At 45.0% G+C, this 72,089-nt stretch overlaps 2 long non-coding RNA genes, 1 other non-coding gene and 2 pseudogenes across 3 annotated transcripts; 4 read left to right on the top strand and 1 right to left on the bottom strand.

The window, feature by feature from the left end:
* Positions 1-5,627: 5,627 nt before the first annotated feature.
* Positions 5,628-6,751, top strand: LOC147978093 (uncharacterized; annotated as a pseudogene).
* An 18,111-nt stretch (positions 6,752-24,862) lies between these two features.
* Positions 24,863-25,337, top strand: LOC147978092 (uncharacterized). Its single transcript, XR_015599529.1, has 2 exons — positions 24,863-24,956; positions 25,056-25,337. It is a non-coding gene; the product is annotated as an uncharacterized LOC147978092 (long non-coding RNA).
* A 3,414-nt stretch (positions 25,338-28,751) lies between these two features.
* On the top strand, positions 28,752-28,857 carry LOC125549813 (U6 spliceosomal RNA). Its single transcript, XR_007301525.1, has one exon. It is a non-coding gene; the product is annotated as a U6 spliceosomal RNA (small nuclear RNA).
* Positions 28,858-32,749: 3,892 nt separating this feature from the next.
* On the top strand, positions 32,750-33,308 carry LOC125547729 (uncharacterized). Its single transcript, XR_007300738.2, has 2 exons — positions 32,750-32,883; positions 32,987-33,308. It is a non-coding gene; the product is annotated as an uncharacterized LOC125547729 (long non-coding RNA).
* A 9,084-nt stretch (positions 33,309-42,392) lies between these two features.
* On the bottom strand, positions 42,393-71,784 carry LOC147978091 (uncharacterized; annotated as a pseudogene).
* Positions 71,785-72,089: the final 305 nt, after the last annotated feature.

Below are 72,089 nucleotides of genomic sequence, written 5' to 3'. Positions count from 1 at the left end.
CAGGATTTGTCATTAACGAGGCCGATAGGTGTGTTTACTATCGCCATGGTGGGGGCAATAGTGTCATATTATGTTTGTTTGTGGACGACATACTGATCTTTGGTACAAACATTAATGCAATTAATGAGGTCAAGTCTTTTCTATCAAAAAGTTTTGACATGAAAGATTTGGGAGAAGCCGATGTAATTCTAAACATCAAACTTATTAAGGATGAGAGTGGGATTACATTAACGCAATCTCACTATGTTGAGAAGGTCTTGAACCGATTCGGTTTTATGGATAGCAAGCCTTCTCCAACACCTTATGATCCCAGCGTGACACTCAGAAAGAACAAGAAAGAAATGAGAGATCAATTAAGATACTCTCAAATTGTCGGTTCACTCATGTACTTAGCTAGCGCTACAAGACCAGATATCTCTTTTGCTGTGAGCAAACTGAGTAGGTTCATGTCCAACCCGGGTGATGATCATTGGCATGCACTAGAAAGGGTCTTGCGCTATCTGAGAGGTACTATGAGTTACGGAATTACTTATTCAGGGCATCCTGCTGTGCTAGAAGGATATAGTGATTCAAATTGGATCTCCGATGTTGATGTACTTTACGCAACAAGTGGGTATGTATTTACTCATGGTGGTGGCGCAGTGTCATGGAGGTCTTGCAAGCAAACCATATTGACGAGGTCAACTATGGAAGCAGAATTAATTGCTTTGGACACAGCTACTGTTGAGGCAGAATGGCTGCGTGAGCTCTTGATGGACTTGCCGGTTGTTGAAAAACCTGTACCGGCTATTCTTATGAATTGTGATAACCAAACGGTTATCGCTAAAGTGAACAATTCTAAAGATAATGCAAAGTCATCAAGACACGTGAAAAGACGTTTGAAGTCTGTCAGGAAGTTGAGAAACTCCGGAGTAATAACTGTTACGTATATACAAACAGACAAAAACCTGGCAGATCCCTTTACAAAGGGACTATCACGAAATGTGATAGATATTGCATCGAGGGAGATGGGTATGAGACCCATAGATGTTACACCATAGTAGTAACCCAACCTTTGTGATCGGAGATCCCGTGAATTAGGATCTGGGAAGAACAAGCTATTGGTTAACTGAGGAGAGTAATAACTTATGATCGTCTCCAAGTGAAGATGCGAAACTCTCAGAGCTGTAAGGCTCAGATCTGTAAGGCAGGTCGGCAACATGCCTTAATGTGGTTCTATTGGCTATAATTAGCAAAGATGCTATCCTACAGAGCAGTCTTGAAAGAACACACCTATATGAGTTCTGACTGTAAACGTCGCAGTCTATGAGATTTGGGTGATCTCTAGTAAACTCACGAAGAGACCAGGGAGTATGACGTATAAGCTCCAAACCGCGGGGTAGCCTACTGGCGGTAAGGTACTGGTTAAGCCTTTGAGTGAAACCTGTTCACACAAAACTAGCAATTCAAGGCATAGTCCATTGTCAAGTTGTGAATGGATGTAGCTTAAAGTTCTAGGCAGAAGTTCAACTTAACAGTCTCTGCTGAAACACTGGTATATTAAACAAGTGGTGAGACAAGGCAAATCTCTAAATGGGTATTTGAGATCTAGTGGGGGATTGTTAGAATTAATGGGCTAGGCCCATAGCAATTTCTGAAATCTCAAAGCCCATGTGTAAAATGGCAAGTGGTGGTGCTAAGTTTAGTCCCACCTTGGAAGTTGAAGAAGAATTGGACCTCTTTATATAGTGGGTTCTCTCTACCACTCTAAGTGATGTGTGAGAAGAGAAAGGGAAAACCACACGCGCGCGCTCGCTCGCCTCGCCTCGCCTGGCGAGGCGAGGCGAGGCGAGGCGAGGCATACATGCGACATGCGCGTGAATGGTTCGCCGAAATCCGGTCTGTCTCCTTGCAGGAGCGCAGCTACCTTTTGCCGTTTTATTTTTATGTCTTGGCAGACAAGTTTATTTTGATTTCTTGTTCGGTAAGTATACGAATTAGAAACCGAGTCGGTTTGGGATTGTGGTCGCGACACAATACCGCCTCTGGTCCTAATATATATACAGCTACCGGCTGCGGCCAGAGACACACCGAAAAACACCTAGGGTTTTGCCTGATCTCACAACTTGCGCCGCCATCGTAGTCTACTCCATACCAAACGCCGGCGTGCATCGGCGCGTGGGAGAGCAGGTCTCCGGAACCTTTCATCTTTGCGATCCTGCACCGGGAGAGGACGAATTAGGTTTTTGGGAAGCGTTGTGCGCGACTGCTCAAATTCGTAATCACGGGTCGTCTTCCGTCCAAGTCGGGTGGTGCTACTCATCGTCGTATTCATCGCCGTCAGCAGCAGATCGTCGCCAACATCGTCATCAGCACTGTCGCACCCATAATAGCTAACGATCAGTACATTCAACATCCTCTGTTCATGTCTGCTTCTACAGCTACTGTTACGTGTTTGCTGCTGTTATGCATGTCTTGCTGTTCTTCTAGTTTGCTAGATTGTTGCATGCTATTATCTCTTCTAGTCATGAATTATTTACTGGAATTAATCATGAACTTGCCTAATTTTCCAACAGTAACGTGTTAGGAGTAAACCACGGCTCGGTGTGATGACCGGCGTATCAGTGGGCGCAGCGTCGTTGTGCTCGTTGAGGCTCTGCACATGAAGTTGGGCAGCCGGACGTGCAGCACTCTTTGGCTCGTGGAGAGGTCCGATCTTGCGGCCGTTGAGGCGTCTGCGCAAGTCCTGGAGCCATGCATGTAGTTAGCAGCAGTTTGTTACCGCATGTACGTGTTTATGCATAGTTAGTTAGTCAGTCCGTGGGTTAGTGGCCCCGTGTGGCGTTTTTTTTTTTTTGAGGGTAAGGCCCCGTCTAGCGTTCTATTGGCTTAGTGCCCGGTTTGGTGAGCATGCGTGTGCTAGGTGCGTGTGTGTGCTCTGGGTATAAATCCCCCGCCTGTGTACTGGTTGGTTGCCGCGGTATGTGCTGAGCCAGAGATAGATGTAGCCTCTCGGAGTGTATGTGTGCTCGCCGTGGGGTGGTGTATGTGTGGCAGAGTTCGACCTCGCCAGAAATACAAGGGGCTGTTCGTGCGGCCGGAGGCGTTTGTGCGCCGGGAAATCTCGTGTCCTCTCTCTCTTGTTTCTTCCTTGTCTCCGTTGATCGCAGTGGTTCAGTGAGTAGGCCACAACAACAACAATTGGTATCATGAGCTGGTTCATCTTGGGCATCGTTCTCCTTGCCGGAGGCGTGCCGGCGGTGGCGGAGTTCGCCGGTGGCTACACGATGCCCCGGGCCGTGTATCGGTCTATGGAGGTGCGTGGCGCGGCGAGGAGGCCGCGGTGGCTGCGGCGGCACGGTGACGAGGCCGTGGAGGACCTGCGTGGTGGCGGCTTCAACGACACACAGCGGCATGGCGGCATGAAGGTGCTGCGCTGCGGTTGAGACCGCAGCGGTGCAGGGCAATAAGCCATGGCGGCGAGTCGGGCGCGACCGGTGCGTGTTATGGGTGCGCACTGGACGCGTCGGGCGCGTCGGGACCGCGAGCGTGCGTACGAGCGTGCGGTTGACGTTGGGAGGAGACGTGTGTCACCGTTGTGCTCGAGTTCGGCTACATCCTACCGGCGTTTGTCGCTGGCGGCTGCCATGACGGACACGGAGGCGGCGCGCGGTGAGCGTCTGGTGTGGTCGGGCGCGTCGGGTGCACGCGGGACGTGCGGGACGCACTGGTGCGGTCGTTCTCGTCGGGCGCGTCGGGTGCGCACGGGACGTGCGGGACGGAGGGACGCCAGGCATGTGTCGCCGGCGGAGAAGGAGCTCGGCGTATGTCGCCGGGGTCATGACGGAGCACCATGCGACCGGCGTCAGTGCGCCAAGTCGGATCCATGGCGGTGCGACCGGCGTCGATGCGCCGGATCAAATCCGCGGGCTGGGTCACTGTCGTGATGACGACGACGACGAGAGCTGCAACAACTTCGCCGACGTGGAGCCAAGTCGTGGTTTAGGGGAGTATCTTAGGAGTACACCACGGCTCGGTGTGATGACTGGCGTATCAGTTGGCGCAGCGTCGTTGTGCTCGTTGAGGCTCCGCACATGAAGTTGGGCAGACGGACGTGCAGTACTCTTTGGCTCGTGGGGAGGTCTGTGTTGGGAAACTGGGGCCACCGAGGGGTGGCGGCAGCCTCGTGTGTCTCGCACGGGGTAGCCCCTTCCGTTTCCTTCATTTTACGTTAAGTGGATACTTATTCTTTAACCTTGGAGTTCCAATATAAAGCAACGAGAAGCTATCATTGTAATCTCTGATCATTGATTAATAAAGCTGATCTCCTCCATATCTCTCTGTGTCATTTACTTTCGCGTGTTCGACTACTTCGACTACTTCGTCTACGACGCTCGCCCTTGCTCCGCAACCTCGGACCGGACTCGCCGGCGGAGTTGCGGAATACGTTATCAGCACGCTTCGCTCCATCAACTCTCCGTCAAGCCTGCATCACGCAGGCTTTCGTCGATCCCGCCGAGGTATAAGATCCGTTCCCCCTTTTCGCAAAAATGGATTCCTCTCGTTGCCGCAATTCCGTTTTTGCGATTAGTTTATTTTTTCGGATAAATCTACCTATGGTATGGATTTCTCTCCCAAGAACCAAGCAAATGAATACGTCGCGGATCAATGTCGATGTTTTTGGATAAAGAGAGATTTGTTGACTACATCCTAGGGAGACGGTGATTACACGTACTCCAGATGAGCACGGCACCGCCGCGTTGTACCCGATATACACGCGTCGTGACATCCCGAAGACGCATGATTTTGCCATCCCGAGGCCGACGTCCAGATGACTGTGCCAAGCCGCCGCCGGCGTCGCCATGGCCCTGCTGGCCGTTCCCGTCGCCACGCGCTCAGCTACTGTCGCCGCGCTCGCGTGCCTGCTGCACGCGCTGTCGCCATGGCCGCTGGCCGCGCCGCGCCGGCCGCCGCAGCGAGCGCGCGCGTGCTGGCCAGCCCGGCCATGCCCTGTGTGGCCGCCGCCGCCGCGAGTACGGGCGATGGCCCGCCTGGCCACACCGTGCGTGCGTGCGAGCGGCAGCCGCCGCTCGGGTGCTAGGGAAACCCTAGCGAAGCCCTGAGCAGGCCGGCCCAGCGGGCTGCTGCATACCAGGCCGCTTCCTCTCCACAAAATTAAAAAAAACATTGGACGGGCCGGCTAGTGCGCACTAACATTTTTTTTCCGGCCCGCAATCGCATCGGGCTGAGCCAGACTGCGCGCGCGTGTGGTTCTTTCCATTTTAGCCCCTATAGTTTTCTGTTTTTACGCGCATTATATTCCTACTGTAATATTTCGCGTAGAAGCCCCTGAAACTGTCTGTTTTCACTGAAAACACATATTTGGGCTTAAAAATGCCTCGGGAATTCAATTTTTGGGCTAGTTTTGACATACGAGATGCGCTTAACATGCTATCCTTTGTAACATGATATTATTATATGATTTTACTTCTGTAGATTAATTGTTTAGCACTCTTAATCATTTAGTAAGTCATATAACAGCATGTTTTAAATATTGGAACGTCATTTTAATTGAATAAGTTTATCAATATCGCATTTGTGCAAAAGATTACCTGCTGTAATCTCATGATTTTTTGCATAAATTGCAGATGGCCGGAATTGTCCACAAGGAGTTTGCTGAGTTGGCCCAGACGGGGATGAACTACCTGTCATGGGCTTCGTACTGTGAGATTTTTCTCTAGGGCAGAACCCTCCTGAGGGCGATCGGTAAGGGGACCCAGCTGGCCCCCACCGATCCCAAGTTTGAAACTAAGAATGCGCAGGCTTTACATTTTCTCCGTCATCACCTGTCACCTACTCTGAAAGACGAGTATATGGCTGAACGGAGTGCTTCTGGCCTTTGGACCGCTCTTAAGCAGCGGTTTGAGCGGCTGAAGTGCACTGTTAAGCCACGTGCAGAGGCAGAGTGGATCCGTCTGAGGTTTGCGGACTTTAAGACGGTTGGGGAGTACAATTCGGCTCTACACCGGATTTGTACGACTCTTCAGATGTGTGGTACTCAGATTACCGACACTCAGAAGATTGAGAAAACCCTATCCACATTCCACACTGACGCGGTCCTGTCCGCCCGGAACTACCTCCAGGGCAACTACACGAGGTATTCAGAGTTGATTGACGTCCTCCAGGTGGCAGAGGCGCAGGACGAGGTTCTGAAAAAGAACTTTGCCGCGCAACCACTTGGGGGGAGTTCTCGCCAGGAGGTGAATGCTCTCAAAGTTCACAAGCCTCAACAGAAGAAGAGGGGCCGCAAGGGTAAGAAGAAGGGCCCTCAGCCCTCCGCCCCGGCTAAGCAGCAAAAGCCGGGAAGGGGGGGCAGAGGCCTCAGGACTGCTTTCGGTGTGGCTCGGTGGAGCATTTCTCCCGCCAGTGTCGCGTACCACAGGAGGTCGTTGATGTATATAAGGCCCGGAAGGCGCGTGAGACGCACCTCTCCTTGCTTCAGGAGGGAGCACCACTGGCGCCCATGGCGGCACCCGTGATGATCTCTACGCCCCCTGTTGCGCCCATCGTGGCGACCCCCGTGGTGCCCATCACGGCGGCTTTGGCTTTCTCTAGTGACGCCAATGTTTCCATGGATGTTGACCACATGGTGGCCTCGGCGGTGCCGCAACTAGATGTTGATGCTGCCTCCAAGATGATTTCTAAGGAGGATCGGCTCACTAGTATGGAGATTGCGACTGAGGTCAATGGCTTCTTCACCAAGTCTACTTAGCATGCCCCTTTGGTTATCATGATTCCGTGATTTGATACAATAAATTTGATTTGGTTGTAAGCTCTATGAGAGCATAAACTTATTCTTTACTTTGGCGATTGGATGACATTTATTCATTTATTCCATTATTTATACATGATAGTATGTTATGTTCTGGAATGTGTGCATTTATTATTAATGTAGCGTCTTCCTCATTACATTAATTATATGTCATATTTTAGAACGCGTGTGACGCCCGAATGGAAGAAACGTGCCTTGCCGATAGCGCAACTACACATACCAGTTTACGAGAAACTAAGTACTTTGAGTCTATTAAAAAAATCTTCGGGAAGTATTATGACAATCGCCGGCTGCGGTTCGCACATAGTTTGCTCCGGACGAGCCACTATTATACTTCCTATGGGAACAACTTTGATCATTAATGATGCGTTGTTGTACCCGGAGTCGACTCGTACTCTTTTGAGCTTTAGAGACATCTGCGCCAATGGTTTTAATGCTGAGACCAATGATGAGAACGGCAAGGAGTGCCTACTTATCACAAAGCGGGATGCAAATGGTAAACATGTTATCGAAAGGCTTCCTTCATTCGACACAGGGCTATACTACACTAAAATAGTAGCACCGCCTGTGTACACTACCCTCAAGACCGTTTTTAGAAGCTCTGAACTCTTCTGCCTCTGGCACGATAGGTTAGGCCACCCCGGACTTAGGATGATGAGAAATATAATTAATAACTCACATGGCCATAATGTTAACGTGAAGAACTTCCCGAATCCCGATGATTTCGTGTGCTTAGCATGCGCTAAGGGGAAGTTAGTCATTAGGCCATCGCCCCTCAAGGTGAGGGATGAAATCCCCGCGTTTTTGGAACGTATCCAAGGGGACATATGTGGTCCAATTCAGCCCCTCACGGGGCCGTTTCGGTACTTCATGGTGCTCATTGATGCTTCCTCTAAATGGTCCAATGTTTGCCTGCTGTCAACACGGAACCATGCCTTTGCAAAATTGATCTCACAGATCATACAAATGAGGAATAATTTCCCGGATTATCGTATAAAGTCTATTCGAATGGACAACGCCGGAGAATTTACTTCAATGGCGTTCGATGATTATTGCATGGCAATGGGAATCAAAGTTGAGCACTCGGTACCGCATGTTCATACACAAAATGGACTTGCCGAGGCATTAATTAAAAGAATTAAATTCATTGCCCGACCGCTCCTTCAGGGTTGTAATTTACCAACTACATGTTGGGGCCACGCAGTGTTACACGCGGCCAATCTCATCAACTTTAGACCGTCGGCCTACAACATCCAGTCTCCTGTTCAGCTTGCGCAAGGGTCGGCACCGAAAATTTCCCACCTTCGCAAGTTCGGTTGCCAGGTATATGTACCAATACCACCACCTCAGCGATCGGCATTGGGCCCGCTCCGTAAGTCGAGGATATACGTTGGTTATGAGACTGTGTCCATAATCAGGTATCTGGACCCCATGACGGGTGACTGTCACACGGCCCGTTTTGCTGATTGCATTTTTGACAAGGATCTTTTCCCAACTTTAGGGGAAGAGAATCAACCCCTTGATGCTAAAAGTCGAGAAATCACGTGGCAAGCCACGGGGATCCACGCTCATGACCCGCGCACTGCTGAGACTGAGAGAGAAGTCCAAAAGATAATAGATTTGCACTCATTAGCAAATCAATTGCCTGACCACTTTAGTGACTTAAATACGGTGACAAAATCGCATGTGCACGCGCGCAATGCACCGGAAAGGGTTGAAATACCGAAGAAAAATGATGGTATACCCGCTCCCGTCCAAAGGCCTAAAAGGACGAGAGATCCGGCTTCTCAAATCCCAAGTACTCGGGGACGCCCGACGAAAAAGGATAAGAGAGATTTATTACAGCCTGTCGCCAAAGTACCCCAAAGTGAAATGGGGAGCCAGTCGAGACCTGGCACAAGTACGGAAAATTCAGTGCACGAAATTCCGGACTTAAACTTTCCCATAGGGGAAACACCCAGCGGAGATGTGAGCGCACACATCGGCGCGGGAAATCTAAAGGACCTTGCTCCCATAATGGGAAATTTGGTAGAGCAAGTGTTAGCGCCGGATGCGCTCCATGACGAAATGGCCATAAATGATATTTATACGGGGGAGTCCCTAAACCGAGCAACGGTGGTTGTCGACATTAACTTTGCTACGAAAATTGCCTCAATCATAGATCTTGACCCTGAGCCTAACACGCTCGCTGATTGCAAGAAAAGGTCGGATTGGAAAGATTGGCAGCAGGCAATTACTGCCGAATTATTATCTCTCAACAAAACGAAGGTGTTCGGACCAGTTTGTCGAACTCCTCCCCACATTCGCCCTGTTGGCCATAGGTGGGTTTTTTTTTGAAAGAGAGATGAAAATAATAAGGTAGTACGGTACAAAGCAAGGCTCGTCGCTCAAGGGTTCACTCAACGACCAGGTGTCAATTTTGAGGAGACTTATTCGCCGGTCATGGATGGAGTTACCTTTAGATACTAGATCTCGATGGCAGTAAACATGGGCTTGAAAATGAAACTAATGGATGTTGTCACTGCTTACCTGTATGGTAACTTGGATTTGAACATATACATGAAGGTTCCAGAGGGTATCCCTGTTCCGAACCATGATAGAGCAAACAGGGGTCTATACATTGTTCAACTTCAAAAGGCACTGTACGGACTCAGACAATCTGGTAGAATGTGGTACAGTCGCTTAAGTGATTTCCTTCATGAGAAGGGCTACACCAGCAATAAAGATTGCCCATGTGTTTTTATACGACGATCCCAAGATGGATTCTGTATAATCTCGGTGTACGTGGACGATTTAAACATAATCGGTACGCCAGAGGATATTGAGGAAGCGAGTTCCTACCTGATGTCGGAATTCGAGATGAAGGATTTGGGTAAAACCAAGTTCTGTCTAGGTCTGCAACTTGAACATTCCCCTGATGGGATTCTAGTGCACCAGTCGGCCTACACCCAGAAGGTGTTGGAGAGATTTGGATTTGATAAGGCATATCCTTCTAAGACCCCGATGGTCGGAAGATCTTTACAGCCAGACAAGGACCCGTTCAGGCCAAAGGAAGAGGGGGAGGAAACTCTGGGACCAGAGGTTCCTTACCTGAGTGCAGTTGGAGCACTCATGTATCTCGCAAACTGTACACGGCCAGACATTGCGTTCGCCGTCAGTTTGCTTGCGAGGTACAGTTCTGAACCTACCAAGAGGCATTGGAAAGGTGTCAAGGACGTCTTCCGTTACCTGCAAGGGACCAAAGATCTTGGCCTGTTTTATAAAAGAAATCAAGACCTATTTATTATAGGCTATGCCGATGCTGGGTACCTATCGGACCCGCATGATTGCAAATCGCAGACGGGATATGTTTTCCTTTGTGGTGGAATTGCGTTTTCCTGGAAATCGTCCAAGCAAACACTTGTGTCGACTTCCACGAACCACTCGGAAATCATGGCACTATTCGAAGCGTCAAAAGAGTGTGTATCGCTTCGGCGGATGATCGGCCACATTCAGCAGACATGTGGGCTGAACACCGTACAAACCCCTACCATTATCTATGAAGATAATGCTGCTTGTGTTGCACAAGTCCAGATGGGTTATGTCAAGAGTAATCTTACAAAACATATTAGTCCCAAGTTCTTCTATGCACATGAGCTGCAACAGTTGAACGAGGTGAGAGTTTTGCATACTAAGTCCTGTGACAATCTTGCTGATATGTTCACTAAATCATTACCGGCATCAACCTTAGAGAGGTGTGTGCGTGGAATCGGTATGATGAGACTTAGAAAGATGCAAAGTTCAGGGGGAGAAACTTCACAAACTCGTCGCTAAAATCTCAATCCTGATGATCGAGTACTCAACTCGATGGTTGAGTGGATTGTACTCTTTTTCCCTTGAGTGAGTTTTCCTGATGTTTCTCACACGAGGTTTTTGACGAGGCAATTCGTGCAATACAACAACGTATACTATGTGCTCTTTCTCCATATTTTTTCCCACTGGATTTTTTCGGAGTTTTGAGGCATGGATATACGGATAATTACCCAAGGGGGAGTGTTGGGAAACCGGGGCCACCGAGGGGTGGCGGCAGCCTCGTGCGTATTACACGGGGTAGCCCCTCCCGTTTCCCCCACTTTACGTTAAGTGGGTACTTATCCCTTGACCTTGGAATCCCTATATAAAGCAATGAGGAGTTATCATTGTAATCTCTGATCATTGATTAATAAAGCTGGTCTCCTCCATATCTCTCTGTGTCATTTACTTTCGCGTGTTCGACTACTTCGTCTACGACGCTCGCACTCGCTCCGCAACCTCGGATCGGACTCGCCGGCGGAGTTGCGGAACAGTCCGATCTTGCGGCCGTTGAGGCATCTGCGCAAGTCCTGGAGCCATGCATGTAGTTAGCAGCAGTTTGTTACCGCATGTACGTGTTTATGCATAGTTAGTTAGTCAGTCCGTGGGTTAGGGGCCCCGTGTGGCGTTTTTCTTAGGGTAAGGCCCCGTGTGGCGTTCTAGTGGCTTAGTGCCCGGTTTGGTGAGCGTGCGTGTGCTAGGTGCGTGTGTGTGCTCCGGGTATAAATCTCCCGCCTGTGTACTGGTTGGTTGCCGCGGTATGTGCCGAGCCAGAGAGAGATGTAGCCTTTCGGAGTGTATGTGTGCTCGCCGTGAGGTGGTGTATGTGCGGCAGAGTTCGACCTCGCCAGAAATACAAGGGGCTGTTCGTGCGGCCGGAGGCGTTTGTGCGCCGGGAAATCTCGTGTCCTCTCTCTCCCTTGTTTCTTCCTTGTCTCCGGTGATCGCCGTGGTTCAGTGAGTAGGCCACGACAACAACATAACGCGCCACGTCAGCACTCCTTGCTTGACTGGCACGCGTTGCATTTGTGTTGCGCTCGTCTTCCTCGAGCGACTCAGCTCGCCGCATGCCATGATTTTCAGATGCGATTATACCAGTCTGCCTCATGTCATGGTCTTATGATGCCGCATCTTCATCTTCTACTCGCGTAACTGCATCATCACACATTGTGTCGTGGACTTTTGACGACATGCCTTCACCTGGTGTTAGTCTGTAGCATTGACACAAGTTCCCATATGATGACAAAAAAATCCGCAAGCATGACAATTTGTTTACGTCTACTTGTCCACCAGTTTGCACATCAACATCATGCTGCCTTCATCATCGCCTTCCTTGGAAATGAGAACCCTTTCCAGCGGTTATGACACCTCACTTTTTCTGATGTCAAACTTTCTCGGTGGTGGTGCAGCCCCTCGTCGTTCGAGTCAGGGAAGTTCTGTCTTGCCGAGCTCTGCTCGTGGCGATCCATCACTTCATTGATGTTTCTGTGTACTGGAAAAGATAATATATGTTCCTTCTGCTATATTTTGCCTTCATCACGTTATTGATGTTTCTCTGTTCCTTCAACTAGGAGACTTGGGTCGTTCTTGAAAGATTGTGCCTCGTTTGTTGGAGTAGGAAATTGGGTGAGCGCGAGGAGCAACTTGCTTGTTGCTTTGCCGCTGCATACAGTAGCAACTTGTCCAATCGCCCCTTGGGTAAGCCATACATTGTACTAGAAGTTGTCGCGCACTTTGCTGCGCCGTTCTTCTTTTATGGGTGTACCATAATTGGTTGCTGGGTTTCGGGCCATAAGTATGCTAGGCTCGGTGTTTTTCCTCGCAAGCAGTCACATACAAGCAGTCACTTTCCTACCAACGCCACATACAAGTTAGGATGAAGATTGCAGCTTTGACGCTACTCCTAACACTCGCCTTTCTCATGTCAGCATCAAGTACGTTTAATAAGTTCCTCCACGAGTGTTGCATCACCCAATCAACAAAATTGTTCTTTTCATGATTTGGATTTCTTCTTGTTGGTAATATTTTGCAGATGCGGATACAAAACCAAGGTGTACGTTCAAATACCTGAAGAAGTTTGGTGGGTATTTGATTGGTAGTTGTTAGGAAGATTGCCACCGAATCCTTACGTGCCCTGAGGACAAGGAATGCAATTTGGAGGCTCATATTGTTGGCAACTTGTGCAGGTGTACAATGTGCATATACTACTCCAAGGCTCCAATAAATGAAACTGTAATGTTAACTAGCTAAGAAAATATCAATGCAGTTTGCTAAAAATAATAACAATGCCTGACTATTCGCAATAAAACCTTTAAAGAACATAATTCAATGTTACACCTTGAGTTTTCTACATGGTGTTATTAAGTGATCTATATATGAGGCATTAAAAATACCACCTTCCTTTTCGAATATATCTGGCAGGTATTACCAATATAAGTTGGAGATGAAAGCTCTAGAAGTGCCACTAGTGGGCTTGCCTTTTTTAACACCTAGACCTAGAATTGATCTTTGACTCGGTTGGCATAGATCGAGATTAGGATTTTTCACTCCAAGTATCGGAGAGGTATCTCTGGGCCCTCTCGGTAATACACATCATAAGCTTGCAAGCAAACGACTAAGGAGTTAGTCACGAGGTGATGTATTACGGAACGAGTAAAGAGACTTAACGGTAACGAGATTGAACTAGGTATGAAGATACCGACGATCGAATCTCGGGCAAGTAACATACCGACAGACAAAGGGAATAACGTAAGTTGACATAACGGTTTGACCGATAAAGATCTTCATACAATATGTAGGAGCCAATATGGGTATCCAAGTTCCGCTATTGGTTATTGACCGGAGAGGTTTCTCAGTCATGTCTACATAGTTCTCGAACCCGTAGGTTCCGCGCGCTTAACGTTCGATGACGATATAATATTATATGAGTTATGTGATTTGGTGACCGAATGTTCTTCTGAGCCCCGGATGAGATCATGGACATGACGAGGAGTCTCGAAATGGTCGAGAGGTAAATATTTATATATAGGATGATAATATTCGGACACCGGAAGTGTTCCGGAGGGTATCGGGTACATATCGGGTCAGCGGAATGGGTTCCGGGCACCCCCGTCAAAAGATATTGGACCTTATGGGCCAAGAGGGGAAATGCACCATCCACAAGGGCCGGCCAAGCTAGAGAAGGAAAGGGTAAGGAGGAAAGGAAAGAGAGGGAATAGGATTCCCACTTCCTTCTCTCTTGCCCCTCTTTCCTTCCACCTCCAACAAACATGGCAGGGGGGCGTGGCCAAGGGCAGGAGCCCAAGTAGGATGATATTGCACCTACTTCGGGCGCCCCTTGGCCTCTCTCCTATCCCTCCCACCTATATATATGTGGGAGGGGGTGCCTAGCACACACAAGATCAATTGTTAGCCGTCTGTGGCGCCCCCTCCACCGTTTACACCCTCGTTCATATTTTCGTAGTGCTTAGGCGAAGCCCTGTGAGGATCACTTCACCATCACCATCACCATGCCGTCGTGCTGACAGAACTCATCTACTACCTCGACAACTTTTTGGATCAAGAAGGCGGGGGACGCCACCGAGCTAAACGTGTGCAGAACCCGAAGGTGCTGTGCGTTCGGTACTTGATCGGTTGACGTGTGAAGAAGTTCAACTACATCAACCGCATTTTGTGAAATGCTTCCGCTTACGGTCTACGAGGGTATGTAGACACACTCTCCCCCTTGTTACTATGCATCTTCATGGATAATATAGATCATTGCATGTGCATAGAATTTTTTTGTTTTCCATGCAACAATTCTCAACATTGGTATCAGAGCCAGGTCTATGCGTAGATGATATGCACGACTAGAACACAAAGAATTGTGGGCGGTGATAGTCATACTGCTTACCACCAATGTCTTATTTTGATTCGGCGGTATTGTGGGATGAAGCGGCCCGGACCAACCTTACATGTCCACGCACATGAGACTGTTCCACCGACAGACATGCAACTAGTTTTGCATAAAGGTGGCTGGCGGGTGTCTGTTTCTCCTACTTTAGTTGAATCGAATTTGACTGCGGCCGGTCCTTGAAGAAGGTTAAAACATCAAACTTGACGAAACACCGTTGTGGTTTGATTCGTAGGTAAGAATGGTTTTTGCTAGAAGCCCGTAGCAGCCACGTAAAACTTGCAACAACAAAGTAGAGGACGCATAACTTGTTTTTGCAGGGCATGTTGTGATGTGATATGGTCAAGACATGATGTGATAAACGTTATTGTATGAGATGATCATGTTTTGTAAGATATCTGACAACCGGCAGGAGCCTTATGGTTATCTCTTTATTGTATGAAATGCAAACGCCATGTAATTGCTTTACCTTATAACTATGCGTTAGCGATAGTTGTAGAAGCAATAGTTGGCAAGACAACCACGAGGCTACGATGGAGATCAAGGTGTCGAGCCGGTGACGATGGAGATCATGTCGATGCTTTGGAGATGGAGATCAAAAGCACAAGATGATGATGGCCATATCATGTCACATATTTTGATCACATGTGATGTTTATATTTTTATGCTTCTTATTTTGCTTAGTACGGCGGTAGCATTATAAAATGACCCCTTAACTAAATTTCAAGAAAAAAATGTTCTCCCTGAGTATGCATCATGGATGACCCACAAGTATTTTAAAGTATCAGCGTTTCGGACAAAAACTCATCAGTCACAAAGGCATTTCATTTTTTAACCTATTACAACTCCAGACTTTTTATGCGTTCAGTATGCACCATTCAAAGCCACATCATCAACTTTCAACCCTTTGTGACATCATATGCTATTTTTCATGCATTTACTTTTTTGAGCTAAATTACCCTGAAATTGAAAAGCACTACAAATGAACTCTAAAAAGGTTAAAAGTTGGCATGGTATCATCATTTCACCCACATAGCATGTGCAAAAAACTAAAGAGGGTTACGGCAAAAATTGGATGCACGTCGTGCACAAAATGGACAATCTCTTTCGAAGTATCAGGGTTTCGGACGAAAACTCATCTGTTACAAAGGCATTTCATTTTTTAACTTATTACAGCTCCTGACTTTTTGTGCGTTCAGTATGCACCATTCAAAGTCACGTCATCAACTTTCAACCCTTTCTGACTTCATTTGATATTTTTCATGCATTCACTGATTTTTTTGAGCTAAATGACCCTGAAATTGAAAAGCACTACAAATTAACTCTGAAAAGGTTGAAAGTTGGCATAGTATCATCATTTCACCCACATAGCATGTGCAAAAAAGTAGAGAGGGTTACGGCAAAAACTGGATGCACTTCGTGTACAAAATGGACAATCTTTTTCGAAGTATCAGGGTTTCGGACAAAAACTCATCTGTTACAAAGGCATTTCATTTTTTTAAATAACCTAAGTATTACCAAATTGAATATAATCATAAAACATAGTAATATTAAAGATAAGAAAAAAGAATCACTAAAAAATCTATTTTTAAAGTAAAGTTATTCCCAAACTAGTGATTCACACAATTTTCAAATAATTCAAATTTAAACTTTTCAAATTTGAAAACTACTGGTACTAACAGAAAGTTTGTAATTTTTTGTACCTAAAGCAAAAATATTCACAAAGAAATTCTAAATACAGCAAAAAAACAATTCAGAAATAAATAAAGTAGAGAAAAAAAGCCCGTCTACTGGGCCACAGCGGCCTGCATATGACTAGAAACCCAACTTGTAGTTGGGCTAGGATGTTGGCCCGCTGGCCCAGTAGGCCCAACGTCGCCGGCCCCGTCCAAGTCATGCCCTGGCCCGTCCCCGTCGTCGTCCCTGCCGTACGTCGTCGCCGCGTCTCGCCGCCGCCCCATACGCCGCCACCCCGTCGCCGTGCCCGTCGATCGCCGCCCCCGTCGCTCCGCGCTGTGAGCCCCCTGCGCGTGCCATGACCGCGCCCTAATCGAGCCCCCGCCCGTGCGCGCGCGCACACACACACATTTTTTTACTTATTTTCTGTTTTATGTTTTTAGATTAATGTCAAAGTTTTAGCTAGCTACATGAATTAGATTAATGTCAACTTGTTAATTAGATGATCGAATTAGATATATTAATATCAAATGTTAGATGAATTAGATAAAAATGTTAGATTAATTAATGTCAAATGTTAGATGAATTAGAAACATAGGTAGATAGAAATATTAGATGAATTAGTTTTTTATACTTTTAGTTATAGATGAATTAGATATATTAATGTTAGATGAATTAGTTTTTTATACTTTTGTCAATTGTTAGATGAATTAGCTAGATATATTAATGTTAGATGAATTATAGCTAGCTAGATATCATATATGTCAAAGTTTGAATTTTGACATATGCAACATTATATTTGATCATATATATTAATTTGCATATATATAGTATTTGTTCTCGACGTCAACGATGCCCGACCCGCATCCTCGTCGTCGACCCATTCGTGACGACGTCCTGCTTTAGAGGAGCCATGTCAAGGACTGGGCTCCGTTGGGCTGGCACTGGGAGGTGCTACCTTCAAGGGCGCGCCGCTTGATGAGGAACCCGACCCCGGGTCCCGTCGTCGACCCGGAGCTCATTTGGTGGCATTCGCATGGGCCACTTTTGGTGCGGAGGGAGCCAGCCCCGCCGGAGGTGGTACGTCACCGGGTCAGGGAGGAGGACGAGCACGTCCGTCGCTACATGGCTGCTATGGACGTCAGGTTCTCCAATACCTGGCAGGTTCTTCAGGGATCTCACCCGAGCTATGATCCTGTGATGGTTCCTTCTCTTTGGGTGTCCATCATCCACGCCTCGGGAACCGCGAGTAAACTAGATTATTCTATAGTATTCGACCTATATTAGCTAGCTAGCTAGTGATGTATTCGATAATATTTGAGACGATGTATTCGAGATTATATATATTACTCGATAATATTCAAGATGATGTATTCGAGATTATATTTTATGATGCATATTATGTACTATGATTCAGTTTTTCCTTATTGATTGCATGCATGCATTGTAATTTGAATACTAAATTGTTTTATATTTCTTTTGGATTTGTTAAATAAAAGCTATAGACATTACCGGTAGAGAAGGAGAGGAGGCCATGTTCAACATCATACGCTCATCCCCTCGCCCAGATGAATTTGAAGAAGATGACGGCTCGCAATATCTAAACCTTACTGATGAGGGTATGATATTTGATGAAGACGAATGAATAGATGAAGTCCAGAACTATGATTATGGTGACGAAGAAAATATTGATCTTGAAATAACAAAGACGGACAAGGTATATTTATATAAGCAGGCATCTGGTGATCACCACATGTTTTAAATGATTTGTATATATATATATTAACAAATCGGTCTTTCTTCTTTCAGCCCTCCTGGTCGAGCAAATCTTCTATAGGCAGCAGAACAGTGCGAGGCCCAGCCAAAACGTTGAAAGAAGGCGTAAAGTACAACATCGATGCCATCAAACCTAATGGCGAACCAATTGTGCCTAAGAAGAATGTGGGCAAGTTCATTCGTCTGTGCCGAGTTCTTGTGAAGGTCCAAACCCCGATCTCCATGCAAGAATGAAAAAGGTAGCAAAGAAATGTCCAGATCTAACTTTTGTCGACCAAAGAGCAAAAGATCTGCTTTGAGAATCTCTCATGTCACATTTCACCCAACCAGATCATTTCACAGCTGCAGATGTGTAGAAAGTCAAGGACGCAGCTCTTAGGAAGATGGCGGTTGCATTCAACAACCACAAGAAAAGTATATGGGCCAAGTACGTCGAAGGAGAAAAGAAGACTCCAGAATTCACGGGAACACTGGAGAAGCAAAGAGATCACTGCCGCGCTTTCATGAAATTCAAGGAATCGGAATTAGCTAAGGAACGGTCGAGAGCAAAAAAGCTCAATGCCACGAAAAAGGAGCATTTCCATACGCTGGGGCCAGGTGGCTACGCGGTGGCCCGACCTAAGCATGATAAGGCTAAGCAACAAATGTTGGATGCAGGGGTCACTCCAGTTACATTGAGCTGGCCCGACAGGTGCAGGACTTTGTTTTACGCGCATGGGGGGAAGTTGGACCCGCATATAGGACTGGTTCTGGAGAAGGCAAGTCTTAAAGGAGCCGACATCGCTTTACTTGTTGCAATAGAAGAGGCTCGAATGGGGGTGTTCACGCCCAACAGAGAAAACGACGAGCTTACGCGCACCCTGGGAAATCCTGAACTTCCGAGAAGAACACAAGGCAAAGGCGTTGTTCCGTGGTATGAGGGGTTTGCAGACGGGAACACCGACTATAGAAGCCGTACGAGAAAGAAGATGGAGCAGGAGAAGAAGAGGAAGTTGGAGGAGGAGCATAGGAAGCAGGAAGCAGAACGCCTTAAAGGCCTAGAATCAGTGCACGCGGAGTTGGCACTCCAATTCCAGCGGCAGCAGCAAATCGACTCACTTAGCCAAGAAAAGCGGTATCAGCAGCGGCAGCAGCTAGCGGATCCAGCATTGGATAGCACCGTCCCATCCATGCTGAGAAGCAGCGTGGGTTCCGCCCCGAGCGAGACACTGCTGGATAGATACCCTATGGATGATATCATGGAGAACACTAATTGTGAGCTACACTTCAAAATGAAGAACATATCCATGAAGGTGGCGGACGATGTTGCTTATACAAATCCCCCGAAGCAACCTTCCATTGCAACCTGATTCCAGCTGGCTATGCTCATGTCCTGGTTGATGACGTGGTGGCATAATATTCGGGGCTAGAGCTTGACATTCCTGGAGATGACGAGGAGCACACACTGGGAGAGGCCATACATCGTATCATCCTATGGAGAAAGAATTGCATCATCTTTCCAAGGCCACCGACTCCGCATCAGCCAACTCCTCCTCGAAGTCTGCCACCGCGTTAGCAGACTCCCGCTCCTCCAAGTCATCAGCCACCGCCTCAACAGAGTCCTACTCCTTGAAGTCTGCCAACGCGTCAGGCCACTCCTTCTCCTCCAAGTCCGGCACCGCATCAGGCCACTCCTCCTACTCCAAGTCCGACACCACGTCAGCCCACTCCTCCTCCTCCAAATCAGGCACGTAAGCCGTCTCCGCCACATCAGTGGGCTCAGCCGCCTAAACAACAGCGGAAGAGAGCCGCCGCAGCTATGGTGGCTAGCAGTACAAGTAAAGGTACAGAAGGCAAGCGAGATCTCTTTCAATATGGTCCAAGCCTCGCGCCTCTTCCGAATAGGCCTTACGAGATGACCGAGGAGGAAAACGAAGCCGAATGCAGGTCCCAATTGGACGCCCATTTTGGACCAAAACCGCCACCGCTCAAAGGAGGAAGTGCCTGAGCATGTCGTTGACCACTTCATTTGTATGGCTAAAGCACCAGCTCCCAAGCCTAGGGGGTCAGACTATGAGCGCCAAATCAAGAAGGGATATAAAGCACGAAATAATGAGTCGAGCTCGAGCTCCAGCCAAGCAGCTGCCAAAAAAAAGCGGGAGAACTATTCCCCATCTTGAACACATGTGAGTACCGGCGCCGATCAGCTGGTAATAACCGACGCTCATAGAAGGATGGCTAAAGAGGCCCGTGTCACTGTTTATCAACTCCTAGGGATCGAGCCCATGGATACGACTAGAGAGGAGGACGTAAAACGGAAATATGCCCGCGGCCAGCCTATGGTGAAGCCTGAGGAGGTCAAGTTTCTAACAACGAGAATGTATGAATTGCATGAATGGTACATGAAAGAAGTCAAGACTACCGATCGAGAGTCCCGCATGGTGGAAATACCTAAAGGCTATTATTACCATGAAAAAGCTCTATGGGTTGAGTTTCAAGAAATGTTTCAGTTATTCAATCAAGACACACTCGACAAATATGTCGTCAGTTGCTATTGTTTGCAAGTGGTTTCTTTGTGTAATTAATTTAATTCTCCAACTAGCTTTAGTGCTCGTTCTATGCATTACCTGTAATTATCCTCACTATATTCTTTTTTGTGGTATTATGCAAAATGAAGATGTTTGAAATGAAAAAGCTGGATGCTATGGAATTAGGTTCATTGACCCAAATAGTATTAATGAGAAGACATGGTCACAAGAATATGATCGACCACACGTAGAGAAAAGCTTGCTAGAGTTCTTGAAGCGCCTAAATGCCTATCCAGAAATACTACTTCCTTACAACTTTCAGTGAGTCACACTGTCTTGTACTACAAATTTCGTTTTCGGTCACTAGCTAGATGATAATAAGTGTATAGGGTTTAGGTAGTTGATGAGTTATGCACATGGCCGCTTAATTATACATGCAAACATGTGCGCATGTAGATACCACTGGATCTTGTTAATCATTGAAGTTGACGAGGGGAAAGTTTAAGTACTGGACTCACTACTTACAAAAGATACTGAGTACGAATTCTTGAAGGGGATGGTCAACAGATAATTTCAATCATTATCGAACTATATGTCGGCCTCTTTATAGTTCGTCATTTCCTGATATCAACTAATTAATTAATAACTCCTTTATTCATTTTCTTTGCCGACGGGCAGGGTTTGGCAAAAGTTTATCAAACAGGTTGACGGCCAATGGAGAAAAGAGCTGAAATGGATCCGACCCAAGGTAATTAATTAAGTAGCTAGTACCAGCTAGCTACCATATCTCTTTAATTCTAGTTTCAATGCCATTAATTATCATGCTTGACTAATTATTATCTGATTAAATTTTATTCTTGTAAAGGCCCTGAGGCAGGTGCCGTGCACTGATTTATGTGTGTTCTTCGTTTGTGAGAACATTCGCATGATGACTACCGAAAGGCCCAAAACCGAGAGAGACCTCTGGGTACGTTTGTCAGAACACTATTCATAATTTTTACATCATTATCTAATATGTATGTATACACACAACCAATAATGCATGTATAATTTGATCTCTTCTTTAAAGATGAAGGAGATGCGGGATTAGCTACTACCGGAGGCTCGCGTACGAGCACTTCAAGAGAAAATAGTGGGATTTATGCTCGACGAGGTCATAAATCCCAAAGGAGAATTCCATTGCCGGATACCAAGGTGATGACTCCATGTAATGATCTGCAAATTGTACGATAAATTGTATATATACATGTATATGTATGTGAATGGTGGTGCGAGATATTCGATGATATATATATGATTGATTCTACGAGAAATTCTATTTATATATATATATATATGCATAACGTGTATAATATGTAGTATCATAAATACCAACAAATGAAAAAATTAAATGGAAAACACGAAACTAAAGGAAATAAAATAAAACAAAAAACCCCAAACCTTTTAATACCGGTTGGTGTTACGAACCGGTATTAAAGGTCTCCCCGCCCCCGGCGCTGGCTCGTGTCACGTGGTGGCCCTTTAGCGACGGTTCGTGTTGAACCGGTACTAAATGGGGGAGAGGGAGGGGAGGGGCTTTAGTCCCCATCCTTTAGTGCCCGTTACAGAACCGGCACTAAAGAGCCTTACGAATTGGTGTTAAAGTTCGGTTTTGCACTAGTGAAAAACTGTTTGTATAGTACGTCATTGTACCAGTGATCGCCATATGAACAAACACTCCCAGCTATTTGGCTCAAAAGAAGAGCGCACTATACTTCTTATTCACGTGGAGAGGCCACACCGCATGGAGATGAGGATCTGGGATGCCACCTCCGGTAAGGCATTGATGGAGACCATGAGGTGGCGGCGCATCGTGGGGCCTATGGGTGGGGTAGGTCACGGATTTCCCATACGCCACCACCAATGCTGGTCCTCGGTTTGCCGTCCATGATCGTCTTCGAGCTGGTGACATGCCTGTGCGCTCTTTGCCAAGCTTGGCCACCGGCCGCCGACCCGCGCTGAACTTCCGCCGCCGGGCCGGTGAGGCGAAGGACGTAGTGCCGCTCCTCCACCACCCTGGGCATCCCCTTCCAGCAGGAGGCAAGCGCGGCCTTGCGCACCTCTACATTGGAGTATCCGTCCAGCACCGCATGGCCGTGTGGTTCTCCGCATCAATATAATCAATTTACAGCTGGCGCTCCTTTTTCTCCTCTCCTAGCAAGGCACTGAGGTAGAGTCAATCAATCTAATCAGATTGCATCCTGATTTTTAGAAAGAGAGGATTGCATCTGAATTCTTTTTCTCGGATAGATTTGATGCATTTACTCATGACACTAATAAAGAGTCAATCAATTTAATAAGAATGCATCTGATTTTAGGAAAGAGAGCATTGCTTGCGGATTCATTACCCCAAGAGAGATTTGCTGCATCTTGGCATGGCACTGAGCGAGAGTCGATCAATCTAATGAGATTGCATCCCCATTTTTGGAAAGATGGGATTGTGTCCAGATTCCTTCTCTCGGGGGAGATTTGATGCATTTTCTCATGGCACTCATAGAGATCCAATCAACTTAGTAAGACTGCATTCAATTTTATAAAAATAGGATTGCTTCCAGATTCTTCCCTTTAGGAGTAGAGATTTCATTTTTTAATGGGAGTAAGAAAAAATCCAGTGGGTGGTGAGGTAAAAAAAGACGAAATAGTTGGTGATGGAAGGTGAGGCGAAAATACTCGACGAAATTAAACCATGATAGCAAGTCCCTCTTCAGGAGCCAAGGCCATGTGCCCTCTTGGACAAGCTCGGCCACCGGCCACCGACGCTCGCTGAACTTCCGCCGCTAGGGCGGTGAGGCAGAGGACGTAGTGCCACCCCTCCGCCACTCTGGGCTTCATCTTCCAACAGGCGGCAAGCATGCCCTTGCGTGCCTCCGCATCGGAGTATCTGTCTGGCACCGTGGGGCCTTGCATTTCTCCGCATCAATCTAATCAATTTATAGGTAGCTCTCATTTTTCTCCTCTCCTGCCATGTCACTGAGGGAGAGTCTATCAATCTAATCGGACTACGCCCCAATTTTTGGAAAGAGGGGATTGCATCTGAATTCTTTTCTTCAGGAGTGATTTGATGCATTTCCTCATGATGCTCATAAATAGTCAATAAATTGAATAACATTTTATCCGATTTTACTAAAAATGAGGATTTGTAGTGGATTCTTTGCCTCGTGACAGATTTGCTGCATCTTGGCAATGCATTGAGGGAGAGTTAATCTATCTTATCAGATTGCGTCCCGATTTTTGGAAATAGAGGATTGCGTCCAGATTCCTTTCATCGGGAAATATTTGATGCATTTTCTTATCACGCCAATAAAGACTCAATCAATTTTAATAAAATTGCACCTGATTTTAGAAATTTAGGATTGCTTCTAGAGTCTTTCCCTCTAGGAGTAAATATTTGGGTTTTTAATGGAAGAAAAAAAACCAGCGGGAGGGGTTGGTGGGAGGTGACGCGGAAAAAACTGAAAATAGATGGTGGTGGGAGGTGAGACGAAAAAACCCAGACGAAATTAAACCATGGAGGGGAAGCTACCAAGTCATCCGTTAGGAGCTGGTGTTATGTGGGCTCTAGGCGAAGCCTGGCCACTGGCCATTGACCTACCATGAACTTTTGCCACCAGGGCGGTGATGCAAAGGGCATAGTGCTGCTCCTCTCCTGTCCTGGCACTGAGGGTGAGTCAATCAATCTAATCATATTGCATCCTGATTTTTGAAAAGAGGGGATTGTGTCTGAATTATTTTCCTTGGGAGAGATTTGCTGCATTTTTGCATGGCACCGAGGGAGAGTCAATCAATCTAATGAGATTGTGTCCAGATTTTTGAAAAGAGGGGATTCGTTCTAGATTCATTCCTTCGGGAGAGATTTGATGCATTTTCTGATGAAACTCATAAAGAGCCATTCAATTTAATAAGATTGCACCCGATTTTAGAAAGGGAGGATTGCTTCCGGATTCTTTCCTTTAGGAGTAGAGATTTGGTTTTTTAATTAAAGAAATAAATGTCTAGTTGGAGGGGGTGGTGGGAGCTGAGGTGGAAAAAAACAGACGAAATAGATGGTGGTAGGAGGTGAGACGAAAAAAATCTAGACGAAATTAAACCAAATACATATATATAAATAGATAGAAGATATAGATAGATACAAATACATAGAGAAGAATAAGTCAATAACTTATCCTAGGGTGCATTTAATTACTGTCAGTAACTTATCCAATCTGCCCTAAAAAAGAATCTATACAATCTTTGCTTTCGTGCTATTTTGTATTATAATAATTAGCATTAATTTTAAACCTACAATAAAAGGGATTGCCATCTTATTTTCTCTACCTCACGGCTCACAAGCAGACACTTTTCTATCGACGCTGCATACAAGTTAGGATGAGGATTGCAACTTTGATGCTACTGCTAACACTCGCCGTTCTCGTGCTAGCATCAAGTAAGTTTAATAGTTCCCGCAAGAGTGTTGCATCAACTCAATAATCAAAATTATTTTTGCTCTTGATGTGTATTTCTTCTTGTTGCTGATATTTTGCAGATGCTGATGCAAAACCACAATGTTCGGTCAAATTCCTGCAGAAGTTTGGTGGGTATTTGTTTGGTCTTTGTCAGCAAGATTGCCACCGAATCTTTCCGTGCCCTGAGGACAAGCAATGCAATTTGGAGCCTAAAATTGTTGGCATGAAGTGCAGGTGCACGAGGTGCTTATACTCCTCCAAGGCTCCAATAAAGAAAACTGTGATGTTAACTAGCTAAGAAAATATCAGTGCAGGTTCGCAAAAATAATAACAATTAATTGCCATCTCATGTGGTCTAGCTATCAGCATGACTATTCGCTATAAATCTTCATCATAGAACATAAATTCAATATTACACCTTGAGTTTTGTACGGTTATGAAGTGATCTATATATGTGGCGAGGTATTACCAATACTTGCTTCAAAAGATTAGTACAGGCTATGTGTCCCAGCCCACTCGGTCCTCCCGAGCATGTTCGGCGCCGGGATTCGCGACTTCACCCAACAGCCAAGGAATCGTGGATCAGCCATCTTCCCAACCTCCGGCATGCCTACGCCGTCGACGTAGCCCCGTCTCCTACTCCTCCTGAAGGTGCCTGCAATCCGTGCATCCTCACGGCCCCCCGTTCGTGCCGTAGCTCCGACGATGGCCTTCCCGACCAGCACACGGCCGCCGTCGTGGATCCCGACCAGCACACGGCAACCTTCTCTGATTCCACGCCTAGCGGTACGACGAGCGCCGCCAAAGCCGTCCTTGCCAATTTGCCATGTACCGGACCACTGTGTACTCTCAACGTCGACCGGACCAAGTCGATCCGGCCGGCTGATGTACACGCATCGACCGACGGTGGCAAATTGGCATTCAATTTGTTTGCTCTTCCTAATTAAGGACTAGGAGATGGAGAGTACGAGGCATACAAATTTCACCTATAATTTCACGTACTGTACCGGAGATCCCCAAATCGACATTGTCGTCCATTTGACGGTTGCACGGACAAGAGAGCCGCTCCTCTCTGTGCTCACCGGCGCCCCGCAGCTCATCCGGCCTCCTCTCTGTTCGCCCCGACGTTTTCGTACCCACAGGAGGAGACTTGGTTATTTCCATACTAGCTAGCCATGCATGCTGCTTAATAGTACTCCAACATCAGGACCGCACGATCTCCAGAACCACTCCTCATGGCCGGTCCTCCACCGCCCCGGCCAACCCTGTAAGGCCCGCGCTGAGCTTTTTCTCCGGCGAATCCTCACACCACCGCCCCACCACCGCCATCCACCACAGCCCTCACCCTGAACCCTAACATAGATACTAGGGTGATGACTGCGAGCACCCTTCCTTCTCTACGGCGAGGCCCTCCCTTCTCCTTCCGTCTCCTTCCTTCATTAAAAAATGGACTGACGATGAATTCGAAAATCAACTGACTTATGTGTAGCTAAACTGTTTGTCGGGCGCTCTCAACAAGGTGTGAAACAATTGGCGTTTGTCTCAGTCCACTTGTGTCCACATCCTTTCTCCTCAGCCCCCTCGCATCGGCCGCCCCCACCACAGCTCATGTTGGCTGGCTTCCACCACAGCTCAGCCGGCCGCATTCAACCCCTCTGTTGAGCATGGCGGTGCCATTGTCGGTGGCCACCACGACATACCCATCCAAGTTGACTCGGGTCCCTTGAGGCTGAGTTTCGATTCCATGGGGTTGGCTCAAAGGAGCCATGCGCGTGCAGGCTACAGGAGTTGGATGGCAAATAGCAACGACATTAGAAGGAGAAGGGCTAGCTGTGTGGGGTGAAGGTTCTCGCGGCGGCGACCTGCGCAGCTTTCGGCATGCATCCTCACAGAACTGCTACGCCAACCACAACTACTGCGCGACCGCGGTGTGACTACAAAAGACGCAGCAACGACGGCCAACGACCGTTGAACGACGACGGTGCACTTTGGCTTGATAGCGTGCAAAGCAAAGCAGTTGCTCGATCCTCACAGCCACTGTATCTCCGTGTAGAAGCAGAAGAGGCAGCAAAAGAAATCGGTTAATCGTAACCATACAATGGATAAACAATAAAAGAATTGTATCGGCTTCATTCCTTTATATTTTCGGTTGTGCTAATTCTCAGTCGACTGAGAATTAGTTATGTCTCAGTCGACGAGTTTTTTTTTTGTACAATTTGATTGATCTGTGATTTGTGGCTGAGGTAGGTATTCCTCTCGTCCAAAAACGTACTGGGCTTTGTCCACTGGGCAGAGCATACCTTCAGGGGCTTTGCTTCTGTATCTAGCCGTGGGCTGCGGCTTGAGGTCCTTTCCAAATTCTCTTTTTTATTTTTTTATTTTCTCATTCATAGGTCACCCATGCGAACATTTTGTATTTTTCTTTTTTGATGTTGGGCTTGAGTGTACAGTACGAATCACATTAGTGCAGCTCACTGTGTGTATACACGTACCTTTTTCTTTTTTATATTTCCTTTTTCCTTTTGTATTTTAGTGTTTTATTTATCATTTTATTTGTATAAAAATGTTTTCACTTGTATTTCTATTTTTATTTTTTAATTTCTTATTTTATAAAAAAGGAAGATCTCATTTCTTTTAGAATGGACATTTTGACACGCATTTTGCGTTTTTTAAGTTTCAGTACTGTTAAATCTCAAACGACTTAGACTTCACAAAGTCGTCAACCGTCTGTGTTACTTGCTTTAAGAATTGCATTGGATTGTGAGTTTTCTCATTTCAACATGCTAAGGCGTGTGGCCAGCTCGCTTTTTTCTGTTTCTTTTCGGCTTGGGCTCTTTCTTTTTTGTTCTTTTAGATTCTTTTTCTTCTGTCGGGCCTGTTGTTGGTTGGGGCGTGCTGGACGGGTACAAAGTTTTTTTTTTTGCCTTTTGTTCCTTCCATTTTTGCATTTTTCCCTTTATTTGTTGTTGACTGCCTTTTGTAGTAAACCGGGGCTGTTTGACTGCAAGGAGTTAGGGGGCTGGGGGTATATCCTTCCTCCATACACTTTTTTTAATTTGTTTTGTTCATATCGTTTGACATGATATTTTTTAAAATATTCGTTTTTGTTCGTTACTGTTGTCAATTCATCTTCCCTATTTTTTATATTCATTTATTTTGTTCCCTTTTATATTCCGTTTTCACTTATTCTTATTTTTATTCCATTTATATGTTCCTTTTATTTTCTTCACATTTTTTTCTTTTTTGTGATAGTTTTCTCCATTTTATGTAAAACCATTTTTTTATTTTGTCATCTTCTCGGTAGATGGAGAATTAGTGATATCTCGGTTGATTCGGTAGCCATGCATTCTAGACACTAAGGCCTCCTTTGGTTTAGAGGAATTTCATAGGAATTCTAGAGGATAGGATTCTTATAGGATTTTTTTTCCTTTAGAGCCCTTTGGTTCATAGGAATAGATTCCTATTCCTACATAGGATTGGTTCCTATCCTCCACATTTCATAGGAAAATAAAAAAGAGCCTAGACTCAATGGAAAAATTCCTTTGGTGTCAATCAAATGACATCTTGTTTCCTATTCCTACTCATAGGATTTGAGATACATGTCATCTCATTTCCTACAAGATTCCTATCCCTATGATAATCCTATCCTATGAACCAAAAGAGGCCTAAGTTCGCATGTCGTCGTGTGTATTTGTTTTTATGTTCTTGTTTGTCTTTATATACACTATTACCTCTTTCTTTTATTATCTTTTAGTCAAACTGAAAAGGATATTGTTGTCTCCTCAGGGACTTGTGATAAAATTGAAACAATATAGAGAAGTTTAATATGGCCCCTGTGTAAGGATGACACACACAAATTTGGAAAGAAAGAAAAAGATATTTGGACTAGTAGGGGCGCCGGCTAGTTGCATGTTCATCACTATACACGCAACTGCAAGTGTTGGAATTGGACTGCAACTGCATGCCCCCCAAGGCGACTGTAACTAGACTAGTAGTGGATGTCGGCCAATTGCATGTCCATCACCAGACATGCAACTGCAAGTATTGGAACCAAACTGCATGTGCGTGGCCCCAACGCGACTACAACTGGGCTAGTTGGGGGTTGTTGGCTAGTTGCATGCCCATCACTAGACATATAACTACAAGTATTAGAACCGGATCACAACTGCATGCCTCCAACCCGACTTCAACTAGACTAGTAGGGGTTGTTGACCAATTGCATGTGTGAACCAGATTGCAACTGCATGCCCCCAATCTGACTGCAATCGGGCTAGTAGGGAGGGGGGTTGTCGGCCAGTTGCATGTCCATCACAAGACACACAATTACAAGCATTGAAACATGACTTTGACCGCATGCCCCTCAAGGCATCTGCAACTCAGCTAGTAGGGGGTTATCGTCCAGTTGCATGTCCATCACTAGTCATGGAACTACAAGTGTTGGGACCGGACTCAACTACATGGCCCCCAACGCGACTGCAACTGAGCTAGTAGGGGGTTATCGGCCAGTTGCATGCCAATCACTGGACATGCAACTACATGGACCCCAATGCGGTTGCAACTAGGCTAGTAGGGGAGTTATCGACCAGTTGCATGTCCATCACTAGACATGCAACTGCAAGTGTTGGAACCCAATTCAACCGCATGCCCCCAACGTGACTGCAAATGGGCTAGTAGGGGGGTTTTCGACCAGTTGATGTCCATCACTAGGCGATGCAAATTCAAGTGTTGAAACCCGGCTGCAACTGCATGGCCCTCAATGTGACTCTAACTGAGCTAGTAGGGGGTTGTCGGCCAGTTGCATGTCCAACATGAGACATGCAACTGCATGACCCTAGTGCGACAGTAACTGCGTGTCCCACAATGCGACAACAACTAGGTCGATATGTGGTTTATCAGCCAATTGCATGTCCATCCCTAGACATGCAACTAGAAGTGTTGTAACCCGACAACAATTGTATGACTCCCAACGCAACTGCAACTCATGGTGAGAGGGGATTGTCTTCAGTTACCTTTTCACAACATTTTTAAATATTCATGGGTTTTCTTTCTTTTTTTTATTTTCATTTTTTGTTCTTAATTTTTTAAGACAAAAACATGAATTTTATTTAAATTATGATCTTTTAAAAAACATGTAATATTTGTCAAATTTTAAAAATTGTGAACTCTCTTCAAATTTGCGACCAACTTTTGAATTCATGAGCAATTTTTCAAATTCATAAATATTCCTTAACTTTTGTGTGCAATCAGTACATACAAACACCACATACACCATGCGTGCAATATGTCTTCTTGTTTTTTTATACATCTTATTTTTTTATACATCTTATTTTTTAAAGTATCACCACCCGGTTACACGTGCGCACACACACACATACACATAGACTAACCCACGTTGTTGCATTTCCATTGTTAGGGCGCAACTTAATTTAGAAAAACAGTGTACATGGTTTTCTTTTTTACTATCTATTGTTTTTTATTCGTTTGTTAGATAAATGATTTTTTAATGATACAGAATGATTCAACTCGTACATCCTTTCCTCTAGCTTTTTCTCCATTGTTTACCTTTTTCTTCAGCTTCTATGTACAAGTGAGCGAATATTTTGTGGTCCTCCGATGGTTTGTCAACAAAACAAGTAAAATCACAAATAAAAATACAAGAAAACCCAACAAATAGAAAAAACAGCCTAAAGAAACTATGCAGCGAGACAAGTTCATTGAAAAAATAAAAGAAGAAAAAGGTAGAGAGAAAGAGAGACGGGACCAGCTCAAGACAAGAATTGAAAGCAACGGGCCGTGCATGGATAATACGCTGCTTACAAAGGTGAAGGGCGCTGCTATGAAAAAAAAAAAAGATGGATGACGTCATCGACTTAGACTTCGCGAAGTCTAAGTCGACTGAGATCTAGACACACCCTTATATTTTTGTCCTCTGTTTCTACAGATCGATCTTCACATTTTTAGTTGGCATCCGCAGTATTTATAGTTGCACAAATAATAGTTCTCAGCTGGATACGATAATTAAAAAGTTGCACAACACGACAATACTAAGATGATTAGATGATGTCCCGCGCTCGCATTGCTAATATAGCTAAACGCGCGACGTTGTAACCTCGATCAACTACTGCTGGCAAAGTGGAAGCATGTGGCACATGCATGACCACAAAGTAGCACACTCGCATCGCACACGTGCGGCTGCAAAGATGCACATTCTCGTCAGCATAGTAACAGACGCACGGCCGCCGAAGTTACACACGCACATCGATGGAGTTGCACACTCTCACCGGCATAATAGCACACGCACCGCCGCAGAGTTGCACACTCTCGTCGCCATAGTCGCACAAGTGTGGCAGCGCACTGACACACTCTCACCCGTATAGTTTCACATGCACGGCTGTGGAGTTGCACAGTCTTGTTGGCATAGGTGTTCACTGTGGTTGGCATTGGGAGTTGGCTTGATTTTCTTTCGTTATTATTACTTGGTGTGATACGAGGGTTCTGGAAGATTACGCTGGACCGATGGGTAATGCGATGTCAGTGGGAGTGTGTGTCCTAGATGGGCATGGGAAGAAGGAAAGAAGTGGGGGGAGGAAAGTGATGGACTGTGACACCGCGTGATGTAAGGCACACTGATTTCTTTGTGGTACTCGTTGACATGATGAGCACGTATAACTGCCGTCCGACAACATTGGTTTGCAACAGTATAATTGTACATGTGTGACCATGGAGTTGCACACTCTAGTTCGCATAGTCGCACACGCAAGGCTGTGAAGTTGCAGACCCTCATCGGCATAGTCGCACATGTGTGGCCGCGGAGTTGCACACTCTGGCCCGCATAGTCGCATATGCACAGCTCCGGGAGGTGCTCACACACGGTTGTGGAGTTGCACACTCTCAAAGGCATAGTCGCACATGCGTGACTGATGAGTTGCACACTCTCATCGGTATAGTCGCACATGCGTGGCCGCGTATTTACACACTCTACTCTGTATAGTCGCATAGTCGCACAAGCACAATCAGGGAGTTGCAGACTCTCATCGGCATAGTTGCACATGCATGGCCACAGAGTTGGACACTCTCACCAGTATTGTCGCGCAAACACGGGTGCGGGAGATGCTCACGCATGGCCATGGAGTTGCAGACTCTGACTGGCATAGTCCCACATGCGTGGCCGCGGGGTTGCACACTCTTGTGCGCATAGTCCCACATGCACGGCTGCGGGAGGCGCTCACGGACGGTTGCGGAGTTGCAGACTCTCATAGGCATAGTCGCGCATGTGTTATCACAGAGCTGCACACTATCGTCGGTATATAACCCCTTGGTATACTTGTTCTGAGATATTTGTCATGGGATGCGATTGGTCTTTTCATTGCTTTTGCTAGTAAGTACTCCCTTTATTTTTATTTACTTTGCATATTAATTATGTCTCAGGTCAAACCTTGTAAACTTAGGCAAAGTTTATACAAAAAATTAAAATCCAGGATACGAAGTCAATACCATAGAATCATCATTCAATATATTTTCATACCATATATATTTTATATTGTGTAAGTTCAGATTGCTTTCGATTAACTTGTCAAACTTTATAAAGTTAAAGCTAATATGCAAAATAAATAGAAACGGAGGGAGGAGAATGAAGAGATATATATCCACAAATTAATGCACTTAATTTCTACTATTGAATTGGCGAAGCTTATCCAGTCTTCTTCTTTGGAGATATTTACAGATTATAGTAATGAGCATTAATATCACATCCAGCATAAAAAGAGTTGCCCTCTCATTTTCTTTCCCGGCAACTTATACTCCAATAATCAATCTTGGGTGAGAATTCTTCTTAACACCGCATCTAAGCTAACATGAGGATTGCTCTAGCGCTTCTCCTGACTCTTACCGTCCTCTTACTAGCATCAGGTACCATTCACCTTGTTCATGCACAATGTTGCTCCATCGGCAAGACCAACAAATTATATATGTGCATGATGTGTGTTTTTTCTTTTGTTATGCTATTTTGTAGATGTGGAAGCTGATTGTACGACATCAATTATCAACCGTCCAAATAAGTGTACAAACGCTATTTGCGAGCAGTCCTGCGACGCAAGGCGCCAGTCCGTCTGTGGCGATCAATGTCGTCTTCAGAAGGCCAGTTGTGTTGGAAAGTTGTGCGGATGTACCTGGTGCAATTAGTTGTACTTCCCTCGTTATTGAGGTCCCAGTAAAGGGAAGTATGACCATTAGACAAAAATAATTGCAATGCCACACTTCACAGTGCGGCGGCAAGACTTTCGCTGGAAAGTTATGTAGAACAAAAATTTAATACTCAACTTGAGTTATATGAAGTTATCAGAATAAAGTGTTCTAAAAATATAGAGGACACTAGGCGGCATGACAGATTAGCAATCTTGAACCCAGCAGTAAGAAAAAGTATCGAAGACAAACTCACATATTAGGGCTGAGTGGGGACATAGCGAGGAGCCCAGTCCATTTCTATTTCCCCATGTTTTAGTAGATAACGGGCCCCACTCACATTTTGCTCCCGAGCAGTCCAATGCGTACATTCTTCGCACCTCCCAACGTTTTTTTCCCATCACTAGTAAGCATGCATGTGCAACACACGTCTCGATTAAATATGTTCTACTATGAAACTTCATAATCTTGTCATAACATAAATCTACATTTTGAACAGCTGCAATCTCACGCAAAAAGCATATAATTCCTAACTCATACAAATGACTGAAAATATTGTGCTTTATAAATCAACAGGGCCATGTCCATTGCTTAGCAAATACCTCAGTCCGTCAAGAAAATTTAATTGTGGCCTATGGCCATGCATGCACCCCTAGCTAGTGCATCTCGACAACCAAAGCCATGACCAACATCTCGCCAGCAGCCACAGTGCCATATAGATATTCATGTATCACAGACAAAATTGTTTCTCATATATCACATCCATGACCTCTTAAACTGTATAATTGACATAATTCACCAGTTATTTCGATCTTAGAGTCATCATTGCATCCAAACTGAAGTAAATTTGAGGTGTAATATTTCCAACCAAGAAAAATACATCTTCAATCTTATTTTCTTCTAGGTCGTGCCTATGAGTGGGCCATTGCCAATAAGCACGAGGAAAAAAGATACGCAAGTGTGTGTACAGAGGCAATGAAAATTAGTAGTTTCCACATAAGCTGATCAAATGAAATAATTCATCAACGTTCTGAGATGCAAGTTTGTCCACCAAAGAAACAAGACATTGCTAGTCAGCAAACCAAGCTGCAGCACCTGTGGCTGTTCCAAGCAAAATCAGGTACCTGTGAAACCAGCCAGAGAGACAAAGCAGATGCCCAAACCGCTGAAGGTAGAAACACGCTTACTCATAATCTAGAGGCATTTTGTGGTCATTTAGTGTTCATCCTTCCATGGCAAGGTCCAAAGCAACGAAGGTACTTGCAACTTGATATTTCGAAGCTCGCCATGTATCTGACCCCTTTTTTTGCGATCGCAAAGAAATCAATCTCTAGGAGAGTATATATTAACACATATCACTGATGATGAACATAACTCTGCAAAGAAAAAGGAAAAAATGAGAAGGAGATTAATAAACGTAGCTGTACATATGCTACATAAATTTCCATCTAATATTCTCACCTTGGTCCCGGTCTGCAGTATGTCGTCTTGCTCATCCAGCCTGAACTGATAGAGAAAGTTCCATGTGGCACTTTATTTGTGAGGATATAACATGAGTCAACAACAAATTTATCATTGTTATTCATGGCAAGATAATAGATCATTCATAAATATATATTTTGTTGGCTTTTGATTACTGGAAAGTAATACCAATATGGGCTTACAAATTTGGGCATGCTTCTTTGCAAAGACGACACCTATTAGCAGAGGTAAATCATAATATTATAGACATATGTTACTAATAGAAAATACTACTTCTCTTTTTATATTACTTAAATTAGAACAATCAATTTCTTCCATGTCCCAAAACTTCTCATTGAGCCTCCGTTTAAGTCAGCAATTTTGGGTTATGGTAAAATCATGGGTTTTCACCAAAATAAATAAAACAAGGCCAATAAGAAAGAAAACTTAAGAATTCAAGCCTATCAGACAATCATGCACCTCCGATGGCATGTCAACAATCAGACATACCAAAACCTTTAGTCCTAAATTTTTCCCCAATAGAAAACAAATAATAACCTTTATGCCAGCAATGCATATTAATATTAGAAGATCAAAATGTGTTTCACTGTGTAACATTTCCATTGCATGTACATAACATGCTATGCATCAAATCCCCCTGCACAAGATTCCTCTGTCATGGCCACACTCGTATCCAGTGGTGGTGGAGTAGCCTAGGACGTGAAGCAGGGAAAGGGGCACAACATACCGGTGCGGCCGGCGGCGGCGGAGACACAACGGACTGCTCGGCCTCCTCGTCCCCATGATGCTTTAACTATCTTGGATATCTTTCAAAAAGAATGCCAATGAGGGCGGCACTTGCTACAAATTCATGACTTCAAAGAAACACAATAACCCATTAGATGGTTCAGTACAAATCATTTCTTCACTTGCAGTACCATGTAAAACATTGAATAGGTATGCATCACTCATCATTTCAAAAAGACTTCGAACAAAAACATTCAACACCTCTGACTCCACAAAGACTTATAAAATTAGGGTGCCTAAATCTTTATGCAGAACTGGGTACATCTTACTTATTAGTTAGCCAACCACCGTATCCAAGTGGCCCAATTACGTGAATACAATCAGTATCAATCATAAGTATGAAACATGAAACTTTCTGAAATGATCAGTACTTATTAGGTCTCAAACTATACATATAGAAACTTGAGACTGCAGACATGAACGGTCGACTCTGAAACTCCACTCAAATCACCCCATTATCTAAGCATGCTCAGTTAGCAACAGTGAAACAAATTACAGAATCTGAAACCTCACACATTATTTAGAGAGTACCTTATTTTCTATTCTTGTTACACTGTAATCACTGTACACTCTGAATAAAAAAAGAAACAAACACTTGATTGATATGGTCATCATATATGAAATAAGACAGTATGTGACAAACTATATAAAGCCGTAGATTTTGATGTACTACTGATATTTGGTCATCCAAACTCATATAATAGTTGGTCGCCTGCAAATCCTCCAGTAGTTGTGGTGACATATGAAACATCTTCTTGATCTCCCTAACCTGAATACTATGATAACACAGAGCTGAACTCGAAAAATAAAATCACACCGCAGGACATCTATAGACTATTTTTACACGAAATGAGACTCGAAAGCACATACAAAGGAAAAGGAGACACCTGTTTAAATAAGCCATTGAAAGAAGGCTACGCAGAGCTCGACATATCGCCTTGCGGACCTAGCTCAATATCAATATTTCTTCGGGCCCAATCCTCTTTGCCGGTCTCAAATTAGTCATGTTAAATTTCACAAAATAAATGTCCTTACAAGATTCACAATTCAAATCCTTTGTGTATTCTAACCAAGAAGATGGAATTCAATCTTCGGTGAGGATTGAATCCAAGTGTCATAAGTAATACATATATAAACAACATCAGTAGCATCAGAGATTGCTCACAAGGGCAACGCTGCACACCATGCTATTTCCATACTCAAGGATCACAAAATAACATCATATAAAGAATACAAAGGAAACCACACACAAGGATTAAATCATCATCTAGTCGACATAGAAATTAGTCTGCTACTTCTCTTTGTCAGCTCAACATTACCAACGTTCTTCTGTGCCATCAGCAGAAAAAAGAACAGAGAGAGATGAAATTCAGTTTGCATCCAAAGCTCTCTCCATTCCCCACGGCCGGAGGTCTCCCCATCCCCAAAACATGCCTCCGCCAGCAGAGCACCCGTGCTTGCCGTTCGTCGCCGTCCCCTTGCCGTTCCTTGCCGTTCCACCAAAGTTCCCCACCAGTACACGGTCACGGGCTCACAGTGACCCCGACGGGGCAGAGAGAGGGGGGGAGGCAGGGAGAGAGGGAAGACATGTACCTAGACAGCACCGGTGCCCTTGCTCAGCCGCCGCCGCCCGGATCCAAATCGCCACTGCCGCCCCGATCCAGGACAGTAGGATGAGATCCCGAGGACAGAGTCACGGTGGCAACGACTGCCATGGCCAAAGTGCAGCAGGGACGCGACGATACAGAGGGACGCGAAGGGAGAGGCGCGTCGGTTGCCTGTTGGCAACGGCATGGCAGTTAACAAGGGGAGATTCCCTTCCAATTAAACATGTGTGTTTAATTCTAACACTCCCCCTAATCTTCGCTTGTCCATGTAGTATCATCAACTCGAAAGAGTCTCCTCCAAAAACCCTGTGGGAAAAATATGAGGAGTAGTGTAGAATATGTTGCTAAAACTCCTTCAAACCCAGTGGGAAAAATAAGGAGAAAATGATGCAACATATAATGGTTATTGTCTCTTTTAACTCAATACGAGGAAACTCATAGAGTTTAGAGGACAATAAATATGTCATATATAATTTCTTAAAAACCCCGGTGGGGAAAACAGAAAGTATGACATATGATCTCATGTTGATATTACCTTATTAAAAACCTTTATGAGAACCTTTAAAGTAAACTCATTAAGGAAAAAAGAGTATAATATGATGCTTTGAACAGGAACAATTCAGGAAGGTACTCCCCCTGATTCTTGCAAATTCCGAAGCCATCACATACCAACTCTATGAACGTATCTCTGGAATGTAGAAGCTGGTAGAGACTTGGTGAACAAATCATTCACATGATTGGCTTGCAAGATATGCAATATAACGATATTGCTAATTACGTAATCTGTTTGCATCCAGGCAACACAAGCAACATTATCATTGAGACGTAGCCATGAGGTCTATTTTGAAGACTCTTCATGAGAGGGCTACCACACCTAGTATGAACACTAAGCTTGTCTATGATCTGACATAGTGGGGATCTGATCAAAGTATCCAATGATATCGGTGTTCACATTTCTGTGAAACTGAAAAACCAGGACAAGATGTTTGATGCCTTTGGAGATATCAAAGATATTCTTGAGTACCAACCAATTGTGTTTGGTGGATCAAATGGCATTATGGAATGTTGAGTCCCAATATCTCATTTCCAACATCTCTTGGTCTAAATAAATCATTCTCTACGTCTAGAGAATGAACTACCATGAGAGTTAATGATGGATAAGATTTGTCCACAATGAATTTCTCCAATATATTATGGATATAGACAATATAGTATACCATAATGTATGAATGAAGGTGCTCAAGTTGTAGTAACGAGCGGTGTTTTGGTTTACCCAAATCCTTCATTTTAAAGTCCGTCATTTAGATGATTACATGTGTCGTCGTTGCGGACACACAAACATGGATAATTATCATTGTAGGAGTAATCCTTGTGTATAAGGATCTCACTACGTCAATTGTACCATATGTACTGACAATAATAAGTCGTATGGTGACTTACTGAATTTACACAATGTATGTTGCATTCGGTATTTCGATTCAGAATAGAGATCCCACCGGGGATCAATCATATATGTCTGAATCTAGTGATCCACATGGATATGTAATCACTACATCTATCAACTACAGAGATAGATGAGTTTGTACTACCAATGATATAAGTTATCGGAATGAGATTCCACCTCTGGAGAATAGTTGGGTATCTGCGTGAACCCTTGTGCTACAATACTTGCTCTTTGTTTCACCACTTCATTGTTCTCAATTCTGTTTCTAGAAGAAAACTGGTGTAGGTATTGCTTATTAATACCTTCCCATTATTGAGTAAGATCATTTCTATCTAGATTATACCCTTTGCTTGAGTTCAGTCCGAGTGTTGTTCACACTTTGCCATGGCCATGGTCTTTGGATCTGAATCATTTGAAAGGTTTTTGCAATCTAGTTGAGAAATGTATGTCGACATTTGTAGACTTCCGTTATATCTTTCTCCAGAATCTATATATCAATATAGAGTTGATAGAAACATCATTACCCATGGTGGCTGCTCGCGATTTTCCAATGCAATTGAGTCGGGTATTCCGATGACCCGGTCATTATATGCACTATGACCTGGGTTGGTGGAGGTTTCCCATCCACTGGGTGTATACTACCCATTAGGTGTCTGCCAACGTGATGTTGACTTGCATTTACTGATTCACATGCCTTGATATCCTTGCTTGCGAGAAGCTGAATCCTGATGTACTTCTGCCATACATCTCCCCCTGTTGCTTTGAAGAAGGAGTGGAGTGGATTTTTCTGGTACCTCCACTTTTTCAGGCATACTTTTGCAGGATTGTAGGATTGTGTGACACCTTTATAGTCAGTAAATGAACCTGGCAGATTATTTGCAATGTGTTGCAAAACTTCTAAATGCATGGTTCAGATCTTTGAGTACGTGGATTTGAGGCAGAAATGTGTTGAACATTCCACTAATTTCCTGGCATTTTATGGTACTTGAAATCTCCCCCTAATGCCTAGAAATGTTCCTCATTAAATCAGCATACTGGCCTTGAATAACTCCCCATGCGAGGGGCTTGAGGTATTGACGGAAATACAGTTATTCCTCAAATAGATCCCAACTATATGTTGAGGGGCCAATGATGTATGCCGGGTGGTGATATCGGTATGCAACCGAATTACCGCAGATAGGAAATACTTGATAGATTTCCACGTATCAAAGACAGAGGGGAATAATATTATGCAGTTTGGTCATGAGCGTGTAAAACTACATGACTCCAACATAAAGTTGGTAAGTTGCAATTCCAAAGTAAAGATAATGCAATGAGCTTAACTCTTTGGATAGGATTCTACCAAACCATTTTGAGTCTAGACATTAGGACAAATTGCTAAACTTCAATCCAAAAGCCATAGAGAAGGCCCTCAAGGAGAATTCTGCAATCTTATCCATTCGATTTGCTTGAAATCGATGTCAGGATAATGAGCCAATGGTTTCGTGTGAATAAAAAGCACACACTTAAGACCATCATGTAGATATGTCTTTTAAAACCATGGAATACCTGGATAGTCTACTCAATGGCTGGGAAGAGCCACTTACCTCGACTTGATGCATTTAAGGAGTCTGAGTGGTTCAGCGTAGACTTTAAGGTGTTCAAGCCTTAAAATTAGCTTCCCTGTGTCACTTATAGTGCACATAAAAATCCAAATGTTATTAGAATTTAGCATCATAATAATCACAAACTATTGAAATTGCTGATAGTTTCGGTTTCAACCCAATGTCTCGATGACCAAGGCGAGTATGCCAAGTTTGTCATGTACAAGACACTCTGCGAAACTATCTCGTACACAACATGTGCTATGGGTTGTGTCGTATGTGTAGTACAATCCAGATGATACACATAGAATGTGCTTGCCATATCCGTTGCATATGGTAAAGAGAAGTTACTTCTCTTTGTTGTCATCATAAGTTTCGCTATGGAAACTATTTTGACGGATATCTCCATAGTTTAGTAGGGTACGAGTTAAACCTAAGAAGGAATAAAGCATCCCGACGTTACTCGAGTACCCACAGGGATAGTAAATATGACTCGAGTTGAACCAAAAAATACCTCATCGCGCCTAGCGATTTAAATATCTCCTTTCTCTCAATGAGAGTGGAAACATTGGACTACCCTGAGAATAAAGTTTGTGGTGCATATGTCCACAAGGCACATATCATTTTTCATCGGATTGACTCCCATAGAAATCTATATATAGACATGAAGATTCTCAATATGAAAATCACGGTCAGATATATATAATACATACAAATGTATTTGTACCAAAGTGCTGATACAATATATGATGACAACAATAATCATGTTCATATTAGAACATCAGAAATGGACATAAATAAATAGATCACTAAGGAGATTGAGGGAGTAAATGTAGTCTCCAAACATGCCAGTTGATGCATATTCAACCTTCATGTTCTCCGTGTTCATAGGGTCATGTGACAGTTGGATAGTCATTTTATTGCTCGGTTCTAGAAGAACGTCATGCAAACAAGTGACTGCCATGATGGTGTCAGATTGAAGGAGTGACCTTCAAACCTTTTGCCCTTGAGGTTCTTTGTATCCCAGGGATTGCTAATACAGAATAACCAGATGTCGAGATCTGGATCAATATAATGTCTTATGATGCATAAAGCAACATGTTTATTCTGTTAGTGGTGTGACTCCAATCGTAGGAGAATCCGACAGGTCTTTGATGGCACACACTATCCCACGAGATACAAGATCGATCATGATGTCCATGGCCCAAGTAGGGCAGTGGTGTCCATCGAGGGCGAATGCCTCAATTCTCTAGCCATCGGTTACCAGAGATAATTATTTTACGATTAGTAAATTAAAGACCATCATGGTAATGTTGCAAAATTAATGGATATTTCAAGAAGTTATCTTGAAACCATTAATGCAAATCTCAGATTGCTAAGCATGACACCTTGAAGATAATCTCCAGAATGAAGTAGATCTCGCAGCACAAGGGAGTATAATCTGATGAAATCAGGAAATACTCACTCATAATGCCTTATGTCATGACTTAGAAAAATGTGTGGGAGAGCACTTTGTAAAGCAATCATAATGTCGAAACGACAAAATGTAGACTTTATCAGTAGTCATCGATAATCTGCGTAGGCAATAGATCCATATGACTATCTTGTGATCCCAAGCATCAGCTTGAAGAAATCACTTTAAATTTTGCACCTGTATTTTGCAAGAAATTAAAAATCTCAATTGCAAATAGACGTATTAATCTCGACATGTAGCGAACATGGAGATACATACCTTCCGGAATACATCGTACTCAACGGAAATACACCACTATTATAATGAATAGTAATAATATTGCAAACTTGATGTTCAAGTGAAAAAAACTTGAATTGTATAGACCTCAAATTAAATGAGATGATCATGTATCAAGTTGCAAGATAATTCAACAGGGTGAATTAATATTTTGTGAGAGAAAATTAATCTCAATCTTAATGAGATTGTTTTGCAAGGGAAAAAAATTCTCAATCGCAAATCAGTACTGTAGAGGTACTGAATTTATCTTTGCAAGAGATACATGAAATCTCAATTGCAAATAATAGATATAAATAATCTCAACATATGTGAGCATGGAAATTATTTATATCATAATTTTATTCTGGAGAACAATGCTCAACAGAAAAATAATAATTTATAAACAACATGGTCAAGAACAGGTAAATACTAGTAAATAGTATACTGTTATCCGAACCGATTCTCAAAAATTCCAGAAATGGAATTGTATTGTTGCAAAAATCGGACGTGACCACTGTTTTAGCCTATTTTGCTAATTCATGCAATACAGGGATCATAGTGCAAAATGGCGAAAGGATAAGGTTTGCCTGTCTTCTCCCGTGCGGTTACTGCAACTGTCCTCGCCCCTCAGGCTCGCCGGCCACAGCCGCTGGGCAGAGCGCGGGAGCGCTGCCGGGCGCAGGGCCGGCCACGGGCACAGCCGCGCGGTCTTGGCGCGTGCAAAAGGGCGCGTGACTGGGCGGCAGAGCGGCTGGCGTAGCGTGGCGCACGGCCGGGCGCGGGGCTCGGCCTGGCGGACGAGCGCGGGCCGCGGAGGCGGCGGCCTGGGGCGCGGGCTGCCGGGAGGCAGCCAGGCGCTGCACAGCCACGGGAGGAGCGCGTGGACGCGCGGCCACAGGAGGAGCGTAGGGGCACGGCGCGGAGGCCGGGCTGCCGGGCGCGGGGCGGGGCGCGGCGCGGCGCGGAGTCGCCGGAGTCGGGAGCCACCGCGGGCGTCGGGCACTGGAGTTGGCCGCCACGCGCGTCGTTCCTGTAGCCTTGGAAGCGAGCCGGGCACTGGAGTTGGCCGCGGGCGTCGGGCACTGGAATTGGCCGCCTCACTTATCCGATCTTGATTGAGTTATTCAATCTTCGATCAATGGATGCCAACTTCCCTGTTCTTTCTTCTTTTTGTTGTTCTTGGAGGCCTGGTACCTCGTTTCAACCCAGATCGAGGGCCTCACCGCGCCTGCCTGGTGAACGCCTCGGGCTGGTGCGTGAGGTTGAGGCTACGCGACCACGTACCGGCAGGAGACCTGTGCCGCCGTGCCACTTTGCAGAGACGTGGACTACCGCCGGTTCGGTGTTTCTCGCGGGCGAGCCCGTCGTGAAAATCGCTCCGCTGGAGAGCGACGGCGCTGGCCAGGGGCTGCCCTTCGGGACGTCGCCGGCCTCTTCCGCGTCGAGGCCGATGGAATCGCTCCGCCGGGAGCGTGCTGATAACGTGTTGTGAAGTATATGCCAAAGACAACTGACAAGTAGTGGAATCGCCATTCTCATTGATTGGGTTTGTTACAATATATACATCTCATAGGGACGCGATCATACAGAGGGACGCGAAGAGAGAGGCACGTCGGTTGCCTGTGGGCAACGGCATGGCAGTTAACAAGGGGAGATTCCCTTCCAATTAAACATGTGTGTTTAATTCTAACAGTAATATGGACAGTAGGATATGTGTAAGTTGATTTGATTCGAGGGCTTTAATTATCTTATGTACAGTTTATTGTGTGGTTTTAGAAAAAACCCAAGATAGCTTCGTATTTTTTTTTAGTAAAGGAGGACGACCCCCGACTTCTGCATCTGGGCGATGCATACGGCTATTTTATTAATTATTGATATAAGATCGTACAGATTCATACAACAATAAGTCTAAAGCCACCAAAACAAGCAATAACTGTCGCTATCCCTATCCAGTTGATGTAGGGGCGCTGAAAGTCTGGGCCTAATACCAAACAGACCATGCAGCCAAACCTAAACATCTAAAGACTTGAGGTCCTACCCAGGACGCCTGCCTGGTATGGGCACCCATCAGTCCGGCGTGCTTCTCAACCAGGATCCCTGCCGGGTATGAGGCCGCCGCAGCCGCCTGCCACCAATCCATCTTCAGAACTGTACTGCTGCACCGACCTTGCCAGGCCTATCTGCCATCAACGCCACCATGACGCCAGACAGCTTCCACCTCCTGCACGAGTCCATCTCGCGCATCAGACGCCAAGTCTCCACAGCGCCACGCCGCCGAGATCCGCCACCATCAATGTGTAAGATGAAGCACCGCTCCACCAAAGTCGCCGTACTCTAGTCCCTCGAGCCCGTGTGCATCTCCAAGAATGACGCCCCCAGGGGGGGAAACGACACCAGAGAGCCGCCGTCATCCGATCTACTGATCTACTAAGATAGCTTCGTATATTACCGTGAAAAAATAATTAGCTCAGTATTTCCGTCTCTTCTCATTCTTATTTCCAGCCGACCCTCAGGGTACTGAGTTGAAAGAAAAGATAGGAAATTTATCTTTTCAGGGTTATCGGCCTGATAAAAAAAATCATCCGTGTGGTAGGCCCAGGTCCCGGTAAAAAATATAGTGAAATTGTCTTTCCCTTGATCCTACGAAGAAAGATGCACGTTTCTTAAAATATCCCAGTGGCCGGCCTAGTTCTCTTCTCGTCGACAGACTGAGATCAGTGACTTGCTTCTGCCACTTGCCCCTTCTCATATGTTCTCCATTCCAGATCTAATGGCTCATTTGAAGCAAAAAAAAAAAAAAGCCACACTATGCAGTTTTCAGCGATCCAGTCATACGAATAGCAGTAGCGAAGCACTAAAAGTATCCGATTTGCATATTTCGCAAGAGGTGCGAGTACAAAATTACTATCTCCGTTCCTAAATAGATGACTCAACTTTATACTAATCTTAGTACAAAGTTATTATAAATTTGGGTCATTTATTTTAAAACGGAGGGAGTACAAGCCAAATAACTGAACCAATTATAAAAGGAAAAACTAAACTTTTGTACTAGCACTTACCTTTGAATCTCTAGCACTGAAAAAGTCTAAACAGAAGTGGATATGTGGATGCACTTATTATAAAGCGAGAAATTTTAAGATGGTCCCAACTATTATGGATCGTTCATTATTTTGTATCCAAGGGCTTAGATTGAACTTGATAACCTATAACCCCCATTAGGTAAAGGTCATCAAGGAGAGGTAATAGGTTACCCACCGCTCATATTTGGTAACTGTTAGAAATATCATAATTGCAAAAATATTATACCATATATGGAGCATCTATGTAAAACAAAATTATTATATTCCTAACCTAATTAAGTGATTGATGCCATTAAATGCTATAATGTAAATGGAAATATAAGGAGGCCGGAGAATAACATGCCATGAGAGAATATAGGAATGATTCCATTCTTTACATAATGATTTTTTTCTTGTAAGCCATTAAATGTCATGGGAGAAAATCGTAGTGAAAACATTGCGAAGTCACATAATATTGTAACACGGGAAATAATAAGATATTAAGCAACGGATTTTTGACCTGTGTATGATTAAATATGCCAACAAACTTGATGAACCAAACTATATTTTTTTTTTCTAGTAAGGGCATCTCCAATGCCGTCCCCCAAGCAGCCACTAAACATTCGGACCGCACGATTCCGACACTTTGAGCCCTCCAACACCATCCATCAAACGCCGGCGGACCGGTCCGGGCAACCGAATTCCCACAAAGCGGAAGCAAACCTGTAGTACGTCTTTGGACGTCCGGACCACCTCCACGCATGTGTGTGACTGCTTTGGCCCACACAAATTCCCTCGTCATGTGCCCCGCTTCAGAAAAGTCCCCGCTCATTCATGTCGGTCTGCCTGTCCAGAGAGGATGCAACTACACAGGCATGAATGAAGGTCTAATCGACATGACGTGACTAGATGGCTGGCCGAGGCCACTTCACTGCATGCAGACGTAGAGACCAAGAAGCCTACTTCGTCCGCCGCGCATTGAAGCAGCACCGGTCAATTCGGTTGTTCAAGCAGTGTGGCCTCGCCAAAAACCCTATATCCTCAGTCCATGTAACGCCGCCTCTCTTCTTGCCTCTCCTCTCATGAGCACTCCACTCCCGGTGATTGTGAAGTCTGGCTATGGCTTCCGGTGTTCACGACACCCACAGGGGGATACCCATGGTCGTCCGGGTTGTGATGCTGCCACCCATGCTCCACGGCCCCATCGGCGTCAACCACTCCATCAACGGCCATGTGGAAGGAGGAGGTGGTGCTCTACTAGTAGAAAGATAACGAGGAGTAGCAGCCGCCTGTCCTCACCAAGGCTATGCACACAAACGAGGAGATCGCGATGCAGATGGCGCTCTTGATCGAGCACTCTCACCACGAGAATGGTTCGTCGCCGCGCCTTGCCATTGCACAACCTCGGGGTGAAGGGGGAGCCACCCTGGCCTCTGGCGCGGCGCTTCCGCGATGCCAAAATCGGATGCGGCATGAAGGAGGAGGTGAAGGAGGATCCCCCATCGCAGAGCTTCCACGTAGCACGCTTGAGCAGTCCTTACAGCTGGCGTCCCCACTGCGTAGATTCCGGCGTGAAAAGGAGCCGATGACTTTGTCGCTGCACCGTCGGTCCGGCTCCGGGAGCTAGTGGTTCCCGCTAAAGATGAAGAAGGTGCACGGCCTGACTGGTAGCGTGAGAAGCCACCTCCTCCACTACCTCAGCGGTAGCGGCAATGGCTTCCCCTCGCACAACATGACAGCTGCTAAAAACGTGCCAGCCGAGCAGACACACCGGGACGGACACAACCCGGCATGATGGGCCGCATTTTTAAATTTGGATATCGCACCTGACTGGATCATCGCCGACCACGACCTCGCTTTGGACCACCACGCAGACGTCCGACGGGGGCACCAGATCAGCGGCCAGCTCTCGTCAAAATAGGGATTGTGGACTCCAAGCGTGTACAGTTTGCATATATGCGGCAATGTATTTTCAACAATCACCCCCTACCACACGATGTCTTCACTTCACATTTTGGACGTTAATCCTTCCTCGCATGTCGTGAACTTCTGTTGTTCTCGAGATTTGCTTAGGATATATGTAAGCTAGTCATTGATGCAAATGTAATTTACTTCAATTTTTTTTCTTCCACGCACTCCCTTCTGTAGTGATATTGTATTTACTTCTTTCATAATGCACTGGATTCCTTGTCTGTGAGGTCATCGAGTAGCCTTTCTAGAGACACACACCTTGACATGCCGTGATTGCACAATATACTCTACTTTACAGGATGATAATGGAAGCGCCTTCTTTTTTCGTGATAGCCAACTCACTATACTTCCTCTCAAGAAATATGCCACACACTCGATACTTTTACGGTCGTCCACTTCTCCTACCATGTCGTTATCACTATAGGCAACTGGCTCAACCATCTCCTTCTTCTTTTCTCCCAAATAGACACAACCAAAGTTTGGTGTCCCTTTGATGTACTTGAGTATATGTTTCACAGCTGCCCAATGTTTCGTCGTGGAAGCTTTCATGAAGCGACTCACTATGTGTACATAATAGATCAAGTCCAGTCGTGTATTCACAAGATACCTTAAGTTTCCGACCACACTCCTATATTTCATTGCATGAACGGTGGGTGCTTCACTCCTTTTGTTAAATTTAAGTCAAGGCTACATTGGAACATAAATTTTCTTGCAGTCAACCATGCTACAATTTTTAAGTATCTTCTTTGTATATGCCTCCTGGCACATCATTAGCCCCTCTGACTTTTGTTGTACCTCGATCCCAAGATAGTAACTCAAGAGCCCTAAATCACTCATCTTAAATAGCTCATTTGTTTGTAGCTTGAATATAGCAATCTCCTCCTCATTTTCTTCAGTTATCAATAGATCATTAACATAGAGGCCCCTAAGAGATGGCTTATCTTTGCCTCACTTACACATAACGTGCTCCAGTGGACTTTTCTCAAAACCAAGACAAACCAATGTACGATCAAGCTTGCTGTTCGAGCCCCGAAGCTTGACAAAGCTCGTATAATGCCTTATGTAGTTTCAACACCTTGTGTTCCTCGACTTCTTCGATGTACCCCGGTGGTTGCTTGACATAAAGTTCTTCTTATTATTCATCATTCAATAACTAAGATTTTACATTCATTTGACGTAGCCTCCAACATTCTTGAGCCGCGAGAGCTATAACTAGCTACACCAATTCCATCCTTGCAACTGGAGCGAACATTTCTTCTAAACCCACACCTGGCTCTTACACGTATCCTTAACTACGAGCCTTGCTTTGTGCTTCACCAAATTTTATTTAGCATCATTCTTGACTTCATACACTTCGTTGACCCCTATGACTTTATGGCAATATGGAAGATCCATGAGACCGCATGTTTTTTTTTGTCTCGGGTCATTCCCATCTCTTCGTCCATAGCACGACGCCAACACTCCTCTGTATTTGTGTGTTCAAAAAAATCGGTTCCTCGGCGTGCAAACATCACTGCCCTTTACTCCATCTTTACAGGATTTATCCGAAACGGTTCTTCTGAATATACATCCAATATACACGGCATGTTCGAAACGCTTCTTCTGAATAGACATCAAATATACACAGCATGCGTACTGGTGTCATCTCCTGAGTTGTTGGAGACAACACACTTGCTTGTGGACTTGCCAAAGTTGAGTTTCGCCCTCCTCCTAGATATGGGCCTTCTAGCGTGCCCCTGCAAAAATCGTCGATGTTGTGCTAAACCCTAATCAGGCAGATGCTACCCACTGGAGATTATCGCCGGACCAAAACTACACCGCCCGCGCTTACAATTCTATGGGGCGGTTCCGACGGACATTACCAACATCATTTGGAGTGGCTAGGCTTCTGAAAAATGCCGCTTCTTTTTGTGAACGGCTGCTCTTGGTCGAATCCTCACGAACAATGCGCCGTTGTTAGACAAATGATTATTTTTGTCCAGTCTGTCGCCGAAGCCTCGAAACATCCTTACACATTCTCACTCAGTGTCCTTGGAACAGGGAAAGCATGGGAATTTGTGGCCGAGAAGAGAGGCTCTCCTTCTCTTCGACCAGATCAATGGGATGGTCTGAATTCGCTCAATGACTGGCTACGCGCATGCTGGTCCGGTGCTGCTACTGACAAGAGGAAAGGGGCCATCTCTCTTCTCTTGCTAACTTCTTGGGAAATATTGAGAGAACACAATAGATGGGTCTTCGAACTTGCTGAAATAAATGCCAATGGCTTGAAGCACACTTCTGCTTCGATACACCCCCTAAACACATAGACGGCTCAGATTATCCGATACCTTTTCATTAGCAAGGGCATGATGGTCATATTTGTAAAAGTGGACCGCCCGCCTTCCCCGTAGATGTGATTTGCTTTTAGGGAAACGTTTGGCATCGGCGAACCGGCCGAACGCTCAGCCGGTGCCCCTCGCTCGCTCGCTCTTTTCCACGTATGCTAGGTGGACCTCAAGCGAAACATTTTTTTTTCTTCTGTGCTTCTTCTTCCTCTCGCGAGCGCCTCCCCCTAGAAGCATGTACCCTCCCCCCTCCCCCTCCTCTCGAGCTGCGACTGGGCCACCACAATCTCCATCGCCGGTGGCCAGGCTCCCCTCGCCGGCTGCCATGGCTAGATCCATCCCCTACCTTGAGCCTTGACGCAGGCGCATCCCCTCCCCCTTCCCCCTCCCCCCTCCCCCCCCCCCCCCCGGGCTGCGACTGGGCGACCATGACCTCCATCGCCGGCCGCCATGGCTGGATGCACCCCGCATATACTAATGTTGCAACCGTCACCTAGAACAGCTTCAACAGCTGTTAAAAAAGCTTCAACCATAGACAGAAAAGCTTCAGTGGAACTACACAACAAGGGGAAGCTGCAACCGCAGTTGGATTTTGTTACTACTGGCGAAGTTTTTTGCTGCATCCATCAGGCGGAGCTGCGACCTCGCGATGATGACAACGACGATTTTGGTTGCAACCGTAGTAGAATTTTGCTACTACGGCTGAAGTTTCTTGCTACATCCATGTAAGGCGGAGTTGCGACCTCGCGAAAGACGACGAACGGTGTTTGATTTTTGCTACAATCATAGTAGATTTTTGCTTCTACCGGTGAAGTTTTTTGCTACATCCTAGTAGAAGACATGCCCATAGCGAGACGAGTTGCAACCGGCCTAGGCGGAAGCTGGAACCACGTCGTGGCCTGCTGCAACTGGTACCCGGGAGACTTCCCATCATGGGACGGCGAGCATGGTGACCGCGAGCTGCGAGTACAGCAGCGTTGTTCCGAGCAAACACTAGAGACATCGCGCTTTTTGTTACATGCTACAACCTGTATCACATTTTTCTACAACGGGCACACCACTCAGCTACAACCGGAGTCGAGTTTTGCTACATCGGATATATAGAAAGTTGCAAGCATTCAGTGCCATCGAGGAAAGCTACAACCGTCTATAGAAAATGCTACAACCTTCGATGAAAAAATCTTCAACCGAACGAGAGAGCAATATTTCACCCACGCGCTGCTCAATACAAAAAAAGTTTCAATCGTTTACAGAAAAGCTTCCACCCTAGAGGGGAAAAGCTTCAACCATTGAGACAAAAAATACAACTGTGTCATTTTTTTGCTACTACCATCTGTGTGTTTTGTTACATCCATTTCATGCGGCCATGGTGTTTTTTTACGACTGAGGTGTGACCGGTGACGACGAGGATGACATTTTTGTTGCAACATCCTTGTTTTTTGCTACCATTGGCGATGTGTTTTGCTACATCTGATTAACATTTTTGCTACAATGGCGACATCGATGGATTTTTTTTGCTACAACCGTTGTCTTTGTTTGCTATGACTGACACGGGAAAATGCTACCACGGGGCATCTCTGTTTTTTGTTGGAACCAATCATCGATGAGGCGGAGCTGCATCCATGGCACTCCGACGAGCAGCGGGGACAGCGAGCGGTCGGGGCGAGCTGAGTCCCAGAGCGCGGGGCGGCCCCGACGGGCAGCCGGGGCGGCGAGCGGACTGGACGAGCTGAGTGGCGGAGCTGCATCCATGGCGCTCCGACGGGCGGCCGAGGCGGCGAGCGGTCAGCTCCAACCGGCGGCCGGGGCGAGACCGGCTGTCGGCGCGGCGAGCGCTCGGGAAGGCGAGGACAAGGCAAAAAAACAGTAGAGGAGTTCCGATCTGACAGTGTCGCACAACAGATCGAGCGGTTGGGAGCAAACCGACCGAAACATTCGGCCGGTGCACTGGCGCTTAGCGGTGCCCTTGCTTTTAAGGAAGTAAAAACAGAAAAAGACATGCAATGTCGAACTTTCGACCTGTTGCCCGTGGCGTATTAGCACATTCGTACTAGCCATTGAGAGGGAAGGTTAGTTGTGACTAATTTTAGACGTTTTGATTTTTATCAGGTGGGGTGGCGTGATTTGTTTTTTAGGAAGTAAAAAATAAAGTGAGACATGCACAGTCGAACTTGTGACCTGTTGCTTGTGGTGCATTAGCTCATTTGTACTAGCCATTGCGGCGGGAGGGTGAGTAATGACAAATTTTAGGCATTTCCATTTTCATCCGCGGGGCAGCCTCGATTTAGTTTCTACTTTCGTCCACACCGGGTCACGATATTTCTGTTGTGTAACGCGCCTGGTGCGCGGGATAGTTCAACATGACCGGCCGACAAGGCTGCACCCCTGCCATCTTGCCAGCCATGCCACTTTTGTTGGCGCCTGTCATCCGCATGCCGCCTCGCCCGCCCCGCCATTAAGTCGTCGCATCGCGCCGCCTACCCCCGCATTCACACCGATGCGGCGCCCTCCACTCCCCCCTCCCCCGCACAGCCCCCGGCTATGAAAAGCCGGGGCTAGCCAGCCGTCGCACGCCGTCCCTCCTCCTCCTTCTCGGACCCGGCCCCGTCACCCCTACTCTTCTCGATGGTGAGTTCCGGATCCGACAACCGATCTTGTCCGTCGACTCTGTCATGGCCGCATGCGGAGTTGAGCCGCTTCGGACTACTCGCTCCACCGTCTGGCGTGGCTGCCGAAGGAGTGGCACATCGTTGCTGACGGATACGCGATGTTGGGGCCTGGCGCAACAACAGAGCAGATCCAATCCCACACATAAATGAATGAATTCGGACACCAAACATGTTGCAGCACGTTCGGCCTGTGTTTTATGGTTTATTTACCAAGAAAACCTTAGAAAATGCATAGAATGTCATAAATGAACGAAACTTGACATGCATGCTGGCCATGGTGATGCCATTATGTGGAAAAGATTCAGATACATTTGGTGGAGGTGAAAAAAGTGCTTCGAGACTTGCTTTATCAGCACACCCGAATGGTCACGGTTGAACATGGTGTATTTGTTGGGATGCATGAAATGATATCAAATTTTCCCAGCGTGTCGGCACGCTCATGGCCGTTCCCCACGCAAAAATTTAATGAATTCAGACACCAAACACACGTCGCGCCACGTTCGTCCTGTGTTTTATGGGTTTTTCATTGGGAAAACTGTAGAAAATGCGTAGAATGCCAGAAATGAAAGAAATTTGGCATGCATGTTGGCCATGGTGATGCCATTGTGTGGAAAAAATTTGGGTATGTGTGGTGGAGTTGAAAAAAAAGTGCTTCGAGACTTGCCCTACCGGCAGACCCAAACGGTCTCGGTTGAACATGGTGTATTCGTTTGCCATGCACAAAATGATACCAATTTTTTCTCTTCATGTGGGCATGCCCATGGCAGTCCTCCATGCAAAAAATCAACAAATTCAGACACCGAGTGCACGTTGCGTGACGTCTGACTTGTGTTTTAGGAAATTTTTTTCACCTGAAAAAACGTAGAAAATGCATAGAATGCCAGAAAAGAACAGAACTTGGCATGCATACTGGCCATGGTGATGCCATTGTGTGAGAAAAATGGGTACATTTGGTGAAGGTGAAAAAAAAGTGCTTCAAGACTTGCCCTACCGACAGACCTAAACGGCCCCGGTTGACCTTGGTGTATTTGGTGAAAATAATTGTTCAAGACTTGCCCTTTCGGCCTAACCGAACGTTCCAGGTTGTACACGGTGTGTTTGGTTGCAAGCATGGAATTACACCAAATGTTGTGAGCGGTTGGGTGTGATAGCCTAGCTTAAAAGGGATGATAGACTACTCATATCAATAAGGAATTCCTTCTTTTCCGAAAGCCCATTCGGACAGAACTCCAAAGTTAAGCATGCTCAGCTTGGAGTAATTTCAGGATGGGTGACCGACCGGGAAGTTGCTGTCGGGTGTGCAGAGTGAGGATAAAGTGCGCAGAAAAGACTAGTATTGATCTGTGAGGATAAAGTGCGCAGAGCCGACCCTCGTGGTTACACGGATGTTTGTGGACAGGTTTTTGGTCATGTTGTTCATGATGTTTGTGACCCGTCGTGGTACCCGACATGGCACATGTACCAGACTGGATGCACAGACATATGTGCCAAGACGAGTGAGGATAAAGTGCGTAGAAAAGAGTAGTATTGATCTGTGGGGCCAGTCTAGATCCCGTCAGGAGTATCGACCACCGGCGGGTGTGTCCGGGGCGTTACATTGGGCATGCCCAAGGTTTCCCCCCACGCAAAATTTGAACGAATTCGGACATCAAACACACGTTGCGTCATGTTCGGCCTATGTTGTATGGGTTTTTTCACCGAAGAAACTCTAGAAAAAGCATAGAATGTCTGGTACCTACGAAACATGTTATACATGCTGGCCATGGTGATGCCAAGGTGTGAAAGAAAATTTGGATGTGTTTGGAGGAAGTGAAATAAAAAGTGGTTTGAGACTTGCCCTTCTGGCCTACCAAAACGTATCAGATTGTACATGGTGTGTTTGGTTGCAAGTATGAAATCATACTAAATTTTTCCAGAGGTTGGGCATGTCCAAGGTTGTCCCCTATGCAAAAATTGAACAAATTCAGACACCGATCGCACGTTACGTCACGTCCGGCCTGTATTTTAGTGTTTTTCATCGGAAAAGCCTAGAAAAAATATAGAATGTCAAAAAGCAATGAAACTTGGCATGCATGTTGGTCATGGTGATGTCAAGGTGTGGAAATTTTTTTGGTGCGTTTGGAGGAGGTGAAAAGAAAAATGGTTCGAGACTTGTCCTTCCGGCCTACCCGAACGTACTAGGGTGTACACGGTGTGTTTGGTTGAAAGCATGAAATGACACCAAATTTTGTCAGCGGTTGGACATTCCCAAGGTTGTCCCTCACGCAAAATTTGATCGAATTCGGACAGCGAATGCACGTTGTGTCACGTCTGACCTGTGTATTAGGTGTTTTTCAGCGGGAAAACCTAGAAAAGGAATAAAATGTCGGAAACCAATGAAACTTGGCCTATATGCTGGCATGGTGATGCCAAGGTGTGGGAAAAATTGGGTACATCCAGAGGAGGGGGAAAAAATGGTTCGAGACTTGCACTTCCAGCCTACCCGAACATAGCAGGTCGTACACGGTGTGTTTGGTTGCAAGCATGAAACCACTGAAAAAAGTTCCATGTGCTCAAGAATTTAAAAATACAGTCACAAATTTGAAATAAAATCATAGACTAAAAAAAGTTCATGAATTTGAAATAAAAACCGCAGACTAAAAAATCATGAATTTGAAATAGTTAACGAATTTTTTAAAAATGACTAGAAATTAAGAAAAGAAAACAAAAATTGAAAGAAATATGGAAAAATGAAAATTGAAATAAAATCCAAAGAGAACGGCCAAACTGAAAAATAGAATTAGATCTGAAACGGATGTTTTTTAATTAGTGTTATATTTCAATAAGGCGGAGGAAAGAAGTATTATGTCACAACAATTAATTTACCACAGTGGTTAGCGGCTTCTCTACTAGAGGTGGATCTTGTGGGTTTGATTCCCACAAAGAGTTGAAGAGTAGAATGGCTGGATATGCTGCTGTTGTATTGATGTTCAGAGAGTGTTACAGGGTACAATATACTCCCTCCTTTCCGGTTTATAGGATTTATCTCAAAATTTTAGTTTTTTCATTTTATAAGGCTTAATTTGGTTGTTCCCCATCACATGTTCAGACTTTAAGGTGCATTAAATCATTGCATGCAAGTATTAAGAGAAAGCTGACCAATGCATGCACTTTATGCATCCATGCATTGCAATTAATGCATTCGTAAACATAATTTTTTGAGGAAAATAAGAGCATTAATTGGGTGCTTTTGCAAACTACAAAAAATATTCCACCACTCATCATCTACCTTGGTTGGTGAGATTTTTGAATTGAGCCTTATAAACCGGAAAGGAGGGAGTATATAGAGAGAGCCCCAACGTCTCCCGTGAGAAGAGGCACGCACGCCACAACGGGAGAGTGGTTAGCGATCCTAAGATCTAGGGAAGGTACAACAGCTATACAGAATACAGCGGGTTTAGTACATATACATTAGTACAACACATATACATGCATGTTAACACCCCCCGCAGTCGAAACACCGCCCGGGTGGATGTTCAGACTGGCTCGAAAGTCGATGAAGATCACCGATGGGAGGCCCTTGGTGAAGATGTCCGCATATTGAGAGCCTGAAGGACCGTGCAAAACTCGAGCTTAGCCCAACGCAACCCTGTCCCGAATGAAATGCAAGTCGATCTCCACATGTTTGGTACGCTGGTGCTGAACAGGGTTCGAGGAGAGATACGTCGCACTGATGTTGTCACAGTAGACCACGGTAGCATGAGAAGGTGGGCGACGGAGCTCGTGAAGAAGTTGGCGAAGCCATGTTGTTTCCGCAACACAATTAGGAACAGCGCGGTATTCAGCCTCCGCACTAGAGCGGGATACCGTAGGCTGCCTCTTAGATGACCACGAGACCAAGTTAGAGCCAAGAAAGACACAAAACCCGGAGGTAGATTTCCGAGTATCGGGACAGCCGGCCCAATCATCGTCGGAATAAGCAATGAGCTCGTGGGATGGTGATGTGTAGAGTTGTAGGCCGTAGTGGGAGGTGCCCTGTAAATAGTGAAGAATGCGTTTGAGCAACAGGAAGTCGGTGGTGCGTGGAGCATGCATGAAGATACAAGCATGTTGGACGGGTATGAGATGTCTGGACGGGTTAAGGTGAGATATTGGAGGGCACCTGCTAAACTGCGATAAAGGGTGGGGTTGGAGAGGGGATCACCATCATGCGCGGAGAGTTTTGCTTTTGTGTCTATGGGGGTGGAAATGGGGTTGCATTGCAACATATTGGCTCGATCTAAAATTTCAAGCACGTATTGTTGTTGGGAGAGGAACAGCCCGGAGGTGTTGCGGGTGACATTAACACCAAGAAAATGGTGGATATCACCAAGGTCCGTGCTACCTCTTGAGCATGCGTTAGTTTTTCCTTGAAGAGGAAAGGGTGATGCAGCAAAGTAGCGTAAGTATTTCCCTTAATTTTTGAGAACCAAGGTATCAATCCAGTAGGAGGTAACATGCAAGTCCCTAGTACCTGCACAAACAAATAAGAACCTCGCAACCAACGCGAAAAAGGAGTTGTCAATCCCTTCACGGTCACTTAGGAAATTGAGATCTGATAGAGATAATAAGATAAATATTTTTGGTATTTTTATTGTATAGATTGGAAAATAAAGATTGCAAAATAAACAACGAGAGAAATAGCAAGTTGATAGGAAAATAATATGATGGAAGATATACCCGGGGGCCATAGGTTTCACTAGTGGCTTCTCTCAAAATAACAAATTTTACAGTGGGTGAACAAATTACTGTCGAGCAATTGATAGAAAAGCGCATAGTCTAGGCATGATCATGTATATAGGCATCACGTCCGCGACAAGTAGACCGAAACGATTCTGCATCTACTACTATTACTCCACACATCGACCGTTATCCAGCATGCATCTAGAGTATTAAGTTCATAAGAACAGAGTAACGCATTAGGCAAGATGATAGGATGTAGAGGGATAAACTCAAGCAATATGATATAAACCCCATCTTTTTATCCTCGATGGCAACAATACAATACGTGCCTTGCTGCCCCTGCTGTTCCTGGGAAAGGACACCGCAAGATTGAACCCCAAAGCTAAGCACTTCTCCCATTGCAAGAAAGATCAATCTAGTAGGGCAAACCAAACTGATAATTCGAAGAGACTTGCAAAGATATTAAATAATGCATAAAAGAATTCAGAGAAGAATCAAATATTGTTCATAGATAATCTTGATCTTAAACCCAAAATTCATTGGATCTCGACAAACACACCGCAAAAAGAATTACATCAAATAGATCTCCAAGAGAATCGAGACTAACTTTGTATTGAGATCCAAAGAGAGAGAAGAAGCCATCTAGCTAATAACTATGGACCCGAAGGTCTGCGATAAACTACTCACACAACATCGGAGAGGCTATGGTGTTGATGTAGAAGCCCTCCGTGATCCATTCCCCCTCCGGCGGAGCATCGGAAAAGGCCCCAAGATGGGATCTCACGAGTACAGAAGGTTGCGGCGGTGGAAATAGGATTTCGTGGTGCTCTCAGATGTTTTCGGGGTATATGAGTATATATAGGCAAAAGAAGTAGGTCGGCGGAGCCATGAGGGGCCCACGAGGGTGGGGCACGCCTACCCCCCTGGGCGCGCCCTCCTACCTCGTGGCTGCCTCGTTTTTTCCTTGACGTCAACTCCAAGTCTCCTGGATTGCATTTGATCCAACAATAACTCTCAAGAACAATGAAATCTAGGTATTGTTATCTTTGGTATCCAATCTATAAGTGGATCTCATAATAGATTAATAAGGTAATTTAATTTTCTTTCTAGGAAAGTGTTCCATGCCTTTCCTTAACGGAAATTGGAATCTAATATTTCCTTCTTTCATATTAATAATTGCACCAATCGTTCTAAGGAAAGGTCTACCAAGAATAATAGCACAAGTAGGATTGCAATCTATATCAAGAACAATGAAATCTATGGGCACATAATTCATATTTGCAACAATAAGATCATTAATCCTTTCCATAGGTTTCTTAATGGTGGAATCCGTAAGATGCAAATTTAAAGAACAATCATCAAATTCATGGAAACCTAACACATCACACAAAGTTTTTGGAATCGTGGAAACACTAGCACCCAAATCACATAAAGCATAGCATTCATGATCTTTAATTTTAATTTTAATAGTAGGTTCCCACTCATCATAAATTTTTCTAGGGATAGAAACTTCTAATTCAAGCTTTTCTTCGTAAGATTCCATTAAAGCATCAACGATATGTTTGGTAAAAGCTTTATTTTGACTATAAGCATGAGAAGAATTTAGCACGGATCACAACAAGGAAATACAATCCATCAAAGAGCAATTATCATAATTAAATTCCTTGAAATCCAAAATAGTGGGTTCATTGCTATGTAAAGTTTTGACCTCTTCAATCCCACTTTTACCAATTTTTGCATCAAGATCTAAAAACTCCGAATCAATGGGTCGCCTTTTAGCTAAAGTTGACTCATCTCCAGTCCCATCATTATGAAGATTCATATTGCAAAACAAAGATTTAATAGGAGACACATCAATCACTTTGCACAGAAAATTCATAATATCGTTTCTAAGGGATATGATCTGAGCGGGAGGAAAATACTTAGAGATAAAAGCATCTTTGCACTTATTCCATGAATCAATACTATTTTTAGGCAAAGACGAAAACCAAGTTTTAACACGATCTCTAAGCGAAAACGGAAATAGCTTCAATTTAACAATATCATTATCCACATCTTTCTTCTTTTGCATATCACACAAATCAACAAAGTTGTTTAGATGGGTAGCGGCCTCTTCACTAGGAAGGCCAGAAAACGGATCTTTCATAACAAGGTTCAACAAAGCAGTATTAATTTCACAAGATTCAGCATCAGTAAGAGGAGCAATCGGAGTTCTAAGAAAAGCATTGTTGTTGGTATTGGAAAAATCACACAATTTAGTATTGTCTTGAGCCATCGTGACAAACAATCCAACACAAAAGCACACAAGAAGCAAGCAAAAAGAGGCGAACGGAAAAGAGGGCGAATAAAACGGCAAGGGTGAGGTGGGGGAGAGGAAAACGAGAGGCAAATGGCAAATAATGTAATGCGAGGGATAAGAGTTTGTGATGGGTACTTGGTATGTCTTGACTTGTGCGTAGATCTCCCGGCAATGGCACCAGAAATGGCTTGTTGACGGGAGATCAAATCTTGACTTGACTTGGTGCAACCTCCCCGGAAACGGCGCCGGAAATCCTTCTTGCTACCTCTTGAGCATGCGTTGGTTTTTCCTTGAAGAGGAAAGGGTGCTGCAGCAAAGTAGCATAAGTATTTCCCTCAGTTTTTGATAACCAGGGTATCAATCCAGTAGGAGGTAACACACAAGTCCCTAGTACCTGCACAAACAAACAAGAACAACCTCGCAACCAATGCGAAAAAGGGTTTGTCAATCCCTTCACGGTCACTTATGAAAGTGAGATCTGATAGAGATAATAAGATAAATATTTTTGGTATTTTTATTGTATAGATTGGAAAATAAAGATTGCAAAATAAACAACGAGAGAAATAGCAAATTGATAGGGAAATAATATGATGGAAGATAGACCCGGGGGCTATAGGTTTCACTAGTGGCTTCTCTCAAGATAGCAAATTCTACGGTGGGTGAACGAATTACTGTCGAGCAATTGATAGAAAAGCACACAATTATGAGAATATCTGGGAATGATCATGTATATAGGCATCACGTCCGCGACAAGTAGACCGAAATGATTCTGCATCTACTACTATTACTCCACACATCGACGCTATCCAGCATGCATCTAGAGTATTAAGTTCATAAGAACAGAGTAACGCATTAGGCAAGATGACATGATGTAGAGGGATAAACTCAAGCAATATGATATAAACCCCATCATTTTATCCTTGATGGCAACAATACAATACGTGCCTTGCTGCCCCTGCTGTCACTAGGAAAGGACACCACAAGATTGAACCCAAAGCTAAGCACTTCTCCCATTGCAAGAAAGATCAATCTAGTAGGCCAAACCAAACTGATAATTCGAAGAGACTTGCAAAGATATTAAATCATGCATAAAAGAGTTCAGAGAAGAATCAAATATTGTTCATAGATAATCTTGATTATAAACCCACAATTCATCATATCTCGACAAACACACCGCAAAAAGAATTACATCAAATAGATCTCCAAGAGAATTGAGGAGAACTTTGTATTGAGATCCAAAGAGAGAGAAGAAGCCATCTAGCTAATAACTATGGACCTGAAGGTGTGCGGTAAACTACTCACACATCATCGAAGAGACTATGGTGTTGATGTAGAAGCCCTCCGTGATCGATTCCCCCTCCGGCGGAGCGCCGAAAAAGGCCCAAGATGGGATCTCACGGGTACAGAAGGTTGCGGCGGTGGAAATAGGGTTTCGTGGTGCTCTCGGATGTTTTCGGGGTATATGAGTATTATTAGGTGAAAGAAATAGGTCGGCGGAGCAACGACGGGCCCACGAGGGTGGGGGCGCGCCTACCCCCTGGGTGCGCCCTCCTACCTCGTGGCCGCCTCGTTTCTTCCTTGACGTACACTCCAAGTCTCCTGGATTGTGTTTGTTCCAAAAATAACTCTCCTGAAGGTTTCATTCCGTTTGATATTCCTTTTTTGTGAAACACTGAAATAGGCAAAAAAACAGCAATTTGCACTGGGCCTTTGGTTAGTAGGTTAGTCCCAAAAATAATATAAAAAGGTATATTAAAGCCCATTAAACATCCAGAACATATAATATAATGGCATGGAACAATCAAAAATTATAGATACGTTGGAGACGTATCAGTCCGAAATGGAAAACTCAGTCTTGAGCGAAGAGATGATGGAGTGGAGTGTGGCCATGGTGTTGGCAGTGGGAATAATATCATCTACATAGACTAGAAGATTGGCAACCAAAGAGCCATGGTGAAAAATGAAGAGAGAGGGGTCACACTTGGAGGAGACAAATCCCAAAGAAAGAAGAAAGGGTTGAAACCGTAGAAACCAAGTGCGAGGAGCCTGCATCAACCCGTATAGAGACTACTTAAGAAGGCAAACATGAGTGGGACGGGAAGAGTCAATGAACCCCGCTGGTTGGTGACAGTAAACCGTTTCACCAAGATCACCATGAAGAAAGGCGTTTTTGACATCGAGTTGATGAATGGGCCAGGAGTGTGCGGTGGCAATGTTGAGGACAACGCGCACCGTGGCTGGCTTGACAACCGGACTAAAAGTATCCGTGTAGTCAATGCCTGCCTGTTGGGTGAACCCACGAATAACCCAACGTGCTTTGTATCGGGAGAGAGAGCCATCTGGATTGAACTTGTGGCAGAAGATCCATTTGCCGGTCACCACATTGACACCTGCAGGACGAGGAACCAAACTCCAAGTATCGTTCTTTAGGAAAGCATTATATTCGTCAAGCATAGCATCATACCAATGGTGATCTTTTAAGGCATATTTATATGAGGAAGGAAGAGGGGAAATGGCAGGAGAGGAGGTCAGGCAGAATAGACGGTGTGGTTGAGCGAAGCCACGTTTGGCCCTAGTTGTCATTTTATGTGAATTAATGGGAGGGGCTACAGGTTGAACGGGGCAACGTGGAGGACTAGGAGTGGACGACGCGGCATGCGAGGAAGATGTGGTGGGGCCCAAAGCAGATGGGGCACGCGAGGCAGGCGCGGGATCGGCGGCAGATCCGAGGGAGATTGTGGGGGCGATCCGAGGGAGGCTGACACGGGCGGGGGAGCAGAATCCGGGGCGGGCGAGTGGAAAGGTGCTGCGTCGCGTGCGGGAGTGCGGTTGGTAGACGCGGTCGGCTCGGTGGGGAAGCGAGCGGACGCGTGGGAGGCGGGGTTAGGCGGATCGGCGCACGAGGTGGATTCAGTGGGACCGCTGGCTACCAGGTAGGTGGGGTGGGGATCCCAGAGCGGATCATGCGCACAGGCAGGCGCGCAGAGGCCGGATCGGGTGTGGAAAGAGGATTTGTGGGCGCCGGTGTGGGAGGCTGGTAGGGAAAAATTGTCTCATCGAAAATAACATGCCTAGAGATGATGACGCGTCGGGAATGGAGATCAAAGCATCGGTAACCTTTGTGCTCTAAGGGATATCCGAGAAAAAAACACCGTGTTGAGCGTTGATACGTCTCCGTCGTATCTACAATTTTTGATTGTTCCATGCCAATATTCTACAACTTTCATATACTTTTGGCAACTTTTTATACTATTTTTAGGACTAACATATTGATCCAGTGCCCAGTTCCTGTTTGTTGCATGTTTTTTGTTTCGCAGAAAATCCATACCAAACGGAGTCCAAATGGGATAAAACTAACGGAGATTTTTCTGGAATATATGTGATTTTTGGGAAGAAGAATCAAAGCGAGACGATGCCCGAGGGGGCAACGAGGCTGGGGGCGCGCCCTAGGCCCTCGTGGCCATCCCGTAAGGTGGTTGGTGCCCTTCTTTCGCCGCAAGAAAGCTAATATCCGGGTAAAAATCATGTCCACAATTCAGCCCAATCGAAGTTACGGATCTCCGGGAATTTAAGAAACGGTGAAAAGGCAAAATCTGGAACACAGAAAGAGAGAGAGGCAGAGAGACAGATCTAATCTCGGAGGGGCTCTCGCCCCTCCCATGCCATGGAGGCCATGGACTAGAGGGGAAACCCTTCTCCCATCTAGGGAGAAGGTCGAGGAAGAAGAATAGGGGGGCTCTCCCCCTCTCTTCCGGTGGCGCCGGAACGCCGCCGAGGCCATCATCATCACCGCAATCTACACCAACAACTTCACCGCCATCATCACCAACTCTTCCCCCCTCTATGCAGCGGTGTAACCCCTCTTTTACCCGCTGTAATCTCTACTTAAAAATGGTGCTCAACGCTATATATTATTTCCCAATTATGTATGGCTATCCTATGATGTTTGAGTAGCCGTTTTGTCCTATGGGTTAATTGATGATCGTGATTGGTTTGAGTTGCATGTTTTATTATTGGTGCTGTCCTATGGTGCTCTCCGTGTCGCGCAAGCATGAGGGATCCCTGCTGTAGGGTTAGCAATATGTTCATGATTTGGTTATGGTGGGTGGCGTGAGTGACAGAAGCACAGACCCAAGTAAGTAGGTTGTTTGCGTATGGGAGTAAAGAGGACTTGATGCCTTGTAATGCTATGGTTGGGTTTTACCTTAATGATCTTTAGTAGTTGCGGATGCTTGCTAGAGTTCCAATCATAAGTGCATATGATCCAAGAAGAGAAAGTATGTTAGGTTATGCCTCTCCCTCAAATAAAATTGCAATAGTGATTACCGTTCTAGTTATCGATTGCCTAGGGACAAATAACTTTCTTGTGTGACAACAAGCTCTCTACTAGAATTACTTAGTTGTGTCTTCATCTAAACAGCCCCTACTTTTTATTTACGCGCTCTTTATTATCTTACAAACCTATCCAACAATACCTACAAAGTACTTCTAGTTTCATACTTGTTCTAGGTAAAGCGAACGTTAAGACTGCGTAGAGTTGTATCGGTGGTCGATAGAACTTGAGGGAATATTTGTTCTACCTTTAGCTCCTCGTTGGGTTCGACACTCTTACTTATTGAAAGAGGCTACAATTGATCCCCTATACTTGTAGGTTATCAAGACCTTTTTCTGGCACCGTTGCCGGGGAGTTATAGCATGGGGTGAATATTCTCGTGTGTGCTTGTTTGGTTTATCACTAAGTAGTTTTTGTGTGCTCTTGTTTTCTATCTTTAGTTATGGGTAGGAAACGAAAAATACCAAAAAAATAGTTGTACCTACTACACCAATGGTTGAAGAACCACTCAAAATCTATCACACTCCTGAAGCTTTTTACTTGGATCATCTTCAATCCCTATGTGCTCGTGCTGAAACCCCAACTAGCTTAGTTGAGGGCAAACCTTTAGATGAGCATGCTTGTTATGTGCGACACCGCTTATCTCAAAAAGGGAAACTTTTACTGGATCAAATACATCGTTTGCAATGCTATGCTTGGAATTTATGTGAAATGTATGATTTTACTTGTTGTTCTGAAGACCCTAAGAAACACCTTCCCCACCAATGTGAGTTTAGTGATAATGGAATCGTATCTTCGTATGCTAAGGATGTTTATAATAACTATGATGTTGAACAAATTGAAGAATTTGTTGCTTTTAAGGGTGCTTATGAAATTGCTTCATTGATTGGAAAGTATGATGCTACTCTTTACAAATCTGAAATTTTTTCCCTACTTAAATATTCTTATGATAATTATGCTTCTAATGCCTATGTTAAACCATATATTGAGGACTCCTCCGCTGTCCAAGAAGAGACTAATATTTTACAAGAGTCTATGGAAGAAGAAATTGATGAAACTGTGAGCTCATTGGATGAAAAAGATGATGAGGAGAGCGAAGAACAAAAGAAGGAAAAGCGGATTAGCTACATGTGCCAACCTTCTAATGAGAGTAACTCTTCAACTCATACATTGTTTAATTTCCCTTCGTGCTTACTGAAGGATGATTGCTATGATGATTGTTATGATCCCGTTGATTCTTTTGAAACATCCCTTTTTGATGATGCTTGCTATGCTTGTGCCCAAGATGCCAATATGAATTATGCTTATGGAGATGAACTTGCTATAGTTCCTTACGTTAAACATGAAATTGTTGCTATTGCACCCACGCATGACAGTCCTATTATCTATTTGAATTCTCCCGACTACACTATATCGGAGAAGTTTTCCCTTATTAAGGATTATATTGATGGGTTGTGTTTCACTACTACACATGATGATTTTGATAGATATGATATGCATGTGCTTGCTGCTCCTACTTGCAATTATTATGAGAGAGGAACTACATCTCCGCCTCTTTATGTTTCCAACATGATAGAATTGCAAGAAACTGCTTATGCTATGTATTGGCCTTTACTATGTGCGCATGATTTTTTCTTTTATGACATGCCGATGCATAGGAAGAGAGTTAGACTTCATTGTTGCATGATATATGTTACTTTATTCTCACTACTAAATCACAAATCATTGTTAATTAAAATTGGCTTTGATATACCTTGGGATCCGGGTGGATTCATTAGTTGAGCACCTTATGCCTAGCTTAATGGCTTTAAAGAAAGCGCTGCCAGGGAGACAACCCGGAAGCTTTAGAGAGTCATTTATTTCTTTTGAGTTCTTTTATATAGTTTAAAAACAAAAAACCCAAAACTTTTCAAAAAGGAAAGTGAAAGTGAGAGAGACAACCATTGTTGAATTGAGGGAGCACCTTGAACTTTGTTCATGCTCACAGAAACTTTGTGAATCTTGATTACAGAAACTTTTCAACAAAAATAATTATCCCCTTGTACAATTCCATTGTATTATAAAAATAATGTGCCAAGATTTACCTTTAGGATGTTTACATTGCTTGTTGGTTTGTGCGGTGCAGAACAGAAACTTTGGCTGTAGTGCGCGATTTTACTTTTTTTACTGGAACATCAAACGGTTCTGAAACTTTTTGCACTGTCTTTCTATACAAATTGTTTATTTTTCCTAATTTGTTCAGAATTTTTGGAGTAACAGAAGTATGGTGAATGTTCAGATTACTACAGACTGTCCTGTTTAAGGCAGATTCTGTTTTTGATGCATAGTTTGCTTGTTTCGATGAAACTATCAATTTCTATCAGTGGATTAAGCCATGGAAAAGTTATATTAAAGTAGCTAAAATGCAAAAACAAAATATGAATTGGTTCACAACAGTACTTAGAGCAGTGATTTGCTTTATTATACTAACGGATCTTACCGAACTTTCCGTTAAGTTTTGTGTGATTGAAGTTTTCAAGTTTTGGGAGAGATCACGATGGATGAAGGAATAGAGAGTGTCAAGAGCTTAAGCTTGGGGATGCCCAAGGCACCCCAAGGAAATATTCAAGGACTCTCAAGCAACCAAGCTTGGGGATGCCCCGGAAGGCATCCCCTCTTTCTTCTAACAATCATCGGTAATTTTACTTGGAGCTATATTTTTATTCGTCACAGGATATGCGTAAATATTGGAGCGTATTTTGCATTTAGTTTTTACTTTTCTTTGATGCACCATGCTGGTATGAGATAGTCCTTGGTTGATTTATAGAATGCTTCAGGTGCTACACTTATATCTTTTGAGTATGGCTTTATAGAATGCTTCATGTGCTTCACTTATATCATTTGAAGTTTGGATTACCTGTTTCTCTTCACATAGAAAACCGCCATTTGTAGAATGCTCTTTTGATTCACTTATATTTGTTAGAGCGTGGGCATATCTTTTGTAGAAAGAATTAAACTCTCTTGCTTCACTATATCTATTTAGAGAGATGACAGGAATTGGTCATTCACATGGTTAGTCATAAAATCCTACATAAAACTTGTAGACCACTGAATATGATATGTTTGATTCCTTGCAATAGTTTTGCGATATAAAGATGGTGATATTAGAGTCATGCTAGTGGTTAGTTGTGGATTGTAGAAATACTTGTGTTGAAGTTTGTGATTCCCGTAGCATGCACGTATGGTGAACCGTTATGTAACGAAGTTGGAGCATGAGGTATTTATTGATTGTCTTCCTTATGAGTGGCGGTTGGGGATGAGCGATGGTCTTTTCATACCAATCTATCCCCCTAGGAGCTTGCACGTAGTACTTTCTTTCAATGGCTAATAGATTTTTGCAATAAGTATGTGAGTTCTTTATGACTAATGTTGAGTCCATGGATTATACGCACTCTCACCCTTCCATCATTGCTAGCCTCTTCGGTACCGTGCATTGCCCTTTCTCACCTTGAGAGTCGGTGCAAACTTCGCCGGTGCATCCAAACCCCGTGATACGATACGCTCTATCACACATAAGCCTCCTTATATCTTGCTCAAAACAGCCACCATACCTACCTATCATGGCATTTCCATAGCCATTCCGAGATATATTGCCATGCAACTTCTATCATCATCATATACATGACTTGAGCATTTATTGTCATATTGTTTTGCATGATCGTAAGATAGCTAGCATGATGTTTTGATGGCTTGTCCGTTTTTTGATGTCATTGCTATGCTAGATCATCGCACATCCTGGCACACCGCCGAGGCATTCATATAGAGTCATGTCTTTGTTCTAGTATCGAGTTGTAATATTGAGTAGTAAGTAAATAAAAGTGTGATGATCATCATTATTAGAACATTGTCCCATGATCAAAATAAAAGTGGCCAAAGAAGCCCCCTCCCCCCCCCAAAAAAAAAGATAGAGGCCAAAGAAGCCTACAAAAAAAGAAAAAAAAGAAAAAAAAATATCCTTTTACCACACTTGTGCTTCAGAGTAGCACCATGTTCTTCATATAGAGAGTCTCTTGAGTTATCACTTTCATATAGTAGTGGGAATTTTCATTATAGAACTTGGCTTGTATATTCCAACGATGGGCTTCCTCAAATGCCCTAGGTCTTCATGAGCAAGCAAGTTGGATGCACACCCACTTAGTTTTAGTTTGATCTTTCATACACTTATAGCTCTTAGTGCATCCGTTACATGGCAATCCCTACTCCTCACATTGACATCAATTGATGGGCATCTCCATAGCCCGTTGATTAGCCGCGTTGATGTGAGATTTTCTCCCTTTTTGTCTTCTCCATACAAGCTCCATCATCATAGTCTATTCCACCTATAGTGTTATATACATGGCTCACGCTCATGTATTGCGTGCAAGTTGAAAAGGATCCTGAACGTCAAAAGTATGAAACAATTGCTTGGCTTGTCATCGGGGTTGTGCATGATTTGAATGCTTTGTGTGGTGAAGATGGAGCATAGCCAGACCATATGATTTTGTAGAGATAACTTTCTTTGGCCATGTTATTTTGAAAAGACATGGTTGCTTTATTAGTATGCTTGAAGTATTATTGTCTTAATGTCAAATGATAGACTATTGCTTTGAATCACTCGTGTCTTAATATTCATGCCACGATTAGATTACATGATCAAGATTATGCTAGGTAGCATTCCACATCAAAAATTATCATTTTTATCATTTACCTACTCGAGGACGAGGAGGAATTAAGCTTGGGGATGCTGATCCGTCTCCGTCGTATCTATAATTTTTGATTGTTTCATGCCAATATTCTACAACTTTCATATACTTTTGGCAACTTTTTATACTATTTTTGGGAAACATATTGATCCAGTGCCCAGTGCCAGTTCCTGTTTGTTGCATGTTTTTTGTTTCGCAAAAAATCCATATCAAACGGAGTCCAAACGGGATAAAAACTGACGGGTTTTTTTGGAATATATGTGATTTTGGGGAAGAAGAATCAATGCGATACGATGCCCGAGGGGGCCATGAGGCTGGGGGGCGCGCCCAGGGGGTCAGGCGTGCCCTGGGCCCTCGTGGCCACCCCGTAAGGCGGTTGGTGCCCTTCTTTCTCCGCAAGAAAACTAATATCCAGATAAAAATCGTGTCCAAAATTCAGCCCAATCGGAGTTACAGATCTCCGGGAATTTAAGAAACGGTGAAAGGGCAGAATTTAGAACGCAGAAACAAAGAGAGACAGATCCAATCTCGGAGGGGCTCTCACCCCTCCCATGCCATGGAGGCCATGGACCAGAGGAGAAACCCTTCTCCCATCTAGGAAGAAGGTCAAGGAAGAAGAAGAGGGGGGGCTCTCCCCCTCTCTTCCGGTGGCGCCGGAACGCCGCCAGGGCCATCATCATCACCGCAATCTACACCAACAACTTCACCGCCATCATCACCAACTCTTCCCCCCTCTATGCAGCGGTGTAACCCCTATTTTGCCCGCTGCAATCTCTACTTAAACATGGTGCTCAACGCTATATATTATTTCCCAATGATGTATGGCTATCCTATGATGTTTCAGTAGATCCGTTTTGTCTTATGGGTTAATTGATGATCGTGATTGGTTTGAGTTGCATGTTTTATTATTGATGCTGTCCTATGGTGCTCTCCGTGTCGCGCAAGCGTGAGGGATCCCCAATGTAGGGTTAGCAATATGTTCATGATTTGCTTATGGTGGGTGGCGTGAGTGATAGAAGCACAGACCCGAGTAAGTAGGTTGTTTGCATATGGGAGTAAAGAGGACTTGATGCCTTATAATGCTATGGTTGGGTTTTACCTTAATGATCTTTAGTAGTTGCGGATGCTTGCTAGAGTTCCAATCATAAGTGCATATGATCCAAGAAGAGAAAGTATGTTAGGTTATGCCTCTCCCTCAAATAAAATTGCAATAGTGATTACCGTTCTAGTTATCGATTGCCTAGGGACAAATAACTTTCTTGTGTGACAACAAGCTCTCTACTAGAACTAACTTAGTTGTGTCTTCATCTAAATAGCCCCTACTTTTTATTTACGCGCTGTTTATTATCTTGCAAACCTATCCAACAACACCTACAAAGTACTTCTAGTTTCATACTTCTTCTAGGTAAAGCGAACGTTAAGCATGCGTAGAGTTGTATCAGTGGTCGATAGAACTTGAGGGAATATTTGTTCTATCTTTAGCTCCTCGTTGGGTTCGACACTCTTACTTATCGAAAGAGGCTACAATTGATCCCCTATACTTGTGGGTTATCAAGCGTGGCGCTAGTTTGTGTGGGGTAATGGCGTAAAGATTAGGAAAACACAAACATCCGAAAACGCGAAGGTGGTCGTACTGAGGTTGGACACCGGTGAGAATGAAGTACGGGGTGTAAGGTGTGGTGTTACTGGTAGGGAGGCGATTAAGCAAATGGGTGGCGGTGTGTAAAGCCTCGACCCAAAATGATGGAGAGAGAGAGGCATGGATGAGCAAGGTGCGAACGACATCGTTTGGTGCGGATCATACGTTCGACTTTGCCATTTTGGGGAGAGGTGTGGGGGCATGAGAGGCGATAGACAATGCCATGGTCGGAGAAGAAGGTACGGAGGGACGTGTTAATAAATTCGCCATCGTTATCACATTGCATGCACTTGATGAGAGTGTTAAACTGTGTGAGAATGTAAGTAAAGAAACGTTGGAGGGTGGAGGATGTCTCGGATTTGTCGCATAGGGGAAAATACCAAGAGTAATGTGAAAAATCATCAAGCACAATAAGATAATATTGATATCCCGAAAAGCTCGTGACCGGAGCGGTCCATAAATCACAGTGAATAAGTTGGAAGGGAGCACTAGTACAATTATTTGAAGAAGTGTAAGAAAGACGAGGCTGCCGTCCAAGTTGGCAGGCCGTACATGGGGATCTAGCAGCATTATTACAATCGAGAAGAAATTTTTGGGAAATAGAAGCTAATGATGTCTTGCCCGGATGGCCAAGACGTTGGTGCCACAGATCACAGGAAGTGGTGAAGAATGCGGTGCCGCCAAGGGAGTGCTTGCCATAAAACGGGTAGAGAGGACCGGAGCTAGTGGACGTCATGATGGGACTCTTGGTGGGAAGGACCTTCATAGAAAAACTGGAGGGGTTAAACTCAATAGCAACATTGTTATCACACGAGAGTTTACGAACAGAGATAAGGTCTTTAACAATAGAAGGGCAAACAACTACATCGTGGAGAGAAAGATTTGTGGGAGGGAGAGAGGTGGAGCCGATGCCGTTGATAGGTAAGTGATCACCGTTGCCGACAATTATGCTAGAGGAATTATGCTTTGGAAAAGAACGAAACGAGGAGAGGTTACCTGCGTTATCCGTGACGTGTGTGGCAGCACCGGAGTCGAGGATCCAATCTGCGCTTTGTTGGGGAAGGCCGTGCTGGCTGTAGGCCTGATGGAACAGGGCGGCATGATCCCAGCCAGGGGCGCCGGGCGGGAGCGACGAGGGACCCGGCTGCTGCGGGCCTGAGTACATCAGGGGGTAGGCCTGCGAGTGAACTCCCGGGCGAGGCCCGAGGACGCCGGCGGCGTTAGGAGGGATCCAGCCGGCGCAGGGAGCCGGCAACGCCATGCCGAAGGGAGCGAAGTAGCCGGTCCACGACGACTGCTACGAGGACGAGGAGCCGCGACCACCAGAATCCGAGCGACCACAGCCGCGCCCACCGGTGCGACCACGGCCACGGCCACGATCGCCACCACCGTTGTCACGGGCGCCACCAGAGCCGCAGCCAGTGGGGGGAGCGTGATCACCGCAATCAGAGCGGTCGCCACGATCACCGCGAGCGCCACGGTCAGGGTTGGAGCTGGGACCGCCGGAGATGGTGAGGGCCGCGGATCCGGCCTCGGTCGTGCGGAGGTTGATGTTGTACTCCGTGAGCTCCAGGCGAGATCAAGTGATGGCGAAGGGAGGCAGAGGAACCATGTCACCGAGGATCATGCGGATGGTGTCGAAGCGGGCGTCGAGGCCGTGCAGGAGCTTCATCATGAGGTCGTGGTCGTTGACGGTGTTGCCGGTGTCCGCGAGACCGTCAGCGACCGCCTTGAGGCGCCGGGCGTACTTTCAGACAGTCAGGTCGCCCTGCTTGAGGTTGCGAAACTGGCGGGTGAGATGCAGGTATTGGGCCCCCTGGTGGCCTGGAAGTAGTCCCGGATGCGAGTCCAGGCGGTGTAGGCATCGCTGGTGCCGCCCATGATGAGCTCGAGTAGGGGGTCTGCCAGTGTGAAGAGAATCCAGAGGAGAAGACGGTGGTCGATGGCGAGCCAGGAGAGATCAGGTTTGGCAGGGGGGGTGGAGAACGTGGTCCTGGACACGGTGCTGAAGAAGAACGCAGTTGAAGAACGTGTGTCACTTGATGTAGTTGTTCTGGGAGGGATCTAGATTGAAGGTGATGTGGTTTGAGATGTGATCTTGATGGAAATTGAGGAGGTAAGGATCAGCAGCGGGAATGACCATGGTGGAGAAAGCGGAAGTGGCAGCGGGAGTGGAGGTGGAAAGAGGAGCAAAGGAACCAGGAGGAGGAGAGGACTGGGCGGCGGCGGCCGCGGCAGCGGCAGAAGCAGGGAGGTCGCCGAAAATGTCCTCAAACGCCATGGAAAACTGATACCAAGTTGAAAAGTAGAGTGGCTCAATATGCTGTTGTTGTATTGATGTTCAGAGAGTGTTACAGGGTACAATATAGAGAGAGAGCCCCAACGTCTCCCGTGGGAAGAGGCACGCAGGCCACAACGGGAGAGTGATTAGCGATCCTAAGATCTTGGGAAGGTATAACAGCTATATAGAACTAGCTGAATGCACGTACGTTGCCACGGGTCAAAAAATGCATTATAATCAAATAATTTTTTGAATTAAAAAATGTGTGTAGGATATGATAGGACTGGTTTCAATTCCTGGACAAA

This window comes from Triticum urartu, chromosome 3A (assembly GCF_056163025.1).
Source record: "Triticum urartu cultivar PI428250 chromosome 3A, HENAU_Tu73, whole genome shotgun sequence".
NCBI lineage: Eukaryota > Viridiplantae > Streptophyta > Magnoliopsida > Poales > Poaceae > Triticum > Triticum urartu.
This window is presented reverse-complemented; position numbering and strand designations above follow the sequence as displayed.